We start from the raw sequence: 72,089 nt of genomic DNA, 5'->3' as shown, positions 1-72,089 counted from the left end.
GCATATGCAAGTGTATAATACATAACAAGTGTAAGAATATTTTCCTTTTTTATGACCTATTTACCTAGTTGTCATGTTCTTTTTATCAATTTTAGGCGTCTTTCCATCAATTCTAGGCTTGTTTGATGTATTTTTCTATTCCAAATTAATGCAAACACAAACATTAAAATAGTAAAATATATGTTTTTTTTTATTCTACCATATACTTACCTTCGGTTGACCGATCAAGGAGTCTAAGATAGAAGCCCTGGCTATTTGGTGGCGAGGGATCATTATTTTGTGCAAATATAAACGCCATTCCATCTCCTGAACCAGTTGAATTCGGGAAGGTAGAAATTCTAACAGTGAAAATGGTTGAGATATTGGCTGGCCATGCAAGCACGGGGTGGGAATATAGAACCCGGCTAGCCTGGTTTTGTAGCTCAGTTGTAATGCTCAAGTATCCATCGCCTGCAGTCACTGAACCCATGCAAATAAGCGATCCATTGCTGCAGCTTTTGGAATTGAATGAGGGGAAAGAGAAGGTGATAGGATCCATCATGGAGCTCAAAGGTTGAATAAGAAAGGTAGAGAAGAACAAAAGCCAAAGCATGGTTGTTGATAAGGGACACTGCATAAGCCAAAGACATTTTCTTATGGGCATATTAAATAGCTGGGAATGTAGTTCATTATTCCTGAAAAGATGAATAACTAGGAAATCTGAATTCCATCTTTTGTATGCTTTTGGAATATCCAATAGTTGTTAGCTTATGAGCAAGAAATGCTATTTGTTGTCCTTATAAATGCAACATGCACAACACATATATGCTTAATGAAAAGAAGATTATAATATGCTTTGCCTAAACTAGATATATGCTCAATATCACCATAAAGTAGTTGTTCTCAATATCGATCTCTAGTCATTTCGGCTTCATATAGTTTTGTTTTGTAATGATCCACTGCAAGATAATTTATATAATTTGTGCATTAAGTTTTGTTGAATTTTATGTTATTAGTAATATTTCTTTTCTTTCTCTATGATATCATGCTCTTAAAATGAGTAAAAATTATTTTATGTAATGGATAAAGGGTGCGTTTGGATAAAACTTATTGCTGAAAATTGAAAACTGAAAACACTGTAGCAAAATAATTTTTAAATGTGTGAATAGTACCGTGAGACCCATTTTTAATAAAAAAAATTCTGTAAAGTGAAGTTTGTGGGTCCCGTGAACAATACACGGGACCCACAGATGTGCTGAAAAGTAAGCAAAATGCGGCTACTGTTCATGCACAGTAACATGAACAGTAGTCTTTGTCCCCCCGACCCGTGCAGCAGCAGAAGAAGAAAAAAAAAAAAAACAGAAAACGTAGCAGACGCGGACGCTATGAGTCCGTTTGGATAGAACTTATTGCTGAAAACTGAAAACACTGTAGCAAAATAATTTTTAAAGGGGTAAAAAACACTGTTCATTTCAGAAGTTACTGTTCATTGGCCTAAAATCACTGTTCATGGCCAATGAACAATAACAAACACGCGTGGGAAAAAAAAACGTGGACGCTGGACGCTGGACGTTGAATCCAAACGCCCTCTATATAAGCTGTATCCAAACTAAGCTAAACACAAGTCTTTTGTATTTTACAAATATTTAAGGCCAATAATCAAGGCCCAAGCCCAATCATATTTGGTGTGCAAGCAAACTGTTATACTTGTACTACAAATCAATTAACTGTATTTTATGTACGGTTAGTCTAGGGTTTAGTTTTCTACAAATATCCATATTAGGTTTATTGTATATCATGATTTGTCCTTACTCATATATCTAAGATGTAGTCTTTAAAGAGTTAAAGATTTCTTTTGTAAATGTAAGTCGTCAAAACTGAATCTTGTAATACTCTTGTATTCTCTTTATACTTTCATTCGCTATAATATTTTTTGATCTCCTACATTTTATTTAACATAGTAACAGAGCTATATATCTTGGCACCCAAAAATAAAATAAAGTTTCATTTTCTTTTCTCTTGTGCCAAATTTTCATCTGTCGCAGCCATCAAACTCAACTTCTCTTTTGGACTAGAAGAACCCACCTCGCCAATAATGCCACGACAAAAGACACTGTTTGATAATTGATATTAAGCCCAAAACGAATATTCACACTCTCCAACAGGTCCTTCTTTCTTATTTTATTTTATTTTATTTTTAAATTTTAAAAATAGAAATCATAATTTAACTTAATCTATGTGTATATTAGAGGGAAACTTTTTCTCCTACATTTTATTTAACATAGTAACAGAGCTATACATCTTGGCACCCAAAAATAAAATAAAGTTTCATTTTCTTTTCTCTTGTGCCAAATTTTCATCTGTCGCAGCCATCAAACTCAACTTCTCTTTTGGACTAGAAGAACCCACCTCGCCATTAATTCCACAACAAAAGACACTGTTTGATAATTGATATTAAGCCCAAAACGAATATTCACACTCTCCAACAGGTCCTTTTTTCTTATTTTATTTTATTTTTAAATTTTAAAAATAGAAATCATACTTTGGCTTAATCTAAATGTATATGTGTGAAACTCTTTTCTGGAGACTCTTAATACAACATGACATCATCGTCATGCCACTTGTCACTTATACACTACCTACCACATTAAACAAAGTCATTCTCTAAATACCACTGCACACTCTTGGTATGATAGTTACTCTACAAGTATAAGTGCTTGTAGGATATAGGGGGTAAGGACCGGGGTTTAAGCATTCAGGAGAGAGTTTCACACACATATACACTTAGATTAGGCTAGAGTAGAATTTCCATCTTGTATAAAAAAAAAAAATTCATTCTCTAAATCGCTTACCCAAACCATTCCTAATCTTTACAAGTTTTGTTCCAAACTCAAGGCTCTATCAAGCTTCCTCCTTGAGTTTATGCTTTGAGTTTGAGGATGTTAGAGATATACCACCGCACACCCTTGCTGCGATGGTCACTCCACAAGTATAAGTACTTGTAGGGTGTGGGGGTAAGGGCCGAGGTTCAAGTATTCAGAGAGTTTCACAAACATATACACTTAGAGGGCGTTTGGATCCAAGTCTGGCGTCCACGTCCGCGTTTTTGTTTTTTTTATTTTTAACCCAGCCGCATAGATTGACTTTTCAGTGATGAACAGTGCACAAATGCACTGTTCACGGGTCCCACAAATTTCACTTTTCAGCAACTTTTTCATTAAAAATGGGTCCTACAGCACTATTCACACATTTAAAAATTATTTTGCTACGGTGTTTTCAGTTTTCAGTTTTCAGTTTCAGCAAAATAAGTTCTATCCAAACAGACATTTAGACTAGAGTAGAATTTCTATCTTGTAAAAAAAAAAAAAATTCATTCCGTAAATTGCTGATCCAAACCATTCCTAATCTTTACAAGTTTATTCCAAACTCAAGGCTCTATCAGGCTTCCTCCTTGAGTTTATGCTTTGAGTTAGAGGATGTTAGAGATATTCTAGCCCAATAGTCAAGGCTCAAGCTCAATCGTATTTAGCTTGCAAGCAAAGTATTGTACTTGAACTACAAGCTGTCAATTGACTGTAATTAATGGTTAATTAGTCTAGAATTTAGCCTCATATAAATACCCATATTAGGTTTATTATAACACATGATTTGAACTTCATTCATATATCAAAGATGTAATTCTTAAGGGCTTCTTTGGTACGTGGGTCATCAAGACCAAACCATGTAATTCTCTTGTATCTTTCTTTATGCTTCTGTTCACTACAATATTTTTCTGTCTCCTACAATTTATTTAACACACATTAATCCATGCTTATAAACCTCGCGTGTAACCGTTAGATGAGGTTTCATCTCCTTTATTAGTTTTCATTGCAATTTTCATAATAATAGACTAAGATTTAGAAAATCCAATTCAATCTTAAAATAAGGTATAGTAAGTGTGCCCATTTAAAACGATTTTTTTTCCCACGTAGAAAAACACTTTTTGCTGTTAGAATTGCTAACTCAATCGTATGGTAAGAAAAGAATAAGTCTGCCTTTTTGCCGTAAAAGCTCTAAATCAAGACGTGAGTAGGTGATGCATTTTAAAAAAAGAGATTATTTCACCAAATCTCGATTAAAAATGATGGTTATGATATCGTAGATGAGGTGGTATACTGGTAAAGATCGAAGGAGGTATAACAAAAGGCAGGGATGGAGCCAGGGTTTGAAACTTGGGGGGTAAGCTTAATATAAACTCAAGTTTATTAACATTTATATCTCATATTTGCGGATACAATTCTGAATTACGCACCACATATATATAGAATTTCAAAATAGTTATACAAACAAATGAAATAATATAACATCGTAAATGTCTTCTTAATACAAGTGTTTATTTTTCCATAAATTTACACCAACTTGTAGTAATATTTTTTTTAATAATATATGTCAAAACCCAATGACAAATTTCTTTAGCAACTTTTACTTGCAACATGACAAAAACTCTTACTATCTTTATTGTCCTTGTAAATTGAGAAGAAATGACGTGAAAAAATATTATCTAACATTAACAGTAGTAATTATTATAATTCAATAGCTCATTGTATATGAATCTAAAAGTCCCTAATCAAACTCTCTTTATAGTGACTTTCATCTCACACTGCCTTCCCTCTCTTCCATTCTCAACCATAACTGATTCTCTCTTTCTCTTCCCTCTTTTTTTTTTCTTTTTTTTTTATTATATTTTTCTCAACTAGACCTGATTCTGTTTGTCTCTCTCTCCCTCTCAAACTCTGACTCTGACTCTCTCTTTAAAGTTTAGATTTCATTTATGAGTTTGAATATTTGTTGCTAACAATTAGATACAAGATTGTAAGAGATTCAGAGAGAAGAATTGAAAAAATGAGGGAACAAAAAATCAAAATTTTAAATCTAGAATTTTTTTTTTTGAGAAACTTGTTATCTGGATTTGTGATTTGATTTGTTCATATTTTTTTTTGTTTGTCTAAAGGTTTCTCTGGGAAATTTAGCAATTCCAAGTGTTTTCTTTCTTGGTTCCATGGTTCAGTTAATTTTTTTGGGGAGGGGGGCAAGTGTATATATTTTGGGGGTAAAATTGTAAAACTTTTGTGTGTGTGCGTGCGTGCGCGCACACACACACATAAATAATAGTCAAATTTTTGAAAAAATTGGGAGGGCCACAACCCCCAAGACCAATACATGGCTTCATCCTTGACGAAGGGTAGTGCAATAGCCAAGAAGGTGGAGGATAAAACAAAGACGACAATTATTGGGTTATAGATTGATCTCAGTTAATTAATTCAATTACCCAAGTTGATTAATTAGCCAAATTACATGCAAATCAGACTAAAACACAATCAAATCATCAAACCAAATAAAGTGCAGCAAAAATTAAGTTATATGACAATTTGATTACGATAGGATAAACCCTCGCAAGCAAAACCCCATCAGTTGAATTTTAGGTCACCAATCTTGAAGAATCTACTAATCAAGAAAGAAGCGGTTACACATACAAGGAATCTTACCCTACATGCCTATTTCAAAGTGCCTACCTACAGTAGAATCTACTAAGCTATACTACTCTCAACTCCAATACTCAATTGAACTTGATCTTGTAAAAAACTTATCCTTTTCATGAATCTACCTATCTATGACTAACTCCACAACAATCTTTTTACTTATTGTTGTAGCTTTGTAGACTTCTTCAATCTACGCTTGGATGAACCAGATGTAGCTTGGCACAAAACCCTAGGCGCACAAACGTCGCAACAACTCCTATTAATCTGTTATGTATGTGTCTCTTTGTCTCTTTGATGATGTTTGTCAAAATTTTCTTTTAAGTGTTCTGGGACCCTAATAAATGAATCCCTAGAAAGCCTTGTAATCATGGGCAAAAAACTAAACTTAGAATTTAATTTACCTAAGGTTCGATAGATTGAGAGGTGTCGAGAAGGTATTGAGATTCATTAAATCTTGATAGATCGACGGGTATTGAGCAAGTGTCGAGATCTACAGTTTCAACCTTTCTTTAGCAGTTTCTTGAGTATTCTTGTGTTTTCAATGATACCACTTGTTGTACTTCTTGAACATACTAAAACTATTACTCAATTACATATAAAGTGTGTTTCGATTTCAAATATACCAACACATAAAATATGACCCTTACAACAGCAAAGAACAAGATTAAGGAAGTGAGGACTTTACTAATTTGGGATTAAAGGAGGCAAGGTATTTTGTGGCAAAGGTGTCTATGTGGTGACAAATAAGGAGTAAGAGGGGCAGGAGACGATTATCTTAGGGGGTGAGAAGTTAGGGGAAGAGATTTGAATATGAATGAGTGGTTAGCAAATAGCTAGGCTGTATTTTTAACTGCATTCAGTATAAGTTCAAGACACATAATGGCTCTAATCATATTTCGACTTGTAATCAAGCTATTGATACTGATAGAAAATAAATAGGCACTCACAACAAGTACATTTTTAAGCTAGGCCTATCCACGGGTTGATCCAGATCGGGTTTGTGCCTAACTCGAAACCAACCTGACTAGATCAGATGGTCAGAATTTCAACCCGTTGCTGATCGAAGTGGTTGATTGGATCAGACGGATCCGACCTTCAACGGATGGTGGTCGGTTCGATTGGAGTTGGAGATCTCAAAATTGGCCAAAATCCGGTGAGTTAACTGCGAAATCGGCAAAATTTCGGTGATATTTATTCCATGGATCTAGCTGAGATCTCGCTAGAAATGGCTGAGATCTCGCCAGATCTAAAAAACTTCGCTGAAAAATGCTCCATATCTCGGTTCTGTTGGGTTTCTTCGGGTTTTGGGGAGAAAACCCATCAACCAACCTGTCGTTTTCGAGTTCTGGAGGTGGAGACCCACCGCCGACTGTCACCGGTGTCGGGTTGGTCTGTTCTCGGGCCGGATTGGACAGGTTGGACGGGTGGGTCGAGTCTCGATTTCTGTTGGACACCCATAGTTTGAGCATCATTGAACAACTCCTTATCAATTTCGATTCATTTCAAGATAAAAACAATTTAATGGGTTCAATTAATTATAATATCAAAAAGTATGGAACAAGGGAATATTTTAGTATTGGTAATAGATCGAATAAAAGAATTTCATTTTTAGACAAAAAATCTTCAAATAAAATGAAAGTGGGGGGAAATTGATGTGATAACATAGAACAAAGTTTAATTTGGACTTTTCTTATTATATTAATATTAATAGTTCGAAAGATTTATTATTGACGAGCCACAGCAATTGCGCCTATTAAAGCAGCTAAAAGAATTATCGAAATGAGTTCAAATGGAAGGAAAAAATCTGTTGATAAATGAATTCCAATTTGTTGACTGTTATTTATCAAATCTTGCTCTATAATTTGGTTTTATAGCTTTTTATCAGCAGACCAAGATACAATCGGATTTTTGATGTAGGCGGAGATTGAAATTGAACCCCATATCTCTTATTTAACCATAAGAGACCTTACTAATTGAGCTAAATGGAATTCACCTTATTTATGATTCTTTAGGTCTATAGTTTGAGCCTTACCTTCTACTTCCCCAATAAATACCTATAAAATAAAGTGATATTATAACATATAAAACCAAAGACTTTATATTATTGTTATTGTTATTTTTGATAATTTGATAGTTGGAAAGGGAAGTTATGAACATATGTTGAAAATATTAAGAAGTGCTAGTTGAGTAACAAGACTCTTGACTAATTTAAAAACAAAGACTTGATGAAATAGAAGCAAGATTTGAATAAGAAGATTTGGCATGTTTTGTAAATATCACTGTATTGTTATGGTCAATTACTAATTATACAATATTAGAAAAATTGAAAATGAAATATTAAGTTCGTTATTCGAGATATTTATAAAATATTCTAGCCATTTCAACATGGTTTTAAAAACCTGATTGTAGGTAAAATTGGATTTGCTTCTGGTTCTTGAGTTTTAGGGGTTTTTTTTTGGGACCAAACTAGTGATCAATTCTCGGATCAATTGGTCAGACTAATCAGTCCGGTCCAATTTATAAAACTATGCATTTCAATTCGCATATCAATAATAAGGCTTTTGATCTAAATTTTCCATTATTTGAGTTTCATTTAGATTATTTTTGCTGCTAGTATTCATAACATTTGAAGGGAACCGTTACAAGAATCTTTCAACATGAGTAGAAAGTAGAAACAATGAATGTGGTTCAAAAGAAAATTAGAAATTTTGTTAAGGGAAGACCCTTTTTTTTTCTAGGATAAGGGTAGATTTGTCATGCTCATGACAGTAGATAAAAAATAATAATTTTGCAGTTGTTGGGGTCCTTGTGGTGAACACATGTTAATCGTTAGATGGTTGGCCTTGTTGGACTCAGGCTCGTTTTTGAGAGTCTATTTCAAAATTCACTCTGCCCTAAGGAAGATCGATGCCTAACATTTTAAGTTTTCAAAAAAGATAGTCCAAATTCTAAGAGCATTCACATTTGGTATTGCAAATGCTATATGTAAGAGAATTTTAGCATTAATACACCAAACAAGCCCAGTATCTGGACTTGCAAACACCAACTAGTGCAAAAGAAATTGCAATAATGCTACAGTGCAATTCTACCTTTAGAATTGCACTGTAGCTCAATTCTTAAAAAAAATAAAAACTAATAATTTATTCACTTTATCAATTCCTCTCTCTCTCTCTCTTTCACTGGGTTTTGGGTGTTTGTTTTTATTTGGGTTTAGGATATATTATTTTATTGTGTAAAAATATTATTTTAATGTGTTGTATTGTAAAATAAAAGTTGGGATGTTGAGAGTATTGTAAAATGATATGGTATAATAAATAAAGTAGTTTTTTGGGATGGTAAAATAGGATGTGATAGAATTTTGGGACGTGAATGCTCAAAGAAGGGGGTTATGGACAATAAAGTAACTTTAACTTAAATCCAACAATAAAGTAGAGAGACAATAACTAGTCACAAGCCTAGCAATAAGACTTTCGGGAAATGAGAGTAAACATGACTATTTCAAGACTATGCATCTTTCATCTCCTCCTCTCCCACGAAGAACATGCCTAATGATGCTACTTAGGACAAGTGTGCTTCTTTCCAAGGAGGTGAGCTGTGAGCATCACTTTGGACATGTTTTATAGGTAGAAACATGATTCAAAACACATTCTTTCAAGGGTGGCACATTTCAAGCAACCTCATGGCTGTCTTCGCACCACTACCTCCTTAATCATTGAGCGGTCATTTAAGAGCCTTAGATAATGATCTGAACTATTTCCTTTTCAATGTTGAAGCTTATTGTAGGGATGATAGGCCCAGTAGTATATCTTGGGGCAGGGGCCCGATCTGAAGACACCTAGTTGTCCAAGGACGGGTAAACGTTGTTACGAAGGTTAGCATTGAAGAACAGAGAAAGGGGTCTGGCTATGATGATTTGAGATGGGGGTCCGAGGAGGGATGCTTCCTTGGCTGAACGAAGCAGAAGTCATAAGGTATGGCTTGCCACTCAAAAGTAACGTAAGATTCTATTGATAAGGATATATATCACGAGAGCACGGGACAAATGAAAGATATAAAATATCTTAAAGAAGCTGATACCTGAATAGTAGTTTTTCAGCCTTACAGCTACTCTCAAAGATTTCAAGAAGGAGCTGATGGAACAAGAATCAATACTATCAATTTGATCTACACATGGAGAGTAGAGATACAAGAAGGGAGATGGTATAAAATAGGGGGGAGGCCCTAAGAGGAAGGGAGGGGAAAAAAGGGAAAAACACTATAGAATCAAGAACATTATTTGTAATCAGTCCCGAAAGAAATAAATACCAAAACCAACCTCTTCGGATTGTGTCCGAGGACGATTTTCTTTAGATAAAATCAATTCATCTTAATTCTATTGTCATAAGAGGATATTACCAATGGTACACAAGAGTGAGTTAATCAAATCCTATTGCTGATTGATGATTTTTTAATTTCTCTACCTTTGATTTTGCTGAATTAATTTATTTTATTTTTGTAAGTGCACAATTGCACCTGGACCCAAAAACAACTACGGGCTCAGGCCCAATGAGCCTTAGACAATAAAATTTGTAGAGCGTGGGTTTGAAACCTAGATTAGAAGTGCTGAGAACTTAATAACGGGCTAGGAGTTACAAACACAGGTAGATAACAAAAGATAACTGAAAATAGGCCTCCTCGGACGTTAGCCGAGGACTACTTCTGTATTATTGCAATTTCTTCCTTAAAAGTTACAATTCTTCGTCCCTTTTTTAGTTCCTGATCCCCCCTTAAATACTTCCTTCCCTGATACCTTTGGGACAGTGACTAGAAGCTTCAATCTTACTGTTCAGGGGTCACCTCCCCATTAATGCGGCCAGGGAGGTAGGTGCAGAGCCTTTAATGCGGAGGTGGCAGCCTTTGCACTTGATATTTTCTTTAACGCTGGTGCATCTAGAAGGTTCAGGGTGTCCCCTTTTAACCATTAGTCTTTCCAGAGTTATGCCCTGACCTTCATAATGAAGTTTTGAGTTTTCTTGGATTTGTCCGCAGAGAAGCTCGTTCTCGGCTGTACCCTCGGATCCTCGGCGTATGGGCCAATTCGTAAAGTTTAATTCTGGATTAGGTCGGCCTTCCATGCTTCAGTCCAAAGGCCCATATGCCCACTTGGGTCCTTTTACACCTCACAATTTTAGCTCGAGAAAAATCCTAAATTATATTTTCTAAAAATTGCATCCCAGAGATTTTGAAAATTGTGTGAATTGATTTTGTAAATCCTTATCAGATGGTAGAAGGACCAAATTTATGGCTTAAAAATGCCAAAACCTATCTCAGACCCTTGTTCACCCCACTTTGACTTGGTTTAACCGAGTTTGACTAGGTTAACCGAATCCACCCTAAAACATTGAATTTCATAAGCCCACCTTGAAATCTCAATTCTAGAACATTTTGAAGGTTCTGGTTTAACCATTATTAACCAATGTTTGAACAAAATTCGACTTATCTGATTAGGGTAAATCGAGATCCATGTGAAGAAGATGAAATTCTCTTTAAAAAGATTGCTTACAAGCACATATCGAGCTGAAAATAAGTGAGATATTGCGGAATAATTTTTTTTATTTTAAACTATCTAAACATGGGCAAATTTTGTTAAGTTTTGCAAATTAAGTTTGACCACAATCAAAGTAGAAAGAAAACATATCCGAAAATTTCCGCTTCAAAACACCCACCTTCCATGTGGAATAAGTTTTCAACCGTAGCCCCAAAATAACAGAAAATTCGCATAATTGGAAATTTGGCAACAATACCAATAACACTGAAAACGAAGGTCCCAAAGGCAGTCAACTAAGCGTATGAAGTTGAGACGTCAAAAAGGCAAATTGGAAAGTAAAATGTGTTTAGAAGAGAGGCTTAAGGAACGGGTTCATGGTAAGCACCACTTTCCCATTGATTTTTATTTTCTAGGGGAAAATACTGTAGAGTAATAACCTTCCTCTATTCGCCTAAAACAGAAACCTCCAATTGGGATGTGAATCATGAGGCTTACTATTTTGTTGGATATTTTTAGGGCACTAATATATAGGCCCTTCAACACCACCTAAGTGCCTTCGTAAAAAAAAAAAAAAACAACACCTAAGTGGTCCAACGGTTAGGATAATTGCCTTCCAAGCAATAGACCCGGGTTTGTCTCCCGGCAAACGCATGCTGTGATTTTGTTTTCAAATTTATTTCTTTTGGCTTTCAGCTTCCCAGTATCTCACAGTCATCCAAGGTTTGCTGTATTGACGACATTAAAATGCGCTTTTATCCTTTCGAAAAGTTAAAGAACTTTTGCACTACGTAGTCATACACAGGGACAAAGCTATTCTTTGGCCTTGGCCCCCCTAAAATTTGGAAAAAATTACTAGTATATGCATAAAAGTACAAATTTAGCAATTTGGTTCAATAAAATTACACTTAGCCACCATTAAAAATAGCATACTCCAAAAAAATAAGCCCAATAACAATATCACGATAGTTACCAAAATTAGCCCAATTTACCAATTTTACCAAAATAAAAAAAGCCCAGCCCTTAAATTCCCAAAGGAAAAAAATCGCAACTGAGAGAGAGTGAGGGATGCTAAACTAAAAAGAGAGGCCGAGAGGTAGTATCACTGCAGCACAACACGATAGCAAATTGAGGTTATGTTTGGCATTGGTTGAAAAATATAGTTTTTTTTACTATTCAACTTATTTTTGCTACTATTCATGAGTCCCATTGTACTTTTCGGTACTATTCATGAGTCCCGATATACTATTTCAACTAGCTTTTAGTCATATTTATAGTACTTTCAGCAAAAAGTTTTCAATTTTAACTAAATAAGCTAATCCCAAACAAATTTTGAGTATACAAATATATGTAGAATTGATGTTTTGAAGAACACTAGAGAGAGAGAGAGAGAGAGAGAGAGTTTACAGTGGACAAAATAAAGAAAATGAAAAAGATGAAGCGAAGCAAGAGAAACAAGTGAAGAAGGAGAGGGAAGAAATAAAAATGATTACTTGTGTGGATGTAAAAAAAGTGAAGAAAAAAAAAAAAGAAAAAAAAGAAAGGTCTAGAAGATAAGAAATGGGTGGAGGGGAATAAAACATTAGAAAACACAAATAAAAATTGTGGCATGTAGGTGGGTGGGAAAACTAAAACGGGAATTAAGTGAAAAATAATGTAGTGAAAAAAATAATGTAATTTAATCCATAATTACTAAAAACATAATATAATTCTAGTGTAATTTTTTTTTAGTATATCTTAGCTTAGTATATTGGGATTACACAATGTGGATATATATAAAAGTACTGTTTTAACTCCTTTGATTTGTTAATAACTTAATACTAATTAGAGTTTCATAATAATTTTTCTTTTATACTACAGCCCCCTAATTTGAATTCTTGGCTCCATCCTTAGCCATACATTATACTTTCAAATTCTACTAAGTACAGCTCAATAGTTTCATGGGAGAATCAATCATGTCAAGACAAAAACATTATGTCACTACTAGTCATATTGGACCTCAATCTCATCTAGCGATGGCATAGATGATTGAAGCAATGCAGAGCCACTTTTTGAGCCAAAATTGATATCCGTGGTTGTTGTGGAAGTAGAAGTAGAAGAAAATGATACACGTTCTCCACTAGGTCGATTTCCTGGCATATTCATTAAGGGCTCGTTTGGGTTCATAAGCGATGCCATAGATGATTGAAGCAATGCAGAGCCATCAGTGGCTGCTGTGGAATTAGAAGAGAAAAATACATATACTCCGCTAGGTTGATTTCCTGGCGAATTCATTGAGGACCCATTTGAGTTCATGAGCGATGCCATAGATGACTGAAGCAACGCAGAGCCATCAGTGGCTGTTGGGGAAGTAGTAGAATTAGAAGGGAAAACTACATATACTCCACTAGGTCGATTTCCTGGCAAATTCATTAGGGGCTCGTTTGGGTCCATAAGAATATTCACCACTTTTCTCATCTTGGGCCGGAACATTGAATCTGGGTGCAAACATGCAAGCCCTACAATCAATGTCCTCTTCACTTGCTCCTCGTCAAATTTGCCTTGGAGCATTTGGTCTACACACTCGAGCAATCCATTTTCCCCGTATAAATTCCATACATAGTCTACTAGACTATGTTCATCCATGATATCCTTTGATCTTTTCCCACACACAACTTCAAGTACTACCATGCCAAAGCTATACACATCAGATTCTGGGGTAGCCTTTCCTATGAAGCCTATTTCTGGTGCCAAATATCCTGGAGTCCCAGCTAGCGTAGTTGTAACAGAGGTATCATTTTGGAGAATTCTTGCAAGACCAAAATCACCAAGATGAGCATTAAAATCAGAGTCTAACATTACATTGTTGGGCTTAATGTCTCGATGAACCACAGGGTTACCACATTCTTCGTGCAGGTACAGCAATGCCGAGGCCAACCCTGTCAATATTTTGTACCTAGTTTCCCAGTCAAGAAACTCCTTTCCTATGAAACGGTCTAGGCTACCATTTGACATAAATTCATACACTAGGAGAAGATTCTCTCCCTCATGGCACCAACCTTGTAGTTGCACAATATTTTTGTGCCGCATGCGTCCTATGGTGCATATTTCTGCCATATACTCTCTTTCACCTTTAGTTTGAAGAGTAAAATAAGCAAGTGTAAGCAGTGGCGAAGTTAGGATTTTAGTCTAGAAGGGGTAAAATCAAAAGACGATATTAAAAGTGAAATTTATCTAAAAAATATTAATCAACAATAATAACAAAATAAATAAACAATTATAAGCAAATATGAATATATTTCATATTATTAAAATAAATAAACAAAAACAACAAATTCATAGCTACTAAAATATTTACAAACTGATGAAGTAAAAATATGATTAGTGTTACTTAAAAAATATAATGAATAAATGTTTGAAATTATATTTTGTGATTGGTGACATGCCAATTTGTAAGACATAAGTAGTAAAATTTATAATATCTCTAGCATCATTCAAAGATAAAATGCTGTGAAAAATATCATAAATAGTAAAAATAGTATAAATAATGATATAAAATAAAAAAAATAAAAAAATAGTGAAATAGGGTGGTTTGGTCACTATCAACAAGTAGAAGTCTTTTTTTTTTTTTTCCTCCATGTGACTATTAATACAAAAAAAAAAAAAAAAAAAAAAAAAAAAAAAAAAAAGGAGTAGGGGGGTAGGTGCCCCCTCGCCCCCCCTCTGGCTCCGCCAGTGAGTGTAAGCACCAAAACTAATCCTGACAAATTAAGGAATTAATTCGGATATAATTATAGGAACTACATGAGTATTTTGTTGTTTCAAAATAAATATGATGTACTCACGATTTATTATTTTGTCAATATCCTCAAATGGAGAAAGTTCATTTTATTGTTAAAGATTTCATTTCATATATAACTTCAAATTAGTAATATTTAATATATCAATTTCAAATGGATCAATCTAAACTGTGAAGAATATTATCAAGAATGACAAGAAACAATGCAATAGAATTAGAACAAAGTAACAAACCTTGTTTTGAGGTTGCCGAAATCTTCTTGACAGCTATGACTTTTGGAGGAACCGAGATAATACCTCTGTAAACACTTCCAAATCCACCCTTACCCAACAAGTTTTCCTTGCCGAAGTTGCGAGTAGCTTTTGAAAGCTGCTTGTACGTAAACTTCTTAGGGACATTTGCTGCATTCCAAGATTGAGTTTCTATATCTAGATCTCTCTGATTTTTCTTCCTTAGCTTTCTTAAAACAGATGGAAGAAACATGCAAGTCACTATAACCAACAAAACCATGAAACATGTTGTAACACTAACCAATATGGTCTTCTTGATTTTGTGGTCCTTTTCATGCCCATTGTGGATGGAAGAGAATGGCAATGGCACTGATGTGAAAACCCAATCAATGACCTTATGGCCCTCTGAGACGAGCCCCGTAGAAGCCGTAAAGCCCACGAATACGGAGCTTGGAACTGTGTCAGACATGACTATTGATTGTTCGAGAACGGTCACTAATGGTTTCCCAGAATATCCAACTGAAATTTGAAGCATGTTTTTCCAACCATCATAGTCAATTTTGACCTTGATATCTCTTCCACTTTTGAGCTCAATGCCAGTGTAGTTAAGACTCTTTGCTGCAATCGGATTTGTCATGCTTGTTGTGTCAATGCCAATATGGTTTCCGTCTAAATCATATTCATTCTTGTAGGTGTCAAGCTCCACAGCTAATTGCCGAACAACACCTACATTTCCATTTTATTTGACACTTTAAATTATATTTTCAAATGCTTTTTCCTAACAAATTAAACTGATCAATTGGCTCAGTTCCTTGTGATCCAAACCTCCAAGTTCGTTGACTCTAGGCAGCTAGTATATGCTTATATTCCTGAGTCTGTAATGAAGACAAGAATTGGTTTGTGTTTTTTATCCCTAGTGTTGAAGTTGCTGTGTGATTGTATGTGATAATTAAATGATGAGAAAAATCATAAAAGATAGAGCACACGCAAATGTTTATGTGATTCGGCCTCAGTGACAGCTTTAGGAATATTTTTTAAGGTGATCACTAAGAAACTTAAATTATACAAAATCTAATAAAAAAAAATAAAATCAACATCACAAAAAAAAAAACGCAAATAAATGAAGTATTACAATTTCTTTCTACTAACAAAGAGAAAGAAAAAATGGTCTGAAAGGAGATAAAGTGAAAATTGAGAATGATGAAATGAGTGTAATAAAGTTAGAGATATTCTAAAATGATAATGCAGAAGCGAAAAATGTAGAGAGAGAGAGAGAGAGAAATGGATGATTTTTGTTACAACTGCAAAACGAGTCACTAAGGAGAGAAAAACTGTTGCCATTGCAAAGTCAAAAAGAGCATAATTACCGGCACCGCCAAGAAGAACACACTACCATAGTATTTCTCTTAATACCATTTTTTAAGGGAGAAAAAAAAAAGAAATTATGGATTATTTTTATGTAATGGGTTGAATGAGTTACAAATTTGAATGATTCAAAGCTTTTATTTTCTTGTTTTTGAATAGGCTTAGTGTTGAATAATTTGTTCACCTCTTGTTGTTTGGTCCAGGTATATTTTTGTTGTTATTGGGGCTAATTTTTATTATTGTTATTTAAGCCCCTTTTTTTAAGGAGTTAAGGATTATGTTTGGGGGACCAAAATTATTTTTGGAGTAATTCTACTTCCACAACATATTCACAAGAAATCTTATGCAACAAATTTTTATTGATAGGTAAAAAAGTAATGTCACTATTGGATCCAAATTAGAATCAGTAACATCTTACCACATGTCAAGGTGTTTTGGATGTGACATTATTGTGAAATTATTGTGAAAATGATTGAAAATGTTTTGGATGTACCATTATTCTCATTTTTGTTGAATTCAAATTTTTGTAATTTTCAAGTTAGAGTATTCAACATTTATATTGGAATGGCCAAAATAGTTAGTTTAGTGTGTGTGTGTGTGTGTGTGTGTGTGTGTGTGTGAGTTGGGTTCAAGTTATATCTAGTGTGACTTTAAGCAATATTATATCACTCAATATTTTTTAATTGGATGAAAATTTTGACAAATCTACCGTTAGATTACATTATCTTCGTATATTCTCCATGCTTGCAAAATTTCAAGGTGATTAAAGATTAATAGCCATTTCATCAATCAATTGTTAAATTCAAGTTTTTGAAGTTTAAAATAATGCATAAAAGATGAGTTTATAAATCGAATGGTAAATAATATCCAATTGGAATGAATGTTAAGAAAATATAGAACATGTAATTCAACAATGGGTTTTTTAAAATATGAATTCTATAACAAGTTATTGAGTGGTGTAATATTACTTAAAGTTACACCAGGTGTTACTTGAACCCTACCTTTTATGTGTGTGTATATATATATAGACACACACACACACACATATAGTTTTTTGCAAGTTAGGAGACCACCCTAAATTAAAAGTGGAGCCACCACTATTCGGCCTAATAACCTACATCCACAATTAAAAGACTTTTGACAAATACATATTGATATTAAGCACTTGTGTTACACTAAAGTCAATGTAGGATTTATATATTAGAGAATGATTGACTAAACCTAAGCTAACCATGGACCAACCAAAGATTAATATGCTTGCTCTACAAGTAAATGGGCCTACAATTGGTTTGGACCATAATATGTCTAACACCCCCTCAAATTAAAGGTGAAAACTTAAGTTTGGAAGGCCTTGAATGTATAGCTTGGTCTGGCACCTCTGCTACTCGACTGACATGACAAGACCTTGTGTCACTAACATGACACTGATGATGTAGAAGTAAGCCTGTTCAAATTTTGCTTGTAGCCAACAAAATTGGCCTGCACCGATCCGAACCGTACCCTACAAAGCTTTACCGAAGGTGTATGGTGTAGTGGTCGAAGGCGATTTCCAAGTATCGACAATGTTCGGTGAGGCGAGCGGTTGTGGATTTTGCATTCCAATGAGTAACTGAACCGACCGCCATATATATATATATAATTTAACATATACATAAATGATTTATAATCAAGTTTCAATTTTAAGAAATTTCCAGGGAGAGAGAGTACCTATGCAGTGTGATTGAGAGGAGAGGTGTGAAAATAAAAACTCTGAAAGGGAGAGTGGGAGAGGCATGAAAGGTGAAGGAAGAAGAAGAGGAGAAAATAGAGTTAAATTAAGTGAGTTATAAAATGAAATAGTTTCATTTTTTTTTAATTTGATACAAAACGACGTCGATTTGGACATAATATTAATTTTAATTTCAACTTCAAAATCATGTCATTTTAGTTGGAGTCTAGGTTAAATTCTAAAATTTATGTTTAAGATCAATTGATTTCTCTCTCTTTCTGTCATTTGCCTCTCTCTCTCTCTCTCTCTCTCTCTCTCTCTCTCTCTCTCTCTCTCTCTAGCTGCCACCGCCGTCTGCATCTTGATTCCACTGTTTTCCAAGTTTCCCTCTCTCCTCTCTGCTCTCTATCATGGTTATTATCTAGAAAATTTTAGATAATGTTTTGAAGCTTACTTGTCAATACCTGACTACTATGCTTTCTACCAGGTATGTGGAGTTATATAATGCTGAAGACCTAGGCTATTTATCTTCTCCTTGCTATGGTTTCTAGAAAATTGTAAATTTGTTTGAAAATTTTGTGTAGGTATTAGAGAAATTTTTTGAACATGTTTGTTTGTTAATATTTGAGTTTTTTTTTTTTTTTTTTTTTAATTTTTGTGTGGGTTGTTTGATGATTCTGATTTTTTTTTTTTGCACAAAACTAACCGCATTGCACTGCTATGGTGAACCGAACCTAGTGTAGACATAGGTGTGCTGCAAAAATTCCACCCATAACCTGCCGCACCGCACCGTGTACAAGCCTACGTAGAAGGTCTTGAATGTATAGCTTGGTGTGGCATCTATGCGACTTGACTAAAATTGCAAGATCTTGTATCGCTGACATGATACTAATAACAAAACTGACATTTGGTTGGCATGGTGCCTTAGTTGGCATAGTAGAAATGTTGAAGCAAATAGGATCTTGTGTTCGTTACGTTACTAAAAAGACAACTTATATGTGGGAACCCAGTAACACACCAAATAGCATGGGCTCATGCTCTACAAGAACAAGGGCATACAATTGGTTTGGGCTACTTGGGCCATAATATGTCTACACCCTCTCAAACTAAAGGTAAAAACTTGAGTTTGGAAGGCCTTGAATGTTTAACTCGGTGTGGCACCTCTACTGCTTGACTAACATATGGCAAGATCTTGTGTCGCTAACATGACACTGATGACGTAGAAGATCTTGAATGTATAGCTTGGTGTGGCACCTATGCTATATGTGGGAACCCTGTAACACACCAATTAGCGTAGGCTTATACTTTACAAGTACATGGTCTTACAATTGGTTTGGGCTACTTGGGCCATAATATGTCTAACACCCTTTCAAATTAAAGGTAAAAACTTGAGATTGGAAGGCCTTGAATGTATAACTTGGTGTGGCACCTCTGTTGCTCGACTAACATGGCAAGATCTTGTGTCGCTAACATGACACTGATGACGCAGAAGGTCTTGAATGTATAGTTTGGTGTGGCACCTTTGCTACTTGACTAACATAGCAAGATGTTGTATTGCTGACATGACACTATAAAACTGACATTTGGTTGGCATGGTGCCTTAGTTGGCATAGCAAAATGTTGAGGCAGATAAGATCTTGTGCCAATACCTTGCATAGAATTACATTACTAAAAAGACAAAATATATGTGGGAACCTAGTAACACACCAAATAGCATTGTGTTTGTTTTTGTGTTTTTTTTTAACCCCCCCATTTATGAACTATGAAGGCCAACCAAAGAATGCATTGTGAACTCCCTGAATATGTGGCCATGACTCCACCTCATCTTGCTTAAGAATAGCCATAAATCATGCAAGTTTGTACCAAGTGGACAAACTTGGGCCAATGACCCTAGTGTAGACTAAGAATAGCTATAATATGTTAAATTTTAAAATTTAAGGGTGGATTTAAGGGAGGAAGGAAAAGAGAGAGAGAGAGAGAGAGAGAGAGAGAGAATGAGGAGGGAAAACATTTTGGAAGGTGTTTGGTTAGGGGGGGAGAGGGAAAAGAGTTGGTGGAGCCCGGGTGTTTTCTCTCCAGGTCCACCAAAAAGTTCTCTCCAAAATGGAGAGAAGATTGGGGGGTGGGGGGGGGGGGTGGGATGTGCAAGTCATGTGCACTTGCACATGGGTTGATTCCATATCATTTTTTTTTCCACTTGCACATACACAAAATTTTTTGCTAAAAAATGTGTTACTTTTTTGTTTTATTTAATAAGGACATAATTGTAAATTCATATCAACTTCATTTTCCATCCTCTCATTTTTCTTCTCAACTAAACAAATAAGTTTTCTATCTTTCCACTTTTACATTCGCCCAACCAAATGCAAATGAGAGAAAACTAAATCTCTTCTATTATTCCCTTTTCTATCCCCTCTTCATTTGTATCCTCCCACTTTTCCACTCCTCTAACCAAACAGACCTTAAAGAAAAGCCAATCGAGCTGTTTGACTTTTAGACTCTCAAACTTGTGTCTTGTTGATAAGATTATAGAACCTAAACATCCAATTGCCTATGTGATTGTAAAGACAAGTTCATTCCTTTTGCTTTTGTATGCACTTGATTTGTTTTGAAAAAAACATATGCAAAGGCATGTCCTAAGGAAAAGTGAGAACTATCTGAACCTTCTAGGAGGACGATGTCGATCTGTGTTAGTGACAAGGGAAAGATCCAATCTTTGTTCGATGGCTGAAGAGGATCGATGTAGTTGCCACCACCCATGTCTGAGAGGGCATTGAACAAGGCGGTAGAGCTACATGATTTGACTTGAGGACAGTGGCAAATTAGCCTCCATAGTGGGTTATGCCAGTGCGACGTATCTAAAGAGGGAAAATAAGGATTGAATCTTGATTGGGTTTTCTTGGTGCGAATCATCGATTGCGGCTCTAGGAGCTTGTGTGATTACTGATTCACTGTTGTTTGGAATGGATGGGTGGATTTTCTGTTGGAAAATTTTTTTTGAGAGCCGAGATTGAGCTTTGGCTCTTATTAAAGTTATTGCACAATGAGCAAAAGAACGAAAAAGAGAGCACACACAAATATCTATAATGAGAAAATCCTTAACAACTCTATATTGATATATTGATGATATTAAGCTTTTGTGTTACAATGAACCTAATGTGAGGTTTATATACCTTGACTAAACCTAGTCTAACCAAATGTTAATATACTTCTTCTACAAGTACATGAGCCTACAATTGATTTGTGCCACTTGGGCCACATAATAGTAGATTTGGAGAAAGTTTATCTCTAACTGGTTGGTGCTTGGTCTTACAAATAATTTCTTAATTCAAACACATAATTATATTGAATTTAATTAGCATTAGAAAATATACTACTACTATGGACAAAGTTTAATTCTAAATTGGATTTGAGCTATCTTTTCCAACTCATTACGTAGCAATTAATAAGATTATCTATGTCTATTATTTAAATAAGTCAAATGACTCATTAAAAAAATCATGTGATTAAAACTACACATGAATAGTTTCTTCAATTCCCACATAATAGGTTGAAGTAAAATAGCTTCAAACTAGTTTGGTTAAATTTTTTTACTTACTACTATTTGTGTTTCATTTTTCAATATAGCCACGTGTTTTCATTTAATTATAAAACCTAAGGTATTACACTTAAAAACTATACATAAAAAAGGATTAAATTTGATGGTAATCAACAAGAAGTATTCTTCGTACATAGTGGTCGTCCAAGATCAGCAACGTCCAAAACAGCCTTTAAACAAGAGAAAGAAGAAGTGCATATCACAAACATAAAATAAAGACTTGCAAGTAGGTCACTGATTGTCCAGCAAGGATCTGGTCGTCAAAGGAAAGTACGATCGTCCATACAATATTCAAGTATGGACGACTAATAAACACCTAGTAAATTTCCATGTGTTTTCTACAATCTCAAATGGTTAGCCCACTAACTCACATCTCGGAACGTGGGTTAAATTCCCCAAAATTCGCTCCACATTCTCCACTTAGTCTACACATCTCCCATGATGTTAGTGGCGCCCAACAAGTAGACCCACTCCAAACTCTCTATAAAAGGACCAAGCCTCATCCAACTAAGGTACATATTCACTATTTATCCATTCACTACTCTTGTGATCTAGAGAGAGAACTGACTAAACTGTCGAAGGTTCCGTTGCCGGCTCACCTGAGTCACCTTCGATAGTTATTTTCTTCCTTCTCAGGTCACCCAACCATGGTAAAAGTCCAAAGTATTCAGCTTACTGATTTTCATGCATCATCAATTGGCGCTGTCTATGGGAAAGTTTCTAGGTGTTAACCAATTTGCTTTCTAAGACAAAGGCGGCATGGTTTGGACTAGGTTGATGGCCATAAGTCCAGAGCACAGGAGAGTGGAAATGCTTCCAGTCATCCCAACTATGCACCACCACTAGCGTTTGCTCCGCTACCAGCGTCTGTCTAGCAATAGTTGCAGTCTATGGCGGCTGCCATGGCAGACTTAACACACCAAAACTAGGAGTTAACTCAAGAAGTTAACAAACACAAGCAACATCGTCAGCATCATACTGAAGGGCCTAGGCAAAGCTCAAAGGCTGGAGAAGCGGAGAATAATGCTAAAGGCGAAGATTAGTCAAGAGGCATCATCACACGTAAAGTGCCACATTTGGAGAATAAGATGGATTAGATGATGAAGGCCATGGAAAAGATGATGGACTCCATGAGAAGGACGAACCATGTGGATGATCTCGTCCACAAAACCGACTCTCCCTTCACCGCGTCCATCACTAGTCACCCTTTACCATCCAAGTTCAAAATGCCTACCCTTGACTCATATGATGGAACGCAGGATCCATATGATCACATTGTCAAATTCAAAACAACTATGCACCTCCAAGGAGTTCTAGATGAGATAATGTGCAGAGCCTTTCCTATCACACTTAAAGGCCCAACCAAGGTATGGTTCAGAAAAATACCACCAAATACTATAAATTCCTTTCAGGAGTTAAGTAAGTTGTTTATCAACAACTTTGTCGGAGGTCAAAGGCACACGCGCTCTTCATCTAGTTTGCTGAACATAAAGCAAGGGGAGAACGAGAGTCTGCGATCTTTCATCAGCCTATTTAACAAAGAAGCCTTGTTGGTAGATGAGATGGATGACAAAATCTTGTTGGAAACCTTCCATAACAGAGTCACTTCAAATCTGTTCATTCACAAGCTGTATGACTGAGAGCCACAGATGATAGCTAAGCTGATTCATTCAGCCCAAAGTTTCATGAATGCAGCAAATGTGATCATTGCTAAGTGGAAGAAAAGGTTGAACAAGCAGATACTGAGTATGCACTTCATCCAGAGCAGGGCCTTTGTCCAAAGAAGGCCAAGGTGGGAGAAAAGAGAGATAGAGATGGCAAGAAAGCAAGATCATCCTCAGGATGGTACTTAAGCTATACGCCCTTAAACGCCCCACTCAACTAAGTGCTGATGCAAATCAAGGATGACTCATTCTCAAAGTGGCCAGAGAAGATGAAGGGGGATCCTAGTAAGCGAAATAAGAGCAAGTAGTGCCATTTTCATCGAGATCATGGACACAACACGAACGAGTGTTATGACTTAAAACAACAAATTGAAGTTCTTATCAAGCAGGGAAAGTTGAAGAATTTCCTTGGACGAGACCATAAGGATGAAAGGATACCATTAAAGGACAAAGTAGAAGAACCAATGCATTAACCACTTGGAGAAATAAGAGTTATTATGGGGGGAACATCAATTGGAAGTTCGTCCAAAGCCAAGAAGACTTATTTATAAGTAGTTTAGAATGTTCAACTCACTAGCCGCCCGCCAAGAATGTTCAGGGCAGACAAGCCAGCTATCACTTTCACAGATGAAGATGTGAGGAGATTACATCATCCTTATGACGATGCGATCATTATCACTTTGACGTTTGGAAATTACACAACAAGAAAAGTGTTAGTAGATAATGAGAGTTCTGTAGATATCCTCTACTATCCAACCTTTTAGCAGATGAGGATTAGCAAGGAATTACTTCGTCCACTGAATGTGCCTCCAATTGGGTTTGGAGGTATGAAGGTTCTACCAGTGGACACCATTTCCCTACCAATCATGGTCAGCTCTTACCCACGATAGATCAATAAGCAAGTGAACTTCCTTATTGTAGAATGCTTATCCTCATACAATGCCATCATAAAACGACCAACTTTGAATAGTTGGAGAGCTACAATGTCTACTTATCACTTGTTTGTTAAATTCCCAATGGAATTTGACATAAGAGAAGTATAAGGAGCCTAGTTGGTAGCTAGAGAATGTTACTTGGCTATGTTAGTAATGGATGAGCAGATGCAGACGATGAATATTAAAAGAAGAAAAACAGTTGCCAAGCCAATTGAAGTATTGGAAGATATTCCTTTGGACGAATCCAACCTAAAGAAGTTTACTAGAATCAGAACAAGCATGGGAGAGAAGACGAAGCAGGATCTCGTCTAATTCCTCAAGAAGAGTACGAATGCTTTTACTTGGAGTCATGAAGATATGCCTAGGATTGACCCAAGTGTGATTACCCATTGTCGAAATGTATCCTCGTTCTACAAGCCCGTTCGTCAAAAAAGAAAAGTGTTCGCTCCAAAGTGAGACAATGTTATCAAAGAAGAAGTCCAAAAGCTAGTGACAACGGAGTTAGTCTGGGAAGTTTACTATCCAGAATGGCTGGCAAATGTAGTGATGGTCAAGAAGGCTAATGGCAAGTGGAGGATGTGTGTGGACTTCACAGATTTGAATAGAACGTGCCTCAAGGACTGCTATCCCCTACCACGTATTGACCAATTGATAGATTCAACAGGGCACCAACTATTGAGCTTTATGGACGCATTTTCAGGGTATAACCAAATCAAGATGGACGAGGTCGGTTAGGAGAAAACATCATTCATCACCAACAATGGTTTGTTTTGCTAAAAAGTGATGCCTTTTGGGTTGAAAAATGCAGGTGCGGCCTACTAGAAGCTGGTCAATCATTTGTTTCGTCCACAAATAGGGTGAAACGTTGAGGTACATGTGGATGAGATGTTGGTCAAAAGCGCAAAGGAGGCACTGCATTTGGAAGACCTTTGACACGTTTAGATGATATAACATGAAATTGAACCCGAGCAAGTGTGCCTTCGGAGTTTCGTCAAGAAAGTGCCTTAGATTCATGGTCTCACAAAGGGGGATTGAAGTAAACCTTGACAAGATACAGGCAATATTGGGCATGGAGTCACCAAAGAATGTCAAAGAAATGCAAAGCCTAACTGGACGAGTAGCAACACTTAACAGGTTTATCTCAAAAGTTATTGACAAGTGTTTGCCATTTTTCAAGGTATTAAAGAAATCATTTGAATAGACTGACGAATGTCAAAAATTTTTTGAGGATCTTAAGGAGTATCTCACTACAACTCCATTGTTGAGTCCATCTAAGCCGGGTGAAGAATTGTACCTATACCTAGCAATATCTCTTCATGGCATGAGTTCGGCTTTAATTAGGGAAGAAGGAAATGTGCAAAAGCCCGTTTACTACACTAGCAAGGCGAGAATGGGGAGCTAAAAGGATAATATCCATCAATAGAAAATTTAGCATTTTCATTGGTGACAGCAGCAAGGAAGTTCGTGTCTTATTTCCAAGCTTATGTCATCAACGTCCTAACAGATCATCCACTCAAGAAGACCGTAAACAAGATAGAAGCAGCTGGATGACTAATTAAATGGGTAGTTGAACTCAATAAGTTTGACGTAAGGTATCGGCCAAGAAAGGCAATAAAGGCCCAAGCGCTCACAGACTTCATTGCAGAATTCATTCCTGCCCATGACTAGCAAAATGAAGAAAAGGGGGCAAGGTCGTGGGTTGTTCATGTGGATGGCTCGTCTATCAATATGGAGGAGTTGGAGTAATGTTGTAGTCACCAGAAAGAGACTGTCCAGAGTATGTAGTACGTTTACAGTTTCAGACAACCAACAACGAATTCGAATATAAAACACTCCTTCAAGGCTTGGAATTGGCCAAATCACTAGGAGCTGAGTCAATAATCATCCAGGGAGATTCGTAGTTGATCATAGGTTAGGTAAACGGGACGTGGGAAGCCAAGAAAGAACGAATGAAAACATATTTAAGCAAAGTCAAGCATTGCATCAAAGGCTTCACAACGACCATGTTCCATCAAATCCCAAGGGTAGACTTATCAAAAAAATCTCAAGGGAGGAAAATAAGAAAGCTGACAGCCTAGCTAAAACACCATTTGCAGATAAGATGGTGGATGATCAAATTAAAGTCCAGTATATTTTGAGTATAGACATTCCCGAGGTGCATCAAATAGACGGAGAAGCCAACTAGACTACTCTAATTATGTCTTGTCTCAAGGACGGACTCCTCCCTAAGGATAGAGAAGAAGCAAGGAAGCTAAGGGTTAGAGTAGCAAAATTCATCCTTATGGACGAGGTATTGTATAAAAGGGGTTTTCTTAGCCTTAATTGAGATGCTTGACTCTAAACGAGTCTCACTACGTCATGAGAGACATACATGAAGGAGTATGTGGAAATCATTCAGGAGCAAGGTCTCTCGTCCATAAGATAATTCATGCAGGTTACTATTGACCATCAATGCAAGCAGATGCCAAGGCTTATGTCAAGGCTTGTGACAAATTTTAGCACTTTAGTAACATACCTAGATGACCATTAGAGTATCTTACCCCAATAACAACCCCTTGGCCTTTTGCCCAATGGGGACTTGACATCCTTGGTCCTTTCCCAGTGAGAATCAGGCAAATGAAGTTCTTAATGGTAGGAATTGATTATTTCACTAAATGGGTGGAGGCAAAGCTCTTAGCAAAGATCACTAAACAAAACGTCAGAAGTTTCATCTAGAAGAACATTATCTGTCGCTTTGGAATTCCTAGGGTGCTCGTCTCAGACAATGGACGATAGTTTGATAGCACACCCTTCAGAGAATTTTATGAACAGCTTGGAATTAGGAATCTCTACTCATCATCTTCCCATCCCCAGGCAAACAGAAAGGCAAAAGTTGTAAACTGATCCTTACTTAAAATAATCAAGACTCGGCTTGAGGGGGCAAAAGGGATATAGCCTGATGAGCTACCTAGTGAGGATGATAGTAAGGACTCCTACAGGAGAAACTCCTTTCAAGTTGGCATACGGAAATGATGCAATGATACCCGCAGAGGTTGGACTAACAAGTTTCAAGGTAACCCACTACCAAGACAAAGAGAATAAGAAGTAGCTTTGTCTGAGCCTCGATTTCATAGACGAGGTGAGGATGGATGCAAAACAAAGGGTAGCACACTACAAGAATTTGATGACCAAGCACCATGATGCGATGGTCAGACCCAAAAAGTTTAACATTGGAGACCTTGTCCTAAAAAGGGTGTCCTTGGCTACTAAGGACCCTGCTCATGGAAAGTTTGGACCCAATTAGGAAGGACCATATAGAGTCATCAACTCCAAAAGACGGGTATCGTACTACCTAGAAGCCTTAGATGGACAAAGGCTAAAGCATCCATGGAATGTGGAGCACTTGAGGAAGTACTATCAGTGAAGACTCGTCGAGAAGGTCAACATGGACGACCTAAATCCCTATAGACTATTGGTTACCACTAATAGTTTGTCTATGTTTGTTGACACTTCATTTTGCAACCCGTATTTAACCTCACTTGGAGGGTAAAAGGGTAATTTTGCCTTGAAAATTACATCTTGATTCTAGTCATTAGATCCTTAATCTCATTTCACCAAAATGATCTTGATGTTGTAACGATCAAATCGACTGGTCATAAGCCCTAATCGGACCACCCGATTGAAAGTTATCATCAAATCAAGTTTTAATGACTGAGATGCACTGTCACAAATTGAGTCCGACCATATGTGATTATGAACAATTGATTTCAATTGGTAATATATATAATCAATTTGAGATTAATGATGTGTCATAATTTGATTGGTTAGGACTACATTTTATGGTAAGGTTGCAACACCTAATTAACTAGATAATTAAACATTAATTATTCAGTGAGTAATTTGTGCAATTATCTTTTAATTAGAGGGAAATTTGGAATCAATTAAGTCTGAAATGAGAGTGATTGGAGCCATCTAATGTTAATTGGGAGCTAATTTGGGACCTATTAATGTTAATTGTACTGAAACCATTTTTTTAACAAATGACCTTTGCTCACTATTTCATCGATATCTCTCAGAATATTTTGAATCTGTGAATGAAGTTAATTTTTCCAGAAACTAGACATCCAGGGCTTCAATTTGAGCACAAGAACGAGACAATGCCTGAGTCAGATATGATTTTTTGAAGTTGGCTCTACAAGCTATTACAGCAGCTACGGGAAAACCGAATTTTGGCTTGCTCCTCACTCCCACCCATTTCTACATTTAATGCTCCAAATTTCCCCCAATGCTAAAATGAGGTTTAGGTTCATGATTCTTTGTCAACCCTCATTAATGGCCTTCCATTCATATTTCCTCCACCACTACTAACCCCCCCTCTCCTTCATTCCAAGACAACAAAACCCCCCTCTTTTCTCCTCTCTTGAGTTCTAGGAAGTTGAGTAGTCTTGTCATATCTTGGTCTTCTTGAGACTCAAGGTATTGAGTGAGACTCACTCTTCCTCTCCTAACTCTTCTTTTCCTCCACCCTTAAGGCCTCCCTCAAGAGTCTCCTCATCCACCATATGGATCTTGCATGAAGGTATAATCTCTTTCCCTAACTTGTTTTTTTGTGTTGTTTTTTCCATGATAAGAATTTAGGATTAAAACATGATAGTAATTATTTAAATTCTCTTAAATATGTTTGAATGTTCTTATGTGTTCTTCATATGTTCTTGTTGTTCATCACATGTTCATGCATAAGCACTAGTTTTGATACTAAATCTACATCAAAAATATAAAAAAACATGTTTTTTTCATAATTCTTTCAAATCCTTGAATCTAGGATATCACTATACACACACATTCACTAGAATTTATTTTTCAATCCAAATGTAATGCTTAATAAATTGAATTAGGGTTCATCACATGCACACATATTAAATTCAACATGCAAATTTATTGACATATTGGATGATATGATATAAATGTTGGCCACCATAGTCTAGAAGACTAGTTTCACCAAGCAAGGTGGGTGCCTAACACCTTCCCACCTTGTAACATAACCTCCGAACTTAGATCAAGGGTTAGTAGATCAAATGCTTATCCATGTAATTTTCAATTTTTAGATTGTAACTAGGAAATAAAGCCATGTACTTTATCGTAGATTGTATCTAGGACCAAAGCCATGTAATTTTCCTATGATCAATGTAAATTCAATTGAAAATTAATAAAATGAGGAATTATTCAATTTTGGTTTTCTTATTTTTCCAATAATTAAATAAGTGGCAGCTCCATTGTAAAACCCTTAATTTAAAGGGGAAAATATAATTAGTCGAACATCCATTTTGAGAGGCAATAACAAGACTCCACCCATTCGCGTGGGTTTGGCCCGACACTGCATAAAAACGGGCTGGGGGCGCGGTCTCTCATAATGTTATTTTTTAGCACTTATGTTTTCTAGCAGCATTATATGTTTTCTACCATTTGAATTCTCTAAAAAGCACTAGCTGTGGACGAGTTTATGTTGTGTACAAAGTTCCTAGTTTATATATAAAGCAGTTTAGATATTCTACTTAAGTGTTTTTATTCCTTTACAAAATCAAAGTCCACAAGAAAAGCTAAAAGCCATGGACGAGTAAAATCCTTAGACGTGGGGACATATCATCTTAAGCCTACTTTAGACGAGGGAAAGGTAAAAAACCACAAAGTGGGATAAAAACCATAAGGTAAAAAAATAAGGGAAGGAATGAACACCTACCACATATACTTGTTGATGCTAAATAAATGAAAGACGAGCAAAAGCATGCATTGGGAAATGCAAAATCCTTTGGTTGGACATGATGACCCATACCACTATAACCATGATCCAGATGCTGATGTTGATGAAGAATGGTTCCAAGGAAGAGATGAGTGGGATGACTAGATATATATATATATATATAAAGGAGAGAGAGTGTCAGAAACAACTTTAAGCATAGCCACTATTGTGGACTTTTCAAGCAAAGCCACTATGGTGGACTTTTCAAGCAAAGCCATTATGGTGGACTTTTCATTCACCAGCTCCTAGAAATGATCTTCCTTCCCACATGCTATTTATCTCTTTGTCAGCAACATATCCGGAAGAAGATTACTACTACTGGCCCCACACATATAGCCCAGGTGCACATCCTCCTTGACACTTATTCCAGACCCATCCCAGTAATAGTCTTGTTTGACACAAAAGCAGCAGCAACAATTCTCCATCCTAAGATATTACCTGAAAACTTTTAGCTACCCCATCATCAGATGTTTAGAGCAGCCAATGGAGAAACATTTCTGATCACCCAGAAAAGTAAGCCCATTCGCATTAGAATTTTTCCAACCCTTACTATTAAACACCAAGTCCTTGGATCCCCACTCACAGGCAGAGACCTTCTCATAGGATTTGATCTCCTTCATCAAATACCTAGTCTCAGATGGTCATCAAAAGGACTTTTGCATAAACAACATCTTCTCACCTGGACCCAAGTACCTCATTTGTTCTCAATAGATCCCTTTGATTCTTTGAGACTCCAGATTATCACTGAATGTTGTGCAACCACTCACTCTGAATTCCTACTTAAAAATCCAAATCCTTTGTGGAAAAACTCATCTTTTTTCATAAACCTACCCTTCAAAAAGAATGAAGACGTTAACCCCACAAAAGCTAGTCACAGAGGAATGAAACCAAAACACCTATCCTTGGCTAAGCAAGAGTTATCTACCCTTCTTTCAGAAGGCCTTATTGAGCCCACAACTTCTCCATGGGCGTGTGAAGCTTTCTATGTTAACAAGCATGCTGAACAAGTTCGAAGAAAGCTTAGATTGGTAATTAATTACCAAGATCTTAATCATTTTCTTGCAGATGACAAGCTTCCTTTGCCAAACAAAAGTGCCCTTTTCCAGCATCTTTCACATGCTAAAGTATTTTCGAAGTTTGATCTCAAAGCAAGATTTTGCCAATTAGGAATTCATCCAGAAGAAAGATACAAGATAGCGTTTTGCATCCCAGACCACCATTACCAATGGACTGTAATGCCTTTTGGTCTTAAAAATGCTCCATCTCAATTCCAAAAAGCAATGGTAACGCTGTTCCAATATTCTCCTATTTTCAAAAAATGCAGAATCTCATGAACAATTGTTTACTGAATTCTACAATTTAGTAAAAGCTCAAGCGATAATACTTTCAGAAAAGAAAATGTTCATAAAAGTATCTTCTATTGACTTCTTGGGCGTAAACATTTCCAATGGAAAGTACACTCTACAACCCCACATAGCAGTTTCTCTTGGTGAATTTTCAGATAAGCTCACAGGTACCAAACAAATACAGCAGTTTCTTGGAATTGTTAATTACATGTCAGACTTTATCCCAAAAATCTCCAGATACAGAGATTGTTTGGCTAAATTGCTAAAAAAAATCTTCTCCAGAGTGGAATTCAGTTCATACAGAAGCAGTCCAACAATTGAAAAAATTAGCAGCAAAACTTCCCCTTTTGCAAATTCCAAGACCAGGCAAACGAGTCCTACAGACAGATGCAAGTGATGAGTATTGGGCAGCAGCTCTCTTTGAAGAAGTTGATGGCAAAAGAAGTATTTGTGGATATAAAAGTGATGCATTCAAGCCTTCAGAGCTTCATAACCATTCTACTTTCAAGGAAATCTTGGCAGTCAAACATGAAATTGAAAATTTCCAGTTTCACCTTCTTGGGCATAATTTTCTAGTATAAATGGACATGTCTTCCTTTCCCAAAATGCTCCAGTTCAAAAGAAAAATGCTTCCACATCCTCAGTTACTCAGATGGTCAAATTGGTTTTCACAATGGTCTTTTCAAGTCAAACACATCAAAGGTAAAGATAATCTTATCACTGATTACTTTTCTAGAAAGCCTCTAGTTCTTCATACCACAATAATTCCTCCACCTTTATGTGTATATCCAATAACAGATCCATCATTATCCTCTAGCCCTTCTACTGCAGCCCCTAATGATATCCTTAATATGATAGAAACCCTTCCTCCAGAAATAAAAGACCAAATAAAGACCTTGACCCTTGAAGCCAAATCTAAAAAAATCATTAGAGTCCTCCATGATTACCTCAAAGAACACCAACGTCATTTCCTTGCCATTTTCTCAGACATAGAAAAACCATGGAAAACCCCTTTTGCCTTTTAGATAACAAATTAGACAGTAGTACATTATCTCTACATATGGTACTTACTCAACGAGTACTACTTGTGTCTCCATTTTGAGCCAGAATTTTACTCATACATTTTCCCTCGCGAAAATAAATATTTTCACAAATTCTGGTCTGAAATCTTGAAGAATGATGCTCATAATGGTCAATGGTTCAAGTATTCCAAACTAGAGCACCCACGCTTTGGTCACAAAATTACTTCTGCATGTTTAGTAGCCAAACTAAATTTCAAAAACGATGTTCGGGCAGAAAGAATCCTCCACCCTACATAAATGCATTGGGTGACTAATGTTGATGGTACTCTTCACACACACATGGACGTGTCTTGGATATCTTGTCACTATTCCCTCACAATGGCAGAATCTCTCAATCAGGGAATCTTACCTGACATAGTACCAGCCAACCCAGACGTTTGCAGACAGCAATGGCCGCATGAAGACCATTGGGAAATGCCAAATCCTTTGGTTGGACATGATGACCCATACCACTATAACCATGATCCAGATGCTGATGTTGATGAAGAATGGTTCCAAGGAAGAAATGGGTGGGATGACTAGATATATATATATATATATATATATATATATATATATATATATATGTATAAAGGAGAGAGAGTGTCTGAAACAACTTTAAGCATAGCCACTATTGTGGACTTTTCATTCACCAGCTCCTACTTTCCCTGCAATATGTTTGTTGACTGTAACTATTATTTTATTATGACAATTATCAACCATGCAAGAAATGATCTTCCTTCCCACATGCTATTTATCTCTTTGTTAGCAACATATCCAGAAGAAGATTACTATTGCACCAGGACCCCTGACTCCAGATGACATTTGTCAATCCATCTTCGAGACCCCTACTCCTCTGGACATTTGTCAAGAACAAGCCAGCCCCTACAATCCAAGATTATCTTCTGATTGTAAAATATCTCTGTAACTTCTTGCTTATAAATAGGCATCTTGTGTCTTTGTAACGGGCAGAGAGTGAAAGAAAGCCCTTTGTAATATGTCTTCCAGTTTCTCTTATGTCTAATGTAAAAAAGTTGTTCAATCTAATAATATCCCTAAGTTTGTTGTATCTTGTTCTGTGTTCAATCCCATACTTTCATGTTATCTTTTATAGTGTCTTAGTAATATACGTCATTAATAAGTTTCCATGATCTTCTTACACTCCAATTATTTGTCCCTCTACTCTCTCTTATAGTGTTTGTCCCTCTACTCTCTCTTATAGTTGGTATCAGAGCCTAGTAACTAGTTTCACCCTCTTTTGATCAGTATACTTTGATTATTGTCCTGATCAGTATGCTCTGTGATTTAGAGTTGCCACAATACGTGGATCCTCTGTATTTATCACATTAAAACACTGGATTTGATAATCAAGTAGAACACTAAGGGGTTGTTCTCAAAGTTTCAAAGAACCTATTTTTCCTGAGTCATCTTGTGGACGTGTGAGCCTAGAAGTGGCGTTTTAGTCCTGTTAGATCTTAGGAAAACAGTTCTTTCTTCCAGAAACTATCATGGCAAGTTCATCTTCAGCAGTTGCAGATACCATTACAACTATGTGTGACCTTTCTTTTCGTAAATCCACTGCAAATAGGTTAAACTACTTGTATGAAATCTCCCATGTACCTGAAGATAGTAAAATTCATATTACTGATTTCCCTATTGTAAATCCTTACATTGTGTTTGATAAACCTCAAAATACTTTTAAAAAATCCATAAAAAAGTTTTTAGGTCCTTCTCATCCTTCTACTGTAAAAGAATATGTTCAAGCTTCTAAGTTTGACCAGTTCAACATTCCAGCAAGTGAGAAAGAAAATTTTATCACCCTTGCTCTTCCCCGAGAGTTCGTAATCCCATGGAAAAAACAAGGATACACCCACCTCCATTTTGGTGCAGTAAGATTGGCACTAACCTTCCATGGAAGAAAGGGACTCCCTATAGCTTCTAGAATTTCCCTCCTTGATTCTAGATTTTTGGAATACCATAATGCAATTATAGGAACCGTCCAAACCACTCTTAATGCGGGAACAGTCTTTGTTACCCTCTTTCCCAACTTTAACATGTCTCTTAAAGACCCTCACCTTTGTGATGCTCTTAAAGTTCAAGTTCAGATTATAGGATCTTCCCAGGTGCATGATACCTTTGCAGCCACACTTCATTATTAGCTTGCCTACAGACTCCAAAATCATGCTTTTGACATAGCTATACCAGAGATAGCCCAGTCTAATGATGCTCTTTTAATCCAAGTTGACCCAGGCATGACGCCTATATGCACATTTGTTCCAAGACAGTTGAATAAAGAGCAGATGACTAAACTCTTTCCAGAATCATGGATTACAAAATATGAGAATCTTCATCAGGCGGCCAAGCCAATCCAGTCCAACACTCCTTTCTTCATCAAAAAAGAAAATGGTGAAGTTGAAGTTAGGTTCTTGGCAGCCACACCAAAAAATGATGAAGTAGCAGTCTTTCCTACTCAAATTGCTATGATCCAGCCAGTATACTTTGATCATATTCTTTTACAGTAGAAGGATGAGAAGGACCTAAAAACTTTTTTATAGATTTTTTAAAAGTATTTTGAGGTTTATCAAACACAGTGTAAGGATTTACAATAGGAAAATCAGTAATAGGAATTTTACTATCTTCGGGTACATGGGAGATTCCATACAAGTAGTCTAACTTATTTGCAGTGGATTTACGAAGAGAAAGGTCACACATAGTCGTAATGGAATCCGCAACTGCTGAAGATGAACTAGCCATGATAGTTTCTGGAAGAAAGAACTCTTTTCCTAAGATCTAACAAGACTAAAATGTCACTTCTAGGCTCACACGTCCACAAGATGACTCAGGAAAAATAGGTTCTTTGAAACTTTGAGAACAACCCCTTAGTGTTCTACTTGATTATCAAATCCAGTGTTCTGATGTGATAAATACAGAGGATCCACGTATTGTGGCAACTCTAAATCACAGAGCATACTGATCAGGACAATAATCAAAGTATACTGATCAAAAGAGGGTGAAACTAGTTACTAGGCTCTGATACCAACTATAAGAGAGAGTAGAGGGACAAACAATGGAAGTGTAAGAAGATCATGGAAACTTATTAATGGCGTATATTACTAAGACACTATAAAAGATAACATGAAAGTATGAGATTGAACACAGAACAAGATACAGCAAACTTAGGGATATTATTAGATTGAACAACTTTTTTACATTAGACATAAGAGAAACTGGAAGACATATAACAAAGGGCTTTCTTTCACTCTTTGCCCGTTACAAAGACACAAGATGCCTATTTATAAGCAAGAAGTTACAAAGATATTTTACAATCAGAAGATAAGCTTGGATTGTAGAGGCTAGCTTGTTCTTGACAATGTCCAGAGGAGTAGGGGTCCTGAAGATGGATTGACAAATGTCATCTGGAGTCAGGGGTCCTGGTGTAGTAGTAATCTTCTTCCGGATATGTTGCTGACAGAGAGATAAATAGCATGTGGGAAGGAAGATCATTTCTTGTATGGTTGATAATTGTCATCATAAAATAATAGTTACTGTCAACAAACATATTCCAGGGAAAGTAGGAGCTGGTGAATGAAAAGTCCACCATAGTGGCTTTGCTTGAAAAGTCCACAATAGTGGCTATGCTTAAAGTTGTTTCTGACACTCTCTCTCCTTTATATATATATCTAGTCATCTCACCCATCTCTTCCTTGGAACCATTATTCATCAACATCAGCATCTGGATCATGGTTATAGTGGTATGAGTCATCATGTCCAACCAAAGGATTTGGCATTTCCCAATGGTCTTTATGCGGCCATTGCTATTTGCAAACGTCTGGGTTGGCTGGTACTTCTTTTGCCATCAACTTCTTCAAAGAATGAGGAATTCAAAGTGAGTGGTTGCACAACATTCAGTGATAATCTGGAGTCTCAAAGAATCAAAGGGATTTATTGAGAACAAATGAGGTTCTTGGGTCTAGGTGAGAAGATGTTGTTTATGCAAAAGTCCTTTTGATGACCATCTGAGACTAGGTATTTGATGAAGGAGATCAAATCCTATGAGAAGGTCTATGCTTGTGAGTGGGGATCCAAGGACTTGGTGTTTAATAGTAAGGGTTGGAAAAATTCTAATGCAAATGGGCTTACTTTTCTGGGTGATCAGAAATGTTTCTCCATTGGCTACTCTGAATATCTGATGATGGGGTAGCCAAAAGTTTTCAGGTAATATCTTAGGATGGAGAATTGTTGCTGCTGCTCCTATGTCAAACAAGGTCATTACTGGGATGGGTCTGGAATAAGTGTAAAGGAGGATGTGCACTTGGGCTATAGGTGTGGGGCTAGTTAGTGGGGCTATTAGAGGCTGAGATGTGTAGATGGTTTGGATTTCTAGGTCTGAATCATCAGTATTGTTTGGATCTGAATCATCTTTAGAGGTATAATAAGCCATAACTGCCAAGGCTTGTGATTTACAGTTGCCACAATACATGGATCCTCTGTATTTATCACATCAGAACACTGGATTTGATAATCAAGTAGAACACTAGGGGGTTGTTCTCAAAAGTGGTTGATGAAGAATGGTTTCAAGGAAGAGATGGGCGGGATGACTAGATATATATATATATAACCAAAGTCCAAAATCCCTAAACATACAATGTCCAAACCATGGACGAATATGTGTGAACTGGAAAAAGAGAAATCCAAATCATGGACAAACATATAAGAACAGCAAAAAAATGGAAATAAACATCCAACTTTGGACGAGCAAATATATATGAATAAGTTAACTTGTCCATGATAAGGGTAGACGACCAATGTCCAAAAACCCTTGAAAGTTAAGCCTAAAAAGGTGAATGTATGAAACTTACATCCAAAACCATAGACGGAGTAATTGTACTTAAGAGAAAATTAAAATGGTCCAAAACAATGGACCTCATTCAAATAAATTGTTTGCAAAAACAATTTAAAAAAAAGGGAAAAGCTACGTTGAGAAACTAGTCGAGGCTTCGTCCTTAAACTTGGGCATCATCCTTAGGCTGACCGTCGTCCTTGGGGAGATCAAAGGTGGTGGCATCGTCCTCAACATTAACATCCTCGAAGCTACTAGGAAGTAAAGAACTTTCAGCTGCCATGAGAAGCCTTATGAAGTCAAAATCTACCCCAGGAATAGCTTTGCGTACATCCTAATGGAAGACCTCAACCCCAGCAGCATAGTTCTCATCTACGAGTTTTGTATAGGCATCGGAAGCTTTTGAACTCTTTGATTGCCTCGTCTTTGGCCTTCTTTATAAACAAGGAAAATTTGTCACTCTTCTTTTGAAGGTGATCCAGATTAGACTCCTTGTTGACAATGTCAGTTTAGAGTTCTTTAGCCAAGTTTCTCAACTCCTTCGCCTCAAACTCCAAATGTTTCACTTGGTCCTCCAGCTTCAACCTCTCGCCAACTCGCGTGCTTAACTCCCTCTCTATAGCAAGAACCTTCGCGTCCAGCCTGATCTTCTCTTTGTCTAAGTCTATGGCTTGCCTGGATGCCACCATAAATTTAGACATGACTTGTAAAACAAAACGTTAAAACACTTGGCAATAAAATTGGTAAGTTGTTATGGACAACGAAAAATTCCTTAAACAGATCATGGATGGTGAAGCACTCAAACTCCTTAACAGACATGTCATAGCAAGCCATGACATCGTCTTCCTTCAACACCGTCTTGAACCTGTTACAGGCCAAGGCCTCACTTCTTAGAAGAGTGTGAGAAGTAGTGGCAAGATTTTTGGCAAGAAGGACTGTGGACAACTCCAGATCAGGACAAGAGGGAGCCTCGGAAAAAAGAACTTCAAAAGGAAGGACTACAGCAGGATTTCAAACTAGAGAAGGATCAAGCTTGATGACAAGAGTTTTTCCATGGCTAGACGAATCCACATAGGCCTTTTAGGGCCTCAATGACTGGGGAGATTCCCTACATCAACCATCCTAGACACGACCTTCCTCTTCTCTGAAGAGCCAAGGGGCACTAGCTTTAATGTCATTAAGACATTTGGACGAGTCTAGATGGGGGCAACATCCTCAGTTTGGACGACCTCGTCATCACTGGCAAGCTCCTTCTCCTTGTTTTCCTTCATAGTTGCTAGTCCTAAAAAGGATCATCAAAGGCTAGAGGAGATAACATCAATTAAAATTTAATAAAAAAAAATTAACTTACTTTGACGAGTGTTGGCCTCATGTGCTAAAGCTTTAGGAGAAGGGATGGGTCCAAGTCCTTAAGCTGCTAGACGATGGAGAGTTACAAGCGAATGAAAGCTCCTGTCAGCAAAAGAACAAGCTCTCTGGACGCGCTCAAGGTAAAAATTACTTAAAGATGGACGAGCTACAGCTGAAAAAAGAGGAGAAATGTCAGACAAGAATATAAAAGTTCAAGAAGAGCTAAATCAAAGATAACATACCCTCAGAACGTAGACGACTCATAGCACCAATATAAGGAGGGAAGGCACCCCTTCCTACTTTAATTGGGTTGCCAGCCTAAAACCCAGGAATAAAGAAAAACTTTGTCTTCCAGAGTCTATCAAACGTAGGAAGAGACTCAATCAGCCTATAGCCAGATTCTCTAGCTGAAAATTGGTAAAATCCAAGAGACTTGTAGATCTCAGCAAGTTTGTAACAGTAAAGGAACTCGTCCACCATGAGAGGATGATTCCCTTCAAATGCTTCTCTCCACAAAACTTGCATTGCCACAATTATCCTCCAACCATTGGGGTTAAGTTGGTTGAGTCCAATACTTAGACTATGGAGGAGTTCCCTAGCAAAAGTGTTTAAAGGCAACCTCAAACCACCTAAAAGGTAGGATTCGTATATACCAACTCTAGGGGAATATGGAGTACAACACCATTTTACCAGGAGTAGGAAGATGAGTGTGAACGTCCTTAAGAATCTAGTACATATTCCTAAGTGTATGAAGCCTATCTGCCTTAATTTTGGACAGAATGTTCATGGCACAACATTCCAACACATCGTCCACTTGATCAGAAGAAGGTAGGATGAACTACGTAGGAGCACTATACAGACCAGTAGATGATTCAAACGCTACCCTCTTCCTCATCTCTTCTTAGAAAACCTTTAAAGGGATTCAAGGAGTACAAGAAAAATACCGTTCGTCCGAGGAAGTACTCTCACCACTACTGTCCTCACTAGTATCACTACTACTATCATTATAATTACTCTCATCATGATATTCATCCATCTCCCTATCGTCCTTATCACTAGACGAGGAAACTATGATTTCAGCCATAAAAAAAGCTCTAAAGAAGAAAACCTTAGACAAGGAAGGAGATGATACTTGATTCTAGACAGAGGGGACTAAGGACGAAGGAGGACTCCTAGATGAGGTGCGAAGGACGAATGATGTCAGAGAAGAAAATATGAGAAAGTGAGAGGGTAAAAGAGAGATTGAGCTATTTTAGGGGACCAGGTGGGTCATTGAAACGACACGAACCAACAAAAAGACGCCATGTGGCCATTTTTTTAAGGAACGAAGTGACGCGACCTCCTAACTGCTGTGATCAAGCCACATGGCAGCATCTATATCGGTTGATTTCACCAAGTCATTTAATGCCACGTGTATGACCTATCAACTAATCAGAAAGTGCAATGTAAAAATATAAAATAAAAATAAAAAAGAGAAGAAATGAAGAAATGAAAATGAAAAATGAAACAAGTATGACGAAGGCATGGACAACCTATAAACAAGGGTGCAACTGATGGTGATCAACAATAAGTATTCTTTGTGCAAAGCGTCCAAGATCAACAACGTCCAAAACAGCCTTCAAAAAGGAGAAAGAAGAAGTATGTATCACAAACGTAAAATAAAGACTTGCAAGTAGGTCACTGGTCATCCAGCAAGGATCTGGTCATCCAAGGAAAGTATTGTCGTCCATACAATATTCAAGTATGGACGACTAATAAACACTTAGTAAATTTTCGAGTGTTTTCTACAATCTCAAATGGTTCGCCCACTAACTCACATCTTGGAATGTGGGGTGAATTCCCCAAAATTCGCTCCACATTCCTCACTAAGTCCACACATCCCCCCTGATGTTAGTGGCACCCAACAAGTAGACTCACTCCAAACTCTCTATAAAAGGACCAAACCTCATCCAACCAAGGTACGTATTCACTATTCATTCACTTACTACTCTTGTGATCTAGAGAGAGAATTGTCTTAACCGTTGGAGGGTCCTTGGCCAATTCACCTCAATCACCTTCGATAGTTATTTTCTTCCTTCTCAGGTCACCTAACCGTGGTGAAAGTCGAGAGCATTTAGCCTACTGATTTTCGTGAATCATCAAAATTCAATACAATTATGTATTTAAATTTAATGAAAAACCATATATATATATATATATATATATATATATATATATATAGATGTAGATATAGATATCTCACAACTAATTAGTACGCGAATGTCAGGTTGTATTGATTATTGCACATTTATTTGTATATATCGTTTGTACACATTATTCATTTTGTATGTTAAATGTGAATATGTTTAAAAACTGCAGACAACACATGTGAAATTATAAATATTATGTGCACGAGTGTATAGTTAGGGTCCATTTAGCTGGAAGGGTGGAAAAGTTAGAGAATTGAAAATGTTGAAGGGATAGAAAAGTGAAAGAATTGAAGAGATGGAAAACTTTTTGGTTGAGAGGATGGAAAAATGGAAAGATGGAAAACTTTTTTGTTTGGTTGAGAAAAAAAATGAGAGCATAAAAAATAAAATTGATAAAAAATTACTATTATGTCCCTATTAGATAAAACAAAAGTAATGCTTAATATTTTTATTAAAAATTTATGTATCAATGAATACTTCATAAAAAAAAGTTTTAAAAAAATCATAAGAAGTTCAAGAATATAAGTTGTTTTCTTTAAATAAAAAATAAATAAATAAATAAATAAATAACATGAAAAAAGAAACCAAAAAAGAAGAACGTTGCGAACGGGGCTCGGTGAAGAGCCAAGAGAAAAAAGGCAAAATGTTCAATTTTGGTGGGTGCATGGAGAAAACAACTAAGTCTCACCAATTTTTTCCCTCTTCCAACCAAACACCCTTTTCAGACATTTTCTCTCACATGTCTCACTTTTTTTTTCCATTTTCTCTCATATGTCTCACATGATTGTCATGTTCTTTTAGTTAATTTAAGGAGTCTTTCTATCTTCTTTTTTTTTTTTTTTGTTTTACTCTGATATAAAATTCTACTCTAACTTAATCTAAATATGTAATGTTTTCTTATAGAAATTTGAACCCCGAGCTTCTCCCCCTCTCTCTACCAACCCACAAAAAATTATAATTGTAAAGTGACAATCATACCAACAGTGTGTAGTGACAGATGCTTTTTATCAATTCAAGGCCTATTTGATGTATTTTTCTATCCCAAATTAATGCAATTTATGTTTGCAGGAAGGGGTCTAAAATCCAAACAGAAACTTTAAAATATTAATACATATATAAATAAATAAATAAATATTTTTTTTCCTACCATATACTTACCTTCGGTTGACCGATCAAGGAGTCCGAGAAAGAAGCCATGGCTATCTGGTGGCGACGGATCATGATTTGGTGCCATAATAAACGCCATTCCATCTCCTGAATCAGTTGAATTCTGGAAGACAGAAATTCTAACAGTGAAGATGGTTGAGATATTGGCTGGCCATGCAAGCATAGGGTGGGAATACAGAACCCGGCCAACCTTGGTTTTTAGCTGAGTTTGTGAGGTGAAATTGCTGTGTTGTGGCTCCGGTGTAATGCTCAAGTATCCATCGACTGCAGTCGCTGAACCCATGCAAATAAGCTCTCCATTGCTGCAACTTTTAGGATGGAATGTGGGGAAAGAGAAGGTGATAGGGTCCATCACGGAGCACAAAGAAGGTTGAATAAGAAAGGTAGAGAAGAACAAAAGCAAAAGCATGGTTGGAGATAAGGGACACAGCATAAACCAAAGACAGTTTCTTATGAGCATATTAAGTACTGAGTTTAGATTGGAATGCAGTTCATTATTCCTAAAGGATGAGAGGGTGTTTAGATGGGGTGAAAACCAAGTTATATTTCATCACCCATAATCCAAAATACGTGAGACCCAGGAAAGAAATGTTGTTTAGCAAAATTTCTGAGTCTTGTACCCATGGAAGGAGCCATTCTTTGGCTTTGTCCCTCTAAATTTGGAAAAAAAAATTATTATTATATACATATAAGTACTAATTTAGCAATTTGATTTAATAATTACACTTAGCCACCATTAAAAATGGCATACTCAAAAAAAAAAAAAAACTAATAACAAAATCAGCAATAGGAAAGTTACAAAAATTAGCCCAATTTACCAATTTTACCAAAATAAAAAAAGCCCAGCCCTTAAATTTCCCATCCCAAAAAAAACCACAACTGAGATGGAGTGAGAGATATGCTGAATTGAAAAGAGAGAGAGAGAGAGAGAGTTAGTTTACTGTGGACGAAATAAAGTAAAAGGAAGAAGATGAAACAAAACAAGTGAAGAAGGAGAAGGGAGAAATAAAAATGATTAATTGTGTGGATGTAAAAAAGGTTGAGAAAAAGAAAAGAAAAAGAAAGGTCTAGAAGATAAAGGAATTGGCAGAGGAGAATAAAAATTGTGGCATGTTGGTGGGTGGGAAAACTAAAACCAATGAAATAATTGGGACTATACGTTTGAATATACGCTTTTTTCTCTGTGTTTGAGTTTTGTGCTGTTTGTGTGGGTTGTGTGCACTATTTATTTATGAGACTCACAAATTATTTTTTTTCAAAAAATCAATTTTAAAACTGAATCTTACAATATTATTCACATATTTAAAAATTATTTTGTTATTATGTTTTCAATTTTTAATAATAAGCAATATTTAAATACACCCTACATTTATAGCAAATATATAAATAAAAAATAATGTAATTTGGTCCATAATTACTAAAAAGATAATATAATTTTAGTATAATATATTTTGTTATATGAGCTTAACATATTGGGATTAAGCAATGTGGGGATTTTATATATATATATATGACTTCCTTGATTTGTTAATACGAATTAGAGTTTCATGATAATTTTTTTTTTTTTTTTTTTATATATACTACAGCCCCTAGCTTGGAATCTTATTGCTCGAAATTCAAATAATTGACTTTGAGGGAGGAAAGAGGGATGCAAACCGGGAACACATTTTGGTTGGGTCAACTAGTGGATCCCACCTACATGAAAAGTCAGCACCCACATGTAAAGTCACCATCAATGGCAGCTCACCAACTACTACGATACTGGTCACTTACCAGCTTTTTTCTTTTTTTTCCTCATTTCTCCCTAACTTTCAATTTCCCTTGCCAATTTTTCCAGCCTCCATTGTTCTCTGTTTCCGAAAAGGTGAGCTGATGCTCTGAAATCTCCATGATTCGGTGTAGTGAAAGCTGATCTCCCTCTTCTTCTTCTATAGATCTAGGCCTTGCTACCCATTTTCTTCAGTGAAAGCTCTTGAGTCTTGGGTTTTTGTTTCTGTTGTGAAGCTGTGGGTCTCTCTACTGCAAGTTACTCTCATGCTGTGGTCATCCTCAACCTCTTAGTCTCGCGTCTTGGTTATAGTTTTTAATTTCTATTGTTGGAGAACATTGTTGGTGCATCTAATAGAGCACGTAACAAAGCTGGGTTTATCCCTTCCAGTGGCGGCGGCACCTTATAAAAAAAAATTTATAGAATAATTTAAAATTTTATATTTATTTACCTTTAAATATTTTTTTGGACCATCCTGATTTTTTTTATGTCAATAAGATTAAATTTTTGTCCATAATTTGAGCAACTTAACAATATATTAGGGTCTTTTGAGCAAAAGGGAAATACTCAAAAAAAATTGGACTAAAATCTGAAAAAAAAAAAAATTATAATAAAACTACTATAGGCCAGGTAGTGGCTTGATTTCTTCGACTAAGCACATTTTCCAATACAACACAATTTTCAACATTTTATTATTTTTTATTACAATATTATTTTTTTCTCATCAAACATATATATTACTTACTTTTCATTTTTAATTGTTTTTTCTTATTTATTCATAATCACACACGTCTTCTGTCTACTCGATTTTTACACTTCATACTTTTAAATTTTATCACATCTTCATCTACACTTTTACATTTACGTTTTGCCTTTTTCCTTGTTCGTAACTTCTGTGTCTTCTACCAGTACCATTGAGGCAATATATCTTCTCAAGTTGAGTCTCAAATTTCTCAATACGATTTTTTTTAGCTGTACAAGTACCTTTGTTCATTTCTTTTCTTTTTCTTTTTCTTTTTTCTTTTGTTTTTTGGTTTACAGAATGCAAATTTGTTTTGATTTTAAGAACAATTTTTTTTTTTAAAGCACAAACTCCATGCCGGCCAAATCTTGAATTTCGGCCGATATTTACCAAAATTCCCTGAAATACTCGAAATAGACCGGAATGACCCGAAATTTTTTCCAAAGTGGAAGAGGGTGGGTTACTGTTCCAGTTTGTTTACCAATACGGTATTTTCCGGTCGTTACGGTCGGAACGGAATGAAATTAATAACATTGAATCAAACCTAATTACCTAAAGGCTAAAAAAAAATAAAATGGTATAATTTATGCTTCTTAAGGAACACTCTAAACAAAATTCTTGAAACCGCCATTGATCCCTTCGTAACAATAGTTTGTATTTGTATATATCTTAGCATTTGATAGCTGTTTGATTTGTATATATCTTATATATTTGATATGTAACTAAAGGCACAACAAAATGATATGTCAGAATCTTATATATTTTATAGTTTTTAATTTCTATTTGATTTGTATATATCTTGTTGTGTACATACCTCTATTTAGGCTGTATCCATAATTGGAAACATCATCCAAGCTTTCTCATTTTGTTGTGTCTTTATTTTCTTTAGCATTAGTTGGAATAATATAGAGGATATCGATAGTGGTAGTTTGGAGCTGAGAAGGAACATCGAAATGGAGAGTGTCCTACGCGGGTACGTACAGTTGCCGTTCCACAGCTTTACATAAAGTTGAGTTATTGAATTGAAACACTCATGTGTCTATTTAGCTTACATAAAGTTGAGTTATTGAATTGAAATCCTCATGGGTCTATTAGCTTACAATGGTAAACTGGTAAATATTTTGCCAAATAATGGTATTTGACCACTTTGGCCATTGACTTTGTGGTAAAGTTGTATTCACTATTAGGATCCGTTTGGATACAGCTGAAAACTGAGAACTGAAAACTGAGAAATAATTTTTAAATGTGTGAATAGTACCGCGGGTCCCATTTTAAAAAAAAAAATTGAAAAGTGCGTGTACTGTTCATGAACAATGATGAATAGTGCTGCTTGTCGGCTGGTTGAAACCTGTGCATAGAAGAAAAAAAAAAAAAAAAAAAAGGGGCTGGAAACGCTGAACGCTAGACGCGTTCAGCTATCCAAACCAAGCCTTAATCTTTGTTCTACATAGTTAGAACATGCAATCAAATGGTAATCTTTTTTTTTTTTTTTTTTTTTTTGAGAAGGAATCAAATGGTAATCTTTGTTCTGCATAGTCAAAAAATAAATAAATAAATAAATAAAGCCAAAACAACTTTTCACACACTCCCACACGTCTTTCCTCCTTTTTCTTTTTTTTTTTCAAATTTACCACGAAGTCAAGAGTTTTTTGGCTGAATATTGCAAAAAGCTAAGTTTATTGGTAATATAGGTACTATTTAAAGTTATTTGAAAAAATGAGAAAAGAAAGTAAATTTCGGCAACGATGTTGTCGAAATTGCAATAAAAAGTATGAGAGAGAGAAAAGACAAGTGAAGTGATGTGATGTGATGGAGGGAGAAAAAATTGAATTTCGATAATGAGATTACCGAAATTCTTGCTGCCCAAAGCTATTGCCCAAGTGAGTGTGAAGTGCCCAAAGTGCTAGTGCTAGGTGGAGTGCCCAAAGGGAAACCAATTGTAGCAACCAAGTTGCCGAAATTGTAGGGAAGGGAGGAGAGAAAAAATATGAATTGTGACAACCAATTGTGGCACTTCACACTCCCTCCTCCATCACATCACTTATCTTTACTCTCTCTCATACTTTTTCTTGCAATTTCGGCAACACTGTTGCCGAAATTCATTCTCTTTCCTCATTTTTCAAAATAACTTTGAACAGTATTTATATCACCAATAAACTCAATTTTTTGCAATATTTAGCCAAAAGACTCACGAAGTCAATCTGATGCCAGTAGATTATTCTTGCTTCAAATTTCTTTCATACTTTAGAAGACTTGCTAACAGGTCTTTTGAAGAATAAAAGAAGTTTGTGCCCCATGGCAAAGAGACTGCTTGAACAATGACATCTTGCATTTGGGGCATTTGACTCGGAATATTTTTGGTATTTTCCTACAAAGAAGATAGTGGAACAAGAATTAGTTGCAGCTCCAGGATATATTTTATAGGTGATCACTAAGAAACTTAAATTATACAAAATTTAATTAAAAAAACTTGAATATATCAACATCATAAAATATGCATGTAAATACATAAAGTTTTATAATTTCATTCTACATGTTTTCATATTTTAAATTCGTTACATAATAGTTTTATTACCAATGTTATAAGTATATCTCTTCAATATACTTAACTAAGCAATCATCCATTCACTATTATGTTTGTAGCGGTACTCAATTAAGATGAAAATTCAACTCAACTTTAATTTTTGTTATTGCATTATTTTTGTTGTATGCATATCATTATTGGTTTGTGTAAATAGTGTTAGTCTATTAACAATTCAACGCGTAAAAGTTGTAAATACACTACCTCACCCCCAATTACTTCAATAGTCTAATTTTTGTCTTTAATAATTACTACCCCACTACTACACATGGCCCAGTCAAGAGACAACTAGACAATAAATCAATGGTAAACATACAAATAGCACTCATAAAGGATAATGTAAAATAGTATAAAATGTTATTTTTTACATTTATATAATCCCAAAATTCACTTTTATCAGATTAGTCACACTTGTGTAAAATAAAAAAATTTTAAAAAAAAAGAGCTACATTGTTACTATTGCTATGTAAATTGATAAAGAAATAATAATAAATAAGAGAAAAAGATAAATGAATTGGGAGAATGATGAAAAATTAATAAAGAAATAATATTTTAATGAAATGTAGTATAAAATAAATAAGATAAATTCCACTAATATTCCTTGAGGTTTGGACCAATACTAATCAGGTTCAAGACTTTTCAAAACTAGCCAATTTGGATCTTAAAGCCAACTTAGTCCATCAACAATTAATTTTTTTTTCAATCATTTTAGGGACTACGTTGGCTTTAGAAACCGAAATGATTAGTTTTAAAAAGTAATAGACTTGATTGACATTATCTCAAATTCTAGAATATATTAATGAAATTTACCTAAATAAATAATTTGATATAAGATATTTTTAAAAAATAATTGTATAAAATAAAAATAGTACATTTTTATACTAAAACAAACAAAAACATTTTGCACAAAACTTGAATACCACACTAATTCAATAAGTAAATAATTTAAAATTTCAGCTTTTAAGCTTCTACACGAAGCCCAAGGTCTCATAGCAAGTGTAAAATGGGTAATTTGTTACGTCACTTTATTCTCCAATAGTAGTCTAATAATTCACGCGGGGGAACGGTGATATAGACATATAGTAGCATTATTTTGACTTCGTGGTAAAGTTGTATTCAATTGGACATAGTAAATTTCCTACACTTTAAATTCAATTGGACCGTCAGCTCAAATGCCAACAATATTTCTTCGTTTACCAAAAAAAAAAAAAACAATATTTCTTCTAAACGTGGGTAGGCCACCTCTCACAAGAAAATTTTAGCATCCAATTATTTAATACCCTCTTATTGACTAAGAATTGAAAGGCTTAGAGGGCGTTTGGATTGCACTTATTCCTGCGTCTGCGTTTTCAGTTTTTTTTTTTTTTTTTTTTCCTCCAGCCGCAAGTGTTGACCCAATTTTCTGTGAACAGTGCATTCGTGCACTGTTTACAGACCCACAAATTTCACTTTTCAGCAACTTTTTCATTAAAAATGGGTCCCGCGGTACTATTCACACATTTTAAAATTATTTTGCTACAGTGTTTTTAGTTTTCAGTTTTCAGTTTTCAGCAATAAGTTCTATCCAAACGGACCCTTAAAATCCACTTGCTCATCCATCCAATCAATTGTCCATATATAAAAAAAATCAGTTGTCCATAAATTCATATACGAATCCAAATTTAATATTAGCTATTGACCCCAAGCATTGAACTTGCTAAGGTCCTCCTCCCCCTATCCCCAAGGCAAAGGGCAAGCAGGGCCTTTTTTTTCTTTTTCTTTTTTCTCTCCCTCTCTCTCTCTTTCACTAGAAATTATTTGGATGTACTAGTACTTATATAATAGGAGTCTGTCTTTTAAATTTCCCATGTAATATTTGTTCATCATAGTCAAAAACAAAAACAAAAAAACCAAAACGACTTTTCACACGCTCTCATACATCTTTCCTCCTCTCTCTTTTTTCCAAATTTACCCAGAATCAATTTAATGCTAGTAGATTGGCCTTGCTTCAAACTTCTTTCATATTTCAGAAGACGTCTTAGCCGGTCTTCTAAAGTGATAGGGGTAATTTTGACTAAGGTTTAACAAATCTCAGTAACACCACGTAAGGAAATTGATAGTGCTCACGGGTCCGTCAGTCCCATGGGAGCAGACAGATGATCCAGAGAGACGACATGAAAAGCGATGAGGCCATGTTAATGCCTGACACAATGGAAGCCAGACGGGGTGAGTAAAAGGCCGACGGGGTGAATGAAAAAGCTGACGGGACCGGCTTGGTCCTCCTTGCCCCCCATGAGTATTTATACAAGAAAACATCTTGTTCACCATGCACGAAAGCCCTACAATCTCGGAAACCCTAATAGCAAATTTTCCCCATAAGGGAAAATCTCTACTCCTAAGGGATCTTGATTCACTACTCACCACTATATAAGCACCAAACCTCCTCATTCCTCAGGTTTGCAGAAAATCCCTAACTCTCTCACTATAGAGTTCTTAGAGATTTTTCATTCGCTAACTTGACCTTCGGAGGGTTCTTGGCCGGTACCACACCGGTGCCTTATGCTTAGTCCTTGTGTTCTTATTCCACAGGTACTCATTGGAGTGATTTAGGGCCCACAACTCACTGACGATTTCAACACATCATCATAAAATATAAAAGAAGTGTATACCCCATGAATGATAGAGAGTGCTTGAGTAGTAACATCTTGCATGTAGGGCATATGACTCATAATATTTTTGGTATTCTTAGGAAAATTCTCTCGTATTTCCTACAAAGAAGAGAGTTGAACAAGAATAAATTGAACTCAACTATACGAATGTGCCCTTATTTAAACCAAATTTATATTTTGGGTAATTATCACACACTCATTATTACACATTCATTATCACATGAATTGAAATCATGAAACCATGTTTATAAAATATGATTTCACAATTTTAACTAAAATTGAATTTTAAAAACAAGATTTCAAAAGGAAGTGTGTATGTTGTGCAATAGAAAGTGTGTAATAAAATATTCCAAGTCGAATGCCCCATATGCATGATGTTACAGCCACTCTCTCTATCATGGGGCACAAACTTCTTTTATACTTCAAGACCTATTAACAAGCCTTCTGAATAAAAAAAAATTTTAAGTTCATCCTGAAACAAAACATCTTCCAGTGGGGCATCTTTTAAACCTTCAATCAATGCCATTTCTAAAACCCTTTTCCAAAAGAAGTTAAAATTGAACTTTCATTTTACCTTAAAAGATGAACAAAAACCATGGATTTTCATTTCCTAAATCACCTTTCTTCCATTAAAATCATGGAAACCATTTACTGAAAACAAAAAAAATTTCTCAAATGGTTTTGATCTAAATCTTGGCTATAGTTTTCTAAAAGACATGAGAATCCTTTTACCTTTAAAAAAAAATTAAGCTTTCAAAATGGTTTTAATCTTGGACTTTGTTTTCTTTAAGATTCATAAAAGTTCTTTCTTCTTTTTTTTTTTTTTCAAAACCCTTCTTTCTTAAAATTGATCTCTCTTTTCTCATCAAAGAAAATACCATCTTTTACACACACAAAAAAAAAATTAAGAGAACCCTTTTTAAGGGTTACTTTCCCAAAAAAGTTTAACCCTAGTTTTAAAACAAACCTTTTCCCAAAAAGTCATTATGTTTTCCAAAAAGAAAATACTCATCTTTTCAAATGTAAGATAAAATGTTTTCTTTTTACATAAAAGTTGTCTTTAAAACTTTTGATGGCATCTTTTTTTATGAGGTTTGTTATGTGTCTATGATTCACTTCCATTGAATTAATAGTACCAAGCTAACATGTTCCCTGGCCCCTCCCCCTACATTAACCTTTTTTTTGGGGGGGGGGGGGGGGGGGGGGTGTTCTATTTATGCATGAGAATGAACTTGGAGAACAAGTTTTCCTTATCGCTTTAATGTGCATAAGGTGATATCATACTCACATGTTGGTTATACATATTTATATTCTTGCAACATCGTAAATAAGGACCTTCACATGCTACTTATATATATATTCACATGTTTTGCCTGTAAATATTTTTTGCAATAATATTCACATGATGCTTTATTTGTATATAAATACTCACATGATATGTGTGTGTGTGTGTATTGTTTGGACAAAAACTCTTTCAAAAACCAAATGTCAAGTATTTAATTTATTTTCCAAAAATGTTAATGTTGAAGTTAAATTAAAATGAGATACTATCCTTGTAACATCCCGACCCAATTTTATAGTGAACTTGTGTTCAAGTGATTAATTATTATCTTGAGTCACTTACTTTCTAAAATTAATATAAGAGTATTTAATAAGCATATTATTTTATAATACCTTTGAATAAGAATTGTAAAGAGTGTAAATAATTTAATGGCTAATTGTATTATGAATATACACTAAGTATGTACAAAATTACATTAAGTGGTTAAGTTATTAGATATATAGTTGTTGGTGTTTAATTAAGTGTATAAAGATAAGGATTTATATGTGAAGTTATTTTATTATTTGGGCCTTTCTATAATATAGAACTATGGGAGGGTGGAAAGTGTAAATAAGAAAAGTTGAAAAGGTGAGTTATCTTTCCTTTCCTTAGCAATACACGTGAATCACCCAAGATATTTTGCTTGACTTCTTGGCTGCACCAGAAACTTTTTGGTCCTTCTTGCTTTGCTTCTTTGTTTTCTTCCTTCTTTGTTCTTATTGGCTACACATTTATCTCTTCTTTGACTTTCTCAAAGAAAGAAGACTCAAGAAGCTCTCCCTCTCTATTCCCACGGGTCCAATTAAATCAGAAAATTCTCACCACACTTTTCTCTTAAGGAAAGAGCTAGAAGCTCTCTTGAGTCCACGGGTTCACACACCAAAAGAAAGATAAGTCTCCATCTTATCTCTTCTTTGACTCTTTCAAAGCAACTACAACAATCAAGAACTCTCTCCCTCTTTCTTACCCACGGTCCAACATCAAAAGAAAGAAGAAAAAAAAAACTCTCAACTCTCCTCTCCCTTTCACACCTACGGGTCCAGCAGCAACAAGAAGTTCTCTCAATTCTTCCCAAGCTCTTGTTCCCAATTTAAAGTTAGAGTGACTCTAGTTCTATCACTCCAAGAACCATGCTTAGGGTAAGGGAAAAATCTAATTCTTTTAGTCTATTGTTCATTTTAAACTTGAGTGATGGTTATATGATTTTGTAAATGGGTGTGTTGGATTTTAGAGATTGTTGATTTCATGAATATGAATTGAATCATTGTTATGCTTGCATGTGTTCCTAGATGATAGACTAAGTTAAAATTTGTTATGGGTAAGTGTTAAGAGTAGTAAAATAGCTAGATAAATTTTATGGAATTGTTGTTTGAGGTGCTGAATGTGTAGTTGTTATAGTAATTGAAGTTGGTTGAGTGTTAGTTCATGAACTTGTTAAGGATTTGCACTCACTGTTAACCTGTTTGGTTATTATAAATTCTGTATTTTTCTAGGATAGCTATGGGTAAAATGTTTATTGGAGATTATTATATAATATGTCTAGTATGTGTATGAAATTTCATGGGAAAATACCATCGTTTGATAATTGTTTGTGAATTTACAAGAAAATGTTGCAAAGCTGTCGCTGTGACAGATTCTGTGTTTACACATGGTAAATTATGTATTAAATTGTATACAGTGAATTTGGATGCTAGGGATATTTATTATGAAACCTAAGACACATACGGTTCTAATGGAAGTAGTCTCACGGCATTTGTATCAATATAAAAATAATGGTGTAATTTCTAAGTTGCATGGAATTCTGTCAGGACAGTTTTGAGTATGTCATATTCTATGATTTTTATTAAATTATTGTTTTATTCTTTGACTTCTAAATTTATATAGTATTTACTAGACATCCAGAGGAGTTGTTCTGTAAATTTTCATGAAGTTTGGATGTAAATTGATAGCCCATTTGTATTTTATAAGTGAAGTATATGCTACTGGAATAAAACAGTGAACAGTAAGGGACATGCCTAACTTTGAGGATTTAATTCTAAAGTTAGAATGAATGTTTTGAGCTATAATTTAATATGCTTATCATTTAGAATGTCTAGATCATAGATATTTTTTATATATATACTTGGCTCAAGGTTTAGTGCTCAAAGGAGGGGTTCTAAACCATTCGACTATTGTTTCTATGAAACTGTTTTGTTCAACATGCTGTATGTTGCCTTGTGTAAGTTTATGCATGCACCATTGCTTCCGATCTCAAACACATTCTGAATTGATTTTAAAGTTGTTTGACATGATATGAATATAAACATTAAAATGATGGTTTTTCTTTAGTTTGGTACATCAATTGTTAGCATGTGCATTGTATGTTTGTGGGAACCTAATTGAGGTGGGATTAGGATTTCCTTGTTTTTAAAAGATAGGCTTTGAGATAAATGTGTAAGTTTATTCTAAGGTATAATTAATAGTAATAAGCTTTGATATTTGGTTTAGGGATTACCAGTACTCAAGTCTAAGCTCCTTCGACTTTAGGCTCTCAGTTCCTCTGCTTTCAAGTAAGGGATAAGTTATATGGGCATTTGGTAAATCATGAGGTTATTTTAAAGTATATGATGCATTAAAAAGTTTTTGATTAGAGATATGGCATATAATCATGTTTCAAACAAAGATGTGTTCATGAACTTTCGAAACCTTATGTATATGATTTAATGTTGTTACTAATTCCACGAACATGATGTTTAAAGAAAACAATGGAAATACTTTTATTATGAAATATTATCCAAACTATGAATTTCAGTAGGATGTATAAGTAAGAAATGTTTTCGGGTTATGTTCTCTGATGATCTAAACTCTGCCAGTAGGGGTTTAATTACTGGCTTTCCATGGAAAATGTTATCTGATTGGCCATTAAAAGTGGGACTGGCTCTACTATACCCACCCTTGTTGGTTACGGCCAACTTGTGGAGGAAGTTAACCTACCCCCATGGTTGAAAGATATGTATTATGATGTGATCCTGGGAATACCTGGCATTGTGGAGAATGTTGGATGCCTAGCACAGTGGTGCTAGAAGCCTCCCAAATAAGTACAGATTCATCAGATATGGACTAACTAATATGGTATGAACAGCTATATTATTTTAATGATCATGAGAGAATGATTTTGTTTAAAAGTATTATGAAGAGTTAAAAGCTCTCATGAAAAGAAGTTTCTAATGAAAAGAAAAGTTGTTCTTTAAAGATAAAAGTTTTTGAAGTTAAAAGTTTTTGAAGTTTTGTTATGCTTCAAAGATAAAGCTTCTGATGAAAGTACAAGTTTATGTTAAAAAATTTATCAGATATTTGCTCTTTATGAAACGTTAAATTTTATGACTATGAAAGTTATAATATTTTACGAGAAGAAGTTTATAAAGAAAAGTTTTCTTATTTGTTAAAATGTTTCTACTTTAAGACAAAGTTACCAATTATCTGATTTAAGTTAAAATGATTATTTTGTAACAAGAATATATATATAAATATATGATTTTTAAACAATCAATATTATATTTGGTGACTTTGTAAGAAACGAAAGAAATTCAATCCGAAAGGTTTTGGTAATATTAATTTAATAAGAAAAAGGAGAACAATAATTTTCCTATGAAGAGCGTATAAGTTATTATTATAAATAGTATAAAATACTATACATGAAAAGATGTTCTCCTATCTGAACATTTATAAAATGAAATGATTTGATTTACATGCATTCTTACTAAATTCTTATGTATCTTGCCCTTACTGAGCTATGTGGCTCACCCCTTCCACCCTTTCAGTTACAAGTTTCATTTTGGAGCAGAGGGAGCCTTAGTCGAGTTTTGGAAGAAGCTAGTTTTAGTTTTAAAAGTATAGATCCCAAATTAGAAATTTGATGTTTAGTTTTACAATATTATGTATTTTAGGATTTAATGAAAGTTGTGTATCTTAAAGTATTAAGAGATGTATTATGTGAAATTCAGAATTTGAGTAACTGGTGGATTATGTTATTCTTTGAAGTACAATGTAGATGCTCTGAATGTCCAATGAAAGGTTATATTCTTTGTTTAAAGAAACAAGAATAAAAAGAAAGAGTGAAGCTTTTGTAAAAGCTTTTGTTAAAAGCTAAGTTGGTTCTTGTTAATATCAAGTTTAAGCTTGACATTAGCATGCCGGTCATGGTCACAAATCCGGATATCGGGTTTGGGTCGTGACAATCCTTTAGATATGCGGTGTGGGATGCCTAATAGCTTCCCCACCCATAACTGAACTTCCGAGTCCAAAATATTTGGTTCAAAGCATTGGTTTACCTTAATTAATTTAAAGACCCTTGAATCAGTTTTTTTTGTTAGTTGGGTAACTAAAACAAATTAGACAAATAGGTGACCAATCACACCTAAAACAAAACCAATGGTTGGTGGCAACTCCTTAAAATTAAATATGAAAAGATACACGCGCGCGTACACACACACACACACACACACACACATCACCCTAGTAGCATATGCACACATAAATATGCTGCCAAGCACCCAATGTAGAAATGCTTTGGGGGACAAACTCAAAAGGGCGCCCACACCCACGTCAAAGGGCGTCCATAGGAAGGACCTAAAATGAATGAGAAATGGGCCAATTGAGTGATTTTGGAGCTTCAAATGAAGAAATGTAGCCAAAAATTAGAATCTATGGGGAAAAATGAGTAAGACTAGTTGGAAATTTTTTACTTTTGGTCAACAGTCAACGCATAATCAACAATCAACTTTAGTTAAAGCCAACAATCATAGGCTGGTCAACGGTCAATAATTTAGTGCACAAGTCAAATTCGCGTGGTTTGGGTCAACCAAACTAAGTCAGCTAACATGGCACTAACGAGGCACTAACTAGCATTAATGTTGATGTGTGCTGACATAGCAAGGCTGATTGGGCATGATGACATCATGGATAACATCAGATGGGTCGAACGGCACATTGGCAAGCGTGATCGAGGTGAAGGCTAGTACGCGAAACAGGCGACGGTGCATATGGATCTATTAGTAGCATGTGAGACGACGTGGGACAACAGCTGGCTATCGATCTTTTGGGTTTTGGTCGTTGAAGGAAGATGATGTCGCCAGTGTGGTGAGTGACAGGAAAGGAATGGTGCCTGAAATGACCGCTAGATCTGTTGGCATTGCGTGTTGGCACGTGCAACAATGGTTGTAGGCTGAATCCCTAGCTTTTGTAGATTAAGACCAATGGAGAGATTTGTGTGGTTGGTTTCTTCATAAGAAGGCTCGATTTGCACAAATTTGAGAAGGAAAAAAAAAAATCATGGCTTGTGTGAAGATTTTGATCTGTGAAGACTAAGGCCTTTGATGGTAGCAAGGTAGCGATAGTGGCTGCGTGGAAGGCCCTGTGGGGGCATGAAGGTAGAGATAGATTTGGTTGGAAGTTTGTTGGATTTGGTAGAGATGAACAAGTGGTGAGTGAAATGCAAATCTGAAGTTGGAGATTGCGGCTTTAGAGACATATTTTGCTAATGACCAAGAATGAAGTTTGACTCTAATACCATGTTAAATTAGCTCTAATACAAAGTTAAATATGTTAAAATAGAACCAAAAGTGTAAGTATAAAATAGAAAAATACAAAAAACACGAGAGTTACATGGTTTAGCCTAATGGTCTACGTCCACGGAGAAAACTCTTAAGAGCTACATCTTTATTAATAGGAGTGAAGTACAAATCATGTGTTACAATGAACTCAACTTGGGTATTTATAATAGGATAAACCTTAAACTAACTATATATTAACTATGGTTACTAGGCTTGTAGTACAAATAGGAGACTTGACTTGCACACAAAGTAGGAATGACTTTGGGCCTATACTATTGGACTAATATATCTCTAATAATAAATTACCCAAAAAAAAAGTTTATTACTTCTTTCTTATTACAAATCCAGTGTTATACTCTTATATACTTGGTTCTAAGATATACTCTTTTTTTTTTTTTTTTGGTAAGTAGCCACTAGTTGAATTTTTAAGTAAAAAAAATCACTTGGTTATATTATTATTATTATTATTATTATTATTGGAGAGTGAAAGACCAATGGGATAATAGTTTTTCATTTCTAATAATTTTTTTTTTTTTTTTGTTGTTGTTGATAATCTTCATTCCTAGTAATTCGACCCTCAAATAGTGCCTTTCAACTAGTGTAATCAAAATACTCAAATTATTGAAACTATACCTTTTAGATTTATCACTCCCTATATTTTTGTCACATTAGTTTTCTTATTAAAAATTTATTAAAATGATTTTTTTACAAAAGGTCCAAAATTCCCCGAAGTCTTTTTCCAATCTAACTTCAAGAAGTTAATAAATCCCTAAAAATTATTTTATCTGAGCTAAGATATACAGCTAGATTGGACTACACGGGCAATGGAGATTCAATAAAGATCTCTGCTGAGCTTTCTCATTTGGTGGGTTTGATTCCGGGTGATAGAGATAGATGGCAATCGTATTGTCCAATGTCTAATATCGTTTAATGGTTTTGGGGAGTTATGGCAGGGTTGCTTTTGAAAGTCAACAAAATGTACTATCCTCATTCCTCTGCGAGAGATCCTTAGCATGAGCGGCAGGATCGGAGCAACAATGTAACTCATTAAGTGTATGGTGGGCAGTAGCTATTTTTTCTAGTGTTTTTATATTAGAAAGAGTTTGTATCCGGTGGCTAATTCTAGTGGACATGTTAAGATGCGATACGTGTTTAATTTTGGATACGTGTCTAGTAGAGTTGGTCATTAGATACAAATTGTGTCCTTCACTACAAAAAATCAGGTCTTTAGCCGCATTTTTAAAACGCATTTATAGCTTCTAAAAATGTGAGTATAGGTCCATTTGAGCTATATCTATGTTTTATATAGCTGCGTTTTGTAGTGTCGCCCATACACCGCGGCATTTTAACTTATAGCGGCATTTTACAAATGCAACTATAGAGGGATTTATTTTTTTTTTTAATATTAACTTTATAGGTCTTTAACCTACAACAGCATTTTAAAAATGTAGCTAAAGGTTTTTTTAAAAAATATTGACTTTAGTAGTGTTTTACAAACGGTAGTCTTTAACCTACAGCAGCATTTTAAAAATGCAGCTAAAGGGTTTTTTTAATATTGACTTTAGCTGCGTTTAATAAATGCTGCTATAGGTCTTTAACATACACAGCCATTGATTTTTTTAAAAATTAGCTATAGCCGCGTTTTATAAACGCTGCTGTAGGTATTTTTCTTCTTTTTAATTTAGCTATAACCGCATTTAATAAACGCCACTATAGGTTTTTTTTTTTCCTGGGCGGATCATAGATTTTTGTTTTTGTTCACAAAACTATGTAGCAACCTACTAGGTTGTTTTATCAACCTGTTTATATATGTCCAAAACATTTTGTACAAAATAAAGAAGTGGACAAGCCAACCTATCAAAATAGTACATTAATAACATGCTACGATATATAGATTGAAATGTCAAATTAAAGAAGACAGTTCAAATGTCTAGAGAAATTAACTATCATACATTATACATTCAATAGATAAATAAATAACTAAGTACTCCTTAAACCCAAAAATAGAGTACTCATTAATCCTCATAATCATCATCCTGAATATAATAAGGGCATAATATTAAGATCACTTAAAAACGTTTGTATGAAATAGACAAAAAAGAACACAATACAACTAATTTTCTTCCAACTCGTTGCAATAAGTTAATTTTCCTTAAATTAATTTTTTTTGTACCTGAGAAAGAAATGAAGAACGCATATGTGGGCTAAATTTAGACATTAGTTGTCTCATTTGCAACATTCTTTCCCTCCTCTCGCTTCTCTCTTACTCTTGTTGCTCTTTATGCATTGCATCTGATTGGGCTAGTTGCTCCCTCATAGATGCAAGCGCAGTCTCCAATTCTGTAACCCTCTGGCAGGTTTTATTGGATGGCGGCAAAGTCATGGTATATTGTGAAAGGTTTCTCGCACTTCTTCCTAAGGGGTTTGTCCAAAACCCACCCCGCATACCCGTCCATTGCGCTCTGGACCCATCAATTGAGTGAATGCATTACCTTTCAACCATAGGATTCCACCACTACTCTCTCCTTGTAGTTGTGTGCCCTCTTCATTCAGAAGTTCTTTCATCCTGGCCTGTTTTCCCAAAAGAACCAAATAATATATTACTTTCTAAAAATAATACAAACAATTCCACGTATTTACAGTGAACAAATAATACTTACAATGTTTTCTCGCACTCGAGCAGTAATAGGAGTTCCATCTTTGCAGCTACATACTTTTTCATAAACCACTGCACGCTCAACTAGCAACCCTGTTTCTTGCAACTACAACATGTTCAATAGGCTCATTACAATAATTATAGGGTGAAGACGTGTTTAAGTCTATATAGTATCATCTTTGTAGTGTGGCTACCCATATTCATTCAGTATAATATATAAGAGTTCATGTTGAAGATAGCAAAATATATGGCATCATGTACGTACAACCAATATATAGCAACGGTCAGCCCAATGCCAAATCTAATGTATGTAAAACCTATGTATAGCCACTATAGATCTAATGTAACAGATCTAATGTGATGATGATGATAATGTAGGACAAGTACTAGGTGAATGTAGTCTACCATGATAGTGTGTGATCATGTATGATAATGTAGTAGATCTAATGTAGGAGTTTTGTTTATACCATAAGGGAAGGGAAGTGGGTATGGTATATATATATATGGTTGTGGAAGGTTGTGTAAAAATGAGTATGGAGGAGATGTAGGTGAAATGGGTATGGAGGAGTATGGGTCATTGGCGAGGAGGAGCGGCTGGGTTTTAAGGCATTGCCGGTGAGAAGGGGCGGCTGGAGCTTGTCAGCATCGGCAAGGATGGGCGGCATTTGTTAGGCAAAGATTGGATTAGTACGTGGAGGCTTAGGCTTCGTCGAATGCAGTATGGTGAAGAGAATTGGTGCCGGTGAGGGGTGGATCGGCGGTGAGAGGTAGGAGTGAGAGAGTGAGAGAGAGGTCGGGTTAGAGAGAGAGAGCTAAAGTGTTTTTTTTTTTTTAAAAACACTTTTTTTTTTTGTAATCCCCTGTGAGAGACCACCAAACTGGAGGGGCCTCTAAAAAAAAAAGAGATTTTTTAGAGTGCTTTTTAGGACACCTCTCTTTTTGGGTAAGAAAAACTAAATATAAAAAAAAATACACGACTGAATTGTTTCCTTTCATTGATCTATAAAAAGAATACATTTGGTAAATTGAAAATTACATGGTTTTGGATCCTAGTTACAAACTATCAAATAATTGCATGGCTTTTGTCCTAGTTACAATTTACCAAAAATAAAACAAAAATAAGACCTAGGTCTACCTATCCAAAGACACTAAATTCAGAGGCTAGGTTATGGAATGGAAATGTGTTAGGCACCCATTCCGCCCAAGCAGAGTCTGGTCTTCTAGACTCTTATGACCAATGTACCCCTTTTATGCATGCTATGAATGACATGTTGTATATATATATATATATATATATATATATATATATATATATATATATATATAAACTAAATCACACAAGTTTATTTATGAATGTATCCTCTTCTTTGTTAAAAATTCATATTTGTGTTGTGAGTAAAAAATTGAATTTGGTTTAGAAAAATCAAATATGTCTTTGTTGTGTAAAAAAAATGGTTTTTGGAGGGAAAATTCATATCTGTGCTTATTAAAGAAAACAAAATCTTTTGATTTGAAAAAAAATCAAATCTATTTTTAAAAACTTAAAAAAATGGTTTTTGATTTGTAAAAGATCATATATGTTTTGTGATAATAAAAAAAAATCAGATTTGTGTATATAAAAAAAAAAAATCAGATATGTTTTTATATGTGTAAAAAAAATGAAAAAGATTTCTTGAGAAGAGGATTTCATTCATGAAATAAATTTATGCTACCTGAATTAAATACAACAAACACAACCATTCATGATCTTTTTCTTTATTTCAAATCTGCTATGTTAAAAAAAAAATCAGATCTACATCTAGTGAAAATGTAGATTAGTTTTTAATTTGAAAAAAAAGTGCAGATCTGCATCTAATGAAGATGTAGATCAGTTTTTAACTTGAGGAAAATTTGGATTTACATCTAAGGAAGATGCAAATCCATTTTTGATTTAAGAAAAATTCAGATCTACATCTAAGGAAGATGCAAATCCGTTTTTTTTTTAAGAAAAATTCAAATTTGCAACTAATGAAGATGCAGATTCATTTTTTATTTAAGAAAAGTTTAGATTTGCATCTAATGAAGATGCAAATCCGTTATTAGTTGGAAAAAAAAAAAAAGAATTGATAACATGTAGATTTTTGAAACTAAGAAAGAGATCACAACAATAATAAAAGAATCAAGAACATGCTTTAACAATATAAATTAACAAATCATGTTATGGATATTTGAAAGAACGACACTAAAATAAATATATGAGCATGCATCATCACAACAAGAGAAACATATGAAAAGAAAAGGGTAATAAGGAACAACCTCTTGCATGGAGCACTCTTCTTCTTGAGCGGATATTTTAGGGTTCTAAGAAATTTATGCGATTATCTTTGAAACCTAAAAACCCTAGCTTGAGAGAATATCAGAGAGGGAGATGAGAATTTTGAGTGTGTGAGAATGTGTCTCTCTGAGAGCGTAAAAGAGTTTCAAAGAGTCTCCTGAATTTTGAGATCCACTCTTTATTTATAGAGGCTGGAATGCTTAAAAAATAAGCAACAACTATCTTGTAGATAAATACTCTAAAATTATCTTGTATAGAGGCTGATCGCACTTTCGAGTTCAGGTGCATTTTGGACTCCTTTTTTAGGTTTTCTTGAGCCAGACCTTGCACTTAGACGTGTTTTCAATCCATATTCTGAGATTTTTATCTCTTTTCTGGATAATTCAGGTCTTTTCAGTAACAATTATCTTGTAGATAAATACTCTAAAATAAATCTTGATAAAGTTCATATTATCCACAATTTTTTTGTTATCCAATTATCCCCTTTATTCCTATGCAAGCAATCCTATTTTTGACACTAACTATTAACCAATCACAAAACTATTTAATTAATTTTAATTGTTTAACCAACCAGAATTAATTTAAATTAATCATGCGTGGTCAACTATACTTAGACATAATGCATGCTAACCATGCAAACTTGATCATGTGATATCTTTCGATCCGACGGTCCGATTTGAAAACCGGACATACCATCGCGGCCGTTAGAATCTCAAGATCATTTTTATGATATGCAATGAATGAATTAATGCATGTAATGCAATCATGATTTTTGAAGTACATAAATGGTCATTCCATTTATCTTCCTTGATTAAATCATGGGTGCAAAATCAAGTGTCTACATCCCCTATTGAGGTGCTTTCTAAGCACTGTAATAGGTCTAAAATGTTCAATACCCCTATTATGGTGCTTTCAAGCGCCGTAATAGGTACATTAATTTTTTTTGGGCAGGATCTATTGCAACGCTTCCTAAGCTCCGTAATAGGTCTACACAATTATTTTTTTTTGGGTAGGAGTTATTGCGGCACTTTAAAAGTGCCATAATAGGTCCTCTTTTTTTTCTTTTTCTTTTTAAATTTCAGTTGCCTTATAGCCGCGCTTCTCGAACGTCACAATAGGCACTATCCAAAAAAACGTAGCTAAAGATCTTTAAAAACGCAGCTATAAACCTCCTCTACTACAGCGTTTTATACACATTGTTATAGATTAGAGTTTGAAGTGGCGTTTGTTAAAAACATGGCTATAGGTTGGCTATCGCAACACTTCAAAAACGCCGTAGTACATTCTCTTTTTTTCTTTTTAATTTTTGGTTGGGCCTATAGCCGCGCTTCTCGAACACTGTAATAGGCCCTCTCCACAGAAACGCTGCAAAAAACCCTTAAAACGTGATTATAGACCTCCTCTACAGCAGCACTTTAAAAAAGCAACTATAAGTCAGGGTTTTAAGTGACATTTGTTAAAAACACGGCTATAGGTTGGCTATAGCAGCATTTTTCAAAAACACTGCCAAAAAAACGCGGCTATGACCTAATTTTTAGTAGTGCTTTTATATTAAACTGTAATAAATAGGAAAAGATTGTTGAGATCAGTATTAATCTCGATGTATTGTAATAATCAAACGCAGAGATTGAGGTCATGTGTAATACCAAACACTTTTAGGTTTCATTTCTCGTCAACTATGATTTTATTATTATGTTAATGAATTTTTCATTACCATACCAAACACAAAAAGATTCAAATTTTATTTTGTTGTGCATTGTTTTGGAAAGTAAAACAAATTAACATGAAAATATTTATTATTAACTTTGACCAAGTGCACATGTGACGCGTGAGCATAATATATATAAAATTAGAAATAAAGCAAATATTTATCCAAAATAGAAAATAAATTAGTTTTTATTGATTTCATTGGAAATAAGGAAGAAAAGAAATGTGTGTAGCTCATTAGCAAGATGGAAAAGAGAATTGTAGAAAAAAAATAAGAGTGTGTTGAGAGTGAAAAAGAAAGTAGGTAAAAAATGAGGATATAATCATCAAAATTAATTATCTTTATTTTTTTTGAAAGATTCATTTTATTTAAAATATTCCTTTAGGTTTTGTTCTTGTTGACTACGAATATTTTATTCTGTTTAAAGGATTTTTCATTACTACACCAAATATAGAAAGATGCAAATTTTGTTTTCTTACACACTTTTGTAAACCACAACAAATTAACATGACAATATTTATTATTAAGTTTGACTAGACATGGAGCACATGTAATGAGTGAACATGACAAAAATTTTGAATAAACAAATATTTATCTAAAATAGAAAATAAATTAGTTGTGTGCAGTTTATTTGAAAGATAAAAGAAAGAATTTTTAGAGGCTAAATAAGCGTGGGTAGAGAGTGACAAAGCAATGTTTGGGAAAATTTTGAGATGGTTATCAAAATTTTAATTTTAATTTATTTATATTGCTAATTTATTACATTAACTTAAGAAATATAATCTAATTTATTTTTAAAAAAGAATTTTAGAAAACTTTATTTAAGAAGTTAGTCATGAAAAATGGTGTAATTTCAAATTTTTGTAATATATATAATTCTATAGTCACAATGGAGTGGGAAATTTAAATCTTAGATCTCTTGTAAAATACGATGAGATACCAACCAATTGAAATACATCTATACGAGGATATAACATCGACTTTTATTATTACAATGTGTTTTCAAGTGATTTAATCTACACCATTTCTTCATTAATATAAATAAACAAAGTATGTATTAAGATTAAAACTGTTGAAATAAACTATAATGATACCCATAGGAATCATATTTTAAGGGTTGTATAAAAAATTCTCTTTTTTTTTCTTTTTTTTTCTTTTTTTTTTTATAGTTCGTCCGATATATGTATATCAATTAGAGAAGTCAACCTAGACCTTTGATTACAAGCTGTCATTTCAGGCTATTGTCAGACCATAGGGATGTTTGGATCCTCTAATTTGAATTAGCAAAATATATCTCATGAGGAAAAAAAGAAAAGAAGTATTAATGTATGAAAATTACCAAGTGAACAAGAATTATAAAAATTTCTTTCTTTCTTTGGTTTTTTTGTGGGCAAAATAACATAAGAGTCTATTAGCAAATAAATAAATAAAGCCCCAATAACAACCACTGGGCAAGACAATAACAAAACAACTTGAAAACAAGGCTATGCACCAAACCCCATCCTAGGACTAAGGAGTTATTACATATCCATATAGAAGAAAAGGAAAATGCAATTTTTTTTTTTTTTTTGAATTTGTCTCTCTTAGATAATCTATTCTCGACGTTCATACTTTCTAGCCCATATGTGTTTCCCATTGATCCGAAATTTTGCAATGTGAAGTCCACTCAAAATTCGATCAACATTCTCAACAGAACGCAAAACCATCTTAGCATACAAGGACTGTGAATTATTGGAAGGTACATTCCCCATATGCACACTCTCCACACAATCTCCATATTTTTTTGTAAAAAGCTCCCTCACTTCCTCTTCCAACACTGGAAAACCCCGAGAAAATGTCAAAAAGATTGTCCTATCATCCTCCGAAGCACAATCAGTTGCTTGCCAACCCCATAATTCTCCTGTAGGAAAATCACTATGTGTTGTTGTTGGTACTATAGTGATGGGACCAAAGATTGGATGTGGAGAACCAGGGAGATCGAAAGGTTGGTTCGAAGTTGATTGTGAAGTGCCAGCCATAACTTGTTGCAAAATATCTGTAAAAATTTGGCAACAAATAGTGTTAAGAAAATTCTTGATCCCAGCAGTTGCAGTAAATCTATTTTGCCTGAACAGTTGTAGAGATATGTCCCTTTCCATGAGCCTTGCAGTGATGGGAATGCCACCACTTAGTGCCGCAGAAGGAGTGCTGGGATCTAGACACTTGAGACATAAAACAGCTTCGTTTGCCAATGCATTTACAGTAGCATCAGGCATCTCCACCATTTTTACAACAATGTTGGGATAACCCTTTTCTTCGAGCCACAACCATGCAGCCATGACAAGCAAGGATTCTGTTGGATCTCGGGCTAATTTAATAACTAGTCGAGAGAATATCTCTCTATCAATTTTGTGAAAAAGGTGGAGCTCCTCGAGGCTAATTGAGGCCATCATGAGAATGTGTAGGTAAATAAACCAAAAAGCAAAATCTTAATAGAATGAATAGCAGAAGCTACAGTTACTGAAAAAACCTAAGAATGTGTCTGTATGTGGATGAATGTGGATGAATGATTGTATTATATAAACTAAGAAGGGTCATTATATGGTAAGTTTTGGCATATAAAATCTACAATAAAACATGTTACACGCAACATTTCACACACCGATACACACATGAATTTAAACTAAAATCGTGAATTAAAAATACGTTCCATTTGCCCTAAAATCTATATAGGGATGCCCACGCTAAGAAACTATTTCAAAAGAAGTAAGAATAATTTGCACATAATCCTAATTTCCTTCAAGTGATTGCATGTCCTCAGAGGTATTTTTCACTACTAAAGTTTAGAAGTAGTTCACAGTGCAACTAATATCACTCCTCATGCTTTTATGAACTTCCCATCTATGGCTCTTTTTACCATATGCTCTCTTAATTTCACACTCGGTCAAAATTTTGACTATGAATGACATGCTAATCCTTATTGCCACTACAGTTTGTGAACCTAAATGCTAACGTGGTTTAAATAAAATGCACCAGGTGCACTTTTGGTGTATTAGTGAGCGAGTCGAATGGAAGCCAATATTTTGTTTGAAAGACATCGAATATCACTATTGCCACATGATAGGGGACTGCAAAAGTTAGTGCAAAGAGCCAAACATTACCTGAAGGAGAGGAATAATGAAAATAAGCTCTTAAAACCGGTCGGGATTGTATAAGCAAAATCAAAATACTTCAATCCCATCAAGTAAAATCTTTATTTAGAATCAGGAATTTTGCATTCTACATGATCCTACCGTATATGTCCAAGGAAAGAATGGTTTATCCGCATAAACTTTAAATTGTGAAGATTAAGATGATTGATAGGGTTGTGACTTGTGAGAGTTCTTGAAGGAGTAAAACATGTTTTAGGCCTAAAAGAAATTTAGTTTCTCGTGGTGTATCAAATGTTTTAGGAGTTAGATGTTAGCTAAATTCATGATAAATTTATATATCATTGTTAGGCTTTCATATTATAATGAACAAAGCAGTAAAGGCTAAAGTTGAAGATTTTATTCACTATGCAAGAAAGACAAGCTTGGTATTGCGAAGATTAAACTCGATCATGCGAAACTAAAGTATTAGTCGTGCAAGATCCAAATAGAAACTCTCGACAGAGTCTCAATAGAATTTCGGTCAACCAAAACCTTGTCTCAGTAGATTCTCTTCAAGAGTCAATTTTGTGACTAGTTCTAGCCTGAATGAACCCTATACATATAAAAATCCTATGTCAACCTTGATCTAAAAACAAAAGAAGACAACTACCAAAATACACATAAAAATCTATTGAACATATTCTTTGTCTCCCAACCCTCTCTAATTGAATTATTCTTGAGAAGGGATTTTCACACAAATTCTAAGATCACCTACTAAGTGTTTGTTTGGGATGTGATGAAAAACTCAGCTTATTTGAGTTGTTAGCTTCTTTTTTATACTATTTATGGGTCTCATTGCATTAAAATGAGTTTCATTATACTATTCAGTTAGCTTTTAACTTTTTTTTATTAATATTTTTAGTAAAAAGTTTTCAATTTCAGCTAAATAAGTTGTTTCTAAGCAGACCCTAAGTGTATTAGACTACCTTGTGAAACTGCAAAAATGACGAAAATCTTCAAGTGGCCGTAAAGTAACCAAGAAATTGGTTTTGTGATTGGTGATAGACTTGCAGCGTTGGATCATTGTGAAGACATATGTTGGATTAGCAGTTGCAATAGGAGCAAGGAGATCAGATATAGTGTCTGATTACATGTACTGGAGCCTGGAGGTCTTGTAAGTTTGCTTCTATGGCAACTTTTTTCTGGTGGATTTGGTGAGCTGGGCTAGGCCCATGAGTGTTTTTTTCAATTAAGTTTTCACTTCGTTGGACAATCCCTTATCTCAAGTGTGTGGCTGTTCTTGTGATTTTTTTTATTACAGCCTTATCCATATCATAATTGTAATTGGCTAATTAACTATTTGGACTACTAATTGTAAAATTAATAAAATTGTTAGTAAATCATGTATAGGGGGTCTAAAAACCGTAATTTTCAACTGGTATTAGAGCTTTCGTTCGCATTATTTGGATTTATTTCCTCTATGTGATCCTTGACCCAAATATGTCATATACAAAGCACGTTGTTGACTGTCCTGCCATACTTTGATGACAATAATCATTCAGATCGGAAGGTTCACATGCATGCATTCCTAAAATCCATCCATGACCGAGTTTGGTTAGCCATTGAAAAAGGGTGCACCAAACCAGAAACACCCATTAAGCAGTGGAACAAAGAATAAATAGCTAAATCTAACTTTAATAATAAGGCTTTGAATGCAATTTACAATGCAATCTACCTAGATGAGTTTTAAAGGATTTCTACTAACCCAATATATTCTAGAAACTTCTCATGAAGGTACTAAAGTGGTTAAAAACTCTAAAATCCATATGTTAATCACCAAGTTTGAAGCCTTTAAGATGGAAGCAGACAAAAGCTTTAACCAGTTTTATGCGAAATTGAATGATACAGTGAATTCAACATTCAATCTAGGTGAGAAGATCGACGAGACTGAGATGGGTGGGAAAGTTTTAAGATTTTTTCCTATATAAGATTCTGTCCAAAGTTCACTATCATAAAAGAGAGCAAAGACTTAGAATCTCTTAAATTAGATGAACTTGCCTAAAAGATTTAGCCCAAAGGTCACTGCCATAAAAGAGAGAAAAGACTTAGAATCTCTTAAATTAGATGAACTTGTAGGGTCTTTACAAACTTATTGTTAGGTTAAGATAGCTTGACCCCGGTTAATTAATTCTATTACTCAAATTGATTATTTAAGTTCAATTTCATGCAAATCGTGAAGGCACCAACAAATCACCAAAAATACTAAGTGCAACGAAAAATAAATTAGACACAGTGATTTGTTGACAAATGGAGAAATTCTCGCAAGGCAAAAACCCCACCGGCTGATTTTAAGGTCACCACTCCCAAGAATGCACTAATCAACAATCAAATGGTTACAAGTATAAAAAATCTTACCAACTACCCTGGCCTATCCCAATATACTAACCTACAATTGAACCTTCGCTCCAATATCCAATTGGACTTGATCTTATAGTAGCCTTCTTTCATTTGATGCACAAACCTCCAATTTGTAACTAACCCTTTGCACGGATCCCAGTACGTGATTAACTCCAACAACTTGAACAGATGTTGGCTGCAAAGTTCTTCACTTCATCAATAATGAAGATCATGAAGCACTTGGTTACAAAACCCTATGACGTACAAACGCAATAACTTCTCACAGAGAAAATAAATCTCTTGGTTTCTTTATCCGTGTGTGACGGCTCTTAAAATAATTGATTGATGACATAGCTATTAATTTTTGATCACCTTGAAATTTTACAAGCATAGAGACTATATGAAGATAATATAATCTAACGGTGGATTTGTTAAAATTCATATTCAATTAAAAAATATTGAATTGCGTAACATTCCTTAAAGTTACATCAAATGTAACTTGAACCCAACCCTATAAATTGTTATGCAACTTATTCAAGGTCTCACCATTATTCATAAAAGTCAAAGTGATCACACTATTAATATAAGTTTCACATTACTCTCTCTCTCTCTCTCTCTCTCTCTCTCTCTCATATTTTGTCAAAATCATACTGCCCAAGATTCTCATGCCGTTGATTTATCATTGGAAGGGTAAATGGATTTATGTTTATTACTTAATTTTTGGTTCTCTCATTTGCATGCATTACATCAATGATCATGAGAATGAAAACAAAAAACAAAAAAAAGAGAACTCAAAATAATGATTTTGGGAGTTAGAACACGGAAAGTATAGAAGGCAAGGCACAGTAGGCATAGTGACGCAAGACAACTAGAACAAAACTAAAACAACAATAAAATAAAGGATATGACCTAGGAGTCAGCACCTAGGCCTTGCTTGGAGTCAACACCAAGCAAGGAAGCCACTAGGAGTCAGCACCTATAGGGTGGACCTAGAATTCGCACCAAACCAAAGAAACACCAAACGATCATTTTTTTCATTCATCAAAATATCAACTATCTCCTCAAGGAGTACAATAAGTTGTTTATAAAGGATTGCTAAACCCTAGTTTTAATTGGCTAGGAAACCCTAATTGTCTTATTACGAAAATAACATTGCTTCCAAATTAAAATATTAATAGCTTAATAAACTACTAGGACATAAAACATAAAAAATACAATTGACTTGCAAACATAAATAATACTAAATAAAAATCGTCTTGCATCTCCCACATCATTCTCCTCTGGTTGGAGAAAACTTGATCTCGAGTTTTAAAGCATTAAAGGATTAGGATGCTGATAAGTAACACTTGCTTTAAGTCTGGAATCACCTTAGGGAGCATAAGAAAAAGAAAAACCTTGAATTCTACCACATCAAACTCATTTGGAATAACAAAATCAATGTGTGAAATCAGTATAATCTCATCTTGAACCTTATGAACCATAGGAAACAGTCTGGTTTTAACCTCTTCAACTTCACCAAGATGTAGATCTTCAAGCACCATGGAGGGTTGATCAGAAGCACATTCAACAACTTCAACTTTCACATCATGTGCACCCTCAAACTTGTTGCATTGTGTTTGAGTGGGTGCCATTATCTTTCCTAGCTGGGCATTAATCCTAGTGATTATTTGCTCCCCTAATTTCCATAACATAGATGAAACATTCTGATTTTCCTTTCTTATATACACTAGCAAAAAGTGAACTGAGAAGATCTAAGGAAATGTCTTCACTTTCATCTATGACCAGATTCATAATTGTTTCCATGGCTGAAAGTACAGCAAGTGGATAGTTGGACCTAATTATCTTTAAGAAATTTTGAAACATCTCAACATCACACTCAAGATCTAGCATCACCAAGCATAACTTGACCTTTGCAATGGTATCAAGAATGAAACCACCTTTTTATAAGAGCGAGTAGACACATGAGGCATATTTTCAAATACTGCCACAATAAACTGAAATACTTCTTTCATTTGCTCATCCTTATATGGGGCATCTAGTGTTGTTATCCTTGTAATCTCAATAATGCAAGATACAACTAAAACCTTCACATTCATTTCAACATGTCTCAAAAGTTTATTAGTGATCAATGCCTTCACTGAGGGTAAAAGTGCATCTCGCATTGATTTGGATGGTTCTTGCTCCACATATGCTAACAAATTTTCAACTTTATCAAGAAGAGTGAGAAGATCATCAATGGAGGAAGGAGGGTTAAGGAGTTTATTCCCAGCCTCCTTAATTTGCTTATCAAATTCTCTATCTTTAAGCTGCTTCTCAAGCTTTCTATCAAAGGAAGTCATTTTTAGCTATAAGGCACAAAATAGTGAAACACGGAGATTGAAACTTAATTTTCTGCTCAAAGTTGAAGCACACAGGTTGGCTTCTAGGTTTAATGATTTTTTTTAAAAAAATAAAATTTAAGTGGCAAGTTGGGTTGGTATGTCTTTTATGGGCTGAAACAAATGTGTATTGAGAGTGAAACAAGATGCTAGTGCCGCTACGAAGAAAGAACTTAGATGGGACTATCGGGTTACCTTTGATATAGGGTCGATGAACTAGCTATTTGCTGCAACAGCGGCAGTCTTGTGATGGCTGTGGGCAGTGGCTTTAGGATGACAGGGTGAGATCGATATTAACGAATTCTTGCGGTACTGTTATGGTGAAGTGGGTTGGCGACACGGTACTCTGAGATGGCAAGGTGGAGCAGTGTTGCACTGAGACTGAGGAACACAAAGTGGCCGAGAAATAGGTTGGCGCTTCAATCATTTATTGGGATGGCAGCGTTGGCTTTCCAATGGGTGGTGGCGTGTGAAGAACCTTTTGAAAGAACTTGACCAAGTCTGGTTGTGGGGTTTGTTGGTTTTTGGGTCAAAGGGCTTGGGTTGATGGGTGACCTTTTGGTGGCTTGATACGTGTGAATGGAGCTTTTTTGTGACATTTCTCTGGTTCTGAATTAACTGCGACGATACTTCAAATAGATTGGTGTTTGCTCTGATACCAAAACTGACGCAGGACAACCAAAACAAAACTAAAACAACAATAAAATAAAGGATATGACCTAAGAGTCAACACCTAGGCCTTGCTTGGAGTCAGCACCAAGCGAGGAAACCACTAGGAGTCAGCACTTAGGGTGGACCTGGAGTCAGCACCAAACCAAAGAAAAACCAAATGACAATTTTTTTCGT

At 35.2% G+C, this 72,089-nt stretch overlaps 3 protein-coding genes, 1 long non-coding RNA gene and 1 pseudogene across 5 annotated transcripts; 1 reads left to right on the top strand and 4 right to left on the bottom strand.

Moving 5' to 3' along the window:
* Nucleotides 1–643, bottom strand: part of LOC142622684 (L-type lectin-domain containing receptor kinase IX.1-like) — a 3,134-nt pseudogene extending 2,491 nt beyond the window's left edge.
* A 12,241-nt stretch (nucleotides 644–12,884) lies between these two features.
* LOC142608553 (L-type lectin-domain containing receptor kinase IX.1-like) lies at nucleotides 12,885–43,015 on the bottom strand. 2 transcript variants are annotated; one of them, XM_075780261.1, is made up of 4 exons: nucleotides 42,220–42,325; nucleotides 42,021–42,148; nucleotides 15,034–15,756; nucleotides 12,885–14,132 (listed from the first exon to the last, which is right to left on the bottom strand). In XM_075780261.1, the coding sequence occupies exons 2-4, from the start codon at nucleotides 42,106–42,108 to the stop codon at nucleotides 13,006–13,008; spliced, it is 1,938 nt and encodes a 645-aa protein (XP_075636376.1). In that variant the 5' UTR covers nucleotides 42,109–42,148; nucleotides 42,220–42,325; the 3' UTR covers nucleotides 12,885–13,005. The 2 variants fall into 2 exon arrangements, with proteins under 2 accessions (XP_075636376.1, XP_075636375.1); XM_075780260.1 differs by having other exon boundaries at nucleotides 42,021–43,015.
* Nucleotides 43,016–51,899: 8,884 nt separating this feature from the next.
* LOC142643942 (uncharacterized) lies at nucleotides 51,900–55,120 on the top strand. Its single transcript, XR_012845929.1, has 2 exons — nucleotides 51,900–52,228; nucleotides 53,577–55,120. It is a non-coding gene; the product is annotated as an uncharacterized LOC142643942 (long non-coding RNA).
* A 9,830-nt stretch (nucleotides 55,121–64,950) lies between these two features.
* Nucleotides 64,951–65,787, bottom strand: LOC142609378 (uncharacterized). The gene has a single exon (XM_075780954.1). It carries the CDS (start codon nucleotides 65,785–65,787, stop codon nucleotides 64,951–64,953), a length of 837 nt encoding a protein of 278 aa, XP_075637069.1.
* A 4,734-nt stretch (nucleotides 65,788–70,521) lies between these two features.
* LOC142622673 (sister chromatid cohesion protein PDS5 homolog C-like) lies at nucleotides 70,522–71,204 on the bottom strand. Its single transcript, XM_075796204.1, has 2 exons — nucleotides 70,803–71,204; nucleotides 70,522–70,707 (listed from the first exon to the last, which is right to left on the bottom strand). Exons 1-2 carry the CDS (start codon nucleotides 71,202–71,204, stop codon nucleotides 70,522–70,524), a joined length of 588 nt encoding a protein of 195 aa, XP_075652319.1.
* Between the last annotated feature and the right edge of the window lie 885 nt (nucleotides 71,205–72,089).

Source organism: Castanea sativa, chromosome 1 (genome assembly GCF_040712315.1).
Source record: "Castanea sativa cultivar Marrone di Chiusa Pesio chromosome 1, ASM4071231v1".
Classification (NCBI taxonomy): domain Eukaryota; kingdom Viridiplantae; phylum Streptophyta; class Magnoliopsida; order Fagales; family Fagaceae; genus Castanea; species Castanea sativa.
This window is presented reverse-complemented; position numbering and strand designations above follow the sequence as displayed.

What these genes read in the sequence shown, in the direction of transcription:
- LOC142608553 (XM_075780260.1), bottom strand. Translation starts at nt 42,489, where the DNA reads ATGCTCATAAGAAACTGTCTTTGGTTTATGCTGTGTCCCTTATCTCCA. An exon ending in CCTTGATCGGTCAACCGAAG is followed by an intron (nt 15,757 to 42,020) that starts GTAAGTATATGG and finishes ATGGAAATGTAG; the next exon opens with GTGTTGTTCGGCAATTAGCT. An exon ending in TTCGGCAACCTCAAAACAAG is followed by an intron (nt 14,133 to 15,033) that starts GTTTGTTACTTT and finishes TTCAAACTAAAG; the next exon opens with GTGAAAGAGAGTATATGGCA.
- LOC142609378 (XM_075780954.1), bottom strand. Translation starts at nt 65,787, where the DNA reads ATGGCCTCAATTAGCCTCGAGGAGCTCCACCTTTTTCACAAAATTGAT.
- LOC142622673 (XM_075796204.1), bottom strand. Translation starts at nt 71,204, where the DNA reads ATGACTTCCTTTGATAGAAAGCTTGAGAAGCAGCTTAAAGATAGAGAA. An exon ending in CTACTCGCTCTTATAAAAAG is followed by an intron (nt 70,708 to 70,802) that starts GTGGTTTCATTC and finishes AATTTCTTAAAG; the next exon opens with ATAATTAGGTCCAACTATCC.